The following is a 72,089-nucleotide window of genomic DNA, read 5'->3' on the forward strand; positions in this document are numbered from 1 at the left end:
ATTTTTTTCTTCTTGGAGGGTGCACTTAGGCTTGCAGACCCTTACTTGCCTTTTCTTTTCTTTGGCTTTTTCTTTTGTTTCTCTATCTACTTCTGCCCTTATTTCTTCCAAGGTCCCATATTAAGCTGGTAGGAACCTTATTTCTCTACCTAAACTACTTGTCTGCCAAGATTAAACAGTTTGGACAGACTTCTTTCTCTATTCTACAACTGAAAATTGAAAACATGGCATGATCCAGGTTAGACTGTTGGACCATCCATCAAAATTGAGTCTGCATCAAGCTATAAGCCCAGATTGTATTCTCTTGGAAATATGTGATCTTTGCATCATCAAAGCAGAGCATATTTGGACCTTTTCAATGCCAATCATGAAATATGAAACCTATTGGTATAGGTAGCTAACACGAGTCACCTATCTTGTAGCTTTTGGAGAGCTGTGAAATTTTCTGCATATCACCAGAGATTCTAGGAGGAGGAGTTCTCATCAGTAGAGAAGAGACCAGATGTATAAACAAATCAATGAATTCACAGTAAGTGTAAGGAGAGTTATGGACTTCATGGAAGACTGAGGTCCAAAAGATCACAGACCTCCTTTCTCCTTTAGAATCCAATTTTCTGATGGGAAACTGAAAACTATCTGTTTGATAGTATAAGAACAGATGATATATATAAGAGGTATACTTGAAGACTCCTTCTCTTTCTAGACTCATGAATTGGTCATGGATCTTGTTGGCAATGAAAGTAGCAAAGTCATATTTGACAGCAGGGGGATGTCCTGGAATAAACATGGACAACAAAGCTAAAATGGTCTCATCAACATATTCACTTGTCTTAAATCCCAGGACATAGGATATCATATCAATAATGAATCTTCCAACTTCATTGAACTAGACATGGTGAAAAGGAGGTGGCTCTCTGGGCTGGCAATCTGGTCTCATGAATAACTTAGCAATCCGGCCTATTTCTGCACTGGATAGTTTAGAGCCTTGCTCAAGCAAGAATCCCATAGAAAGAGGAGTCAGAGGCTGAATGGGTTTGAAGTGTAGCATTTCATTTATGGACTTAGGGGTTATATGGAAGAGGACAGTTCCAGATGGAGTCATAACTGCTCTTTTGACAGGTTCATAATTGGCACAGCACAGGCGGATTATATCTGGGAATACATTTACTGAGGGGAGGTAGTACCTGGGCAAATTGGATTCCCATATTCCATATAGATCAGTTTTACTTAGGTGACTGTTCCTAATTTCACAGAATGCTTGGAGGTGGTTTTTGTAACCAGTTAAGTCTTGTATTTGAAAATCCCTATCAGCCAAGGGCAACCACTCCAGGTCTTTGAGGGGAGCAATGTTCAGGGCCACCGGAGCTTCCGTTGCTCAATTTTCTGTGATTTTCAAACTAGAATTTGGGTTTTTGTAGCAAAAGTAGGCGAAATAATAGTTCAGGGGCTTTTCTACGGGAATTGCAGACCACAGTGGATTTGAACTTAGCCAGTTGGGTAAATTTACAGAGAAAAACGAAGTCTGCAGGGTTTTTTGGCAAAAATGGGTAAAGAGCAGTGGTTGTGGTGTGCCTATTTGAAGGCAGTACGGTGAATTCAACTCAAATTTGGGAGCTTTGGAAAATTTTGCAGAGGAGAGCTAAAAAAACAGGGTTTGGAAACAAAATTGAGGTAAATACCTGTTTTTAACAGTGCACTGTGCGGATTGCAGGTTGCGGGACGAGCTGGAAGACCGGACTGTGGACTTGATTTGGCTAGGTGGCAGACTGTATGATCGAGCGCTGCTTTGGACGTACACTGCATGCAATAGTCGCGCAGAGAAAATGAGTGAAAATGACGTTTTCACGTTTTTTTTAACAAAAAATTGACTTTGGCGGGCTTTTGGCGCATTTCGGTTGGATGACGTCAGCATGACGGAGTATTTTGTCGTGTAGCGGGTGACGTGGTGATGACGTGGCACTGACGAGGAGGTGACGTCATGGATGAGGTGGTGATGATGTCAACGAGGAGGCAGCGGGGGTGGTAAGCGGTTTTGGCCCCGCACCGCTTTTGGGCAAAGGTGGTATCGAGTTGGAGGGCAGTGAGCATCGCAGGAGGGCGCCACCTGTCCCTTGGTACGGCGAGAATACCACCATCCCCTAGGCGCTAAAGTTTGCTATGGAAGGGTGCCGCGATATCGATCTGGGTTGTTGGATGGTTGAGCCTAGATCTGACAGTGGGCGGTGAATGGGATATGGCGGAGGCTACAGTGCGAGGCCCATCAATTAAATCAACATTTTTTAATGTGGGCGGGTATGACCTTTGGTTATCGGGGTTGCAGGGGTTAAGTTAATTAATCAACCGGATGTTGATTAACTCTTTTAAATGGCGCGGCAATGGATTATTAAAAGGTTTCAAATAAACCTTTTAATTCCTTTTGTATAATAACATATGGCTTATAGTTTAGACGGGGGCGGGATATTAGATTTTTCAGGATTTTTCATATATTTATATAATACGGGGAGGGAAAAATATTATATAGGAATTATATAACAAAGTTAAGGGTTAATATGAAAGATATGTTCAAACAAAAGCACTAAGTTGAAAAGTGAAAAACTTAGGCTTAGGGAAATGAAAGGGCGCCAAGCTATGAAGTTGGAAAACTTAGCATAATGGAAGAAAAGCATTTTTACACAAGAAATGTGGCTTCAAAGCAAGAATGTTATACTTCTTAGGTTTTTCATGAAATGGAGTGTTTTTAAGAGTATTGAGCAGATCCCAATCTCTTTAGGGGGGAGATTACTGAGTGATTTTGGGAGAAGTATGGAGGGAAGTTAGACATGCATCACCTGATTTTGTAGCCACACCTTGCCATGGCACTTATGATATCCATGAGGTGAATCACCTTTGAAAGACAAAATTACTCACAAGCCTGCTTCTGCAACCTCAAAACTGCCTACCCAACCTATTACACCTAACATTTTTTCTTCTTTTTTCCTTGGGTGCATTTAAACTAGCAAACCCTTACTCTCTTCTTCTCTTTTGACTGCCATCCTATCTAAGTCTGCCCTTATTTCTTCCAAGGGCTCAGATTTAGTTGTTGAGCACCTTTGCTTCTCTATCTAACTACTTATCTTCCAAGCTTGAAATGTTTGGACAGATTTTATTCTCTATCTCTAAAACAAGAAATTTAAACATGAACTTGGCCAAGATTGAGCTATTTGGCCATCCATCAGCTGTGGCAAGAATCAACTGATTGCATACCATGAAGTTCTTATGCAAAAATAGAATAGTAGTGGCATTTTGGACTAGCACACTTTCTTGGTCTCCTTCATTTGGGGTTCATTTGCTTTCTTATTGACCATTTCAATGTTTTTGCCCTTTGATCTTTCTTTTAGGGCATACCCTCTTTTCATTTTTTAAATTTTGATTTTTTTCAAAATATGGAACCTTTGCAGCATGGAAAGGATGAACATATTTGGGATTTTACTTGTCAATCATGAAATATGACACCTATTGGTATAGGAGCATAAAAATATGGAGCGGAAGACCCTGATTCTTGTTTGATATGACTCAGCCTACGTGGAGGTATGTGTTATTCATGATTGTACACATGTTTATGCTATACAAATGGCTGTGACCATACAGTGGGACTTACATTTATGATGATCCTCCTATATTGGATAGCTACGTCCATACCTTGGATCTTAGATTTACAGATGATCCTTCTCATTTGGATGGTTTCGCCCATACCATGGATCCTTTCATATAGTCGTTATTATCTGGATGGCTGCATCCATCCCGTGGATTCATGTTTTGATATCAGATATGTATATGTATATGCATCCTTGATTTGCAAGTCTCCTGACAATGTTTGTTCTCGTCCTTGCAAAAGTTCATAAAGCATCTCATCCATCACTCCCTGTTCTACCTTCATGCTTTAGGGGCATCTGTTACACAGTATTTTGTCACACCTCCTGCACTTCCCCGTGACATACCCTAAAGTGCCCGAAACATGACCATCATGCAGTGTACTTATTCAGATATGCAGCTCATATCCTCCCTAGAACATTGATTGGAAAATGCCTTGAGCTTTCCCATGAAGAAATAGCTCTAAAACCCTAATTTTGAGACTCATCACTCTTATGAAGTTAAAAACCACGATGGTCACTTGTTGCATCACGCTTGACCCACGATGGCATCACTCTATTCCCTTGTATACCCACGATGATCCCCAAAAAGGCAATTTTCCCAAAGAGGATGAGAAGCTTCGTGATCTAGAAGCTTCCAGAGTAGCGAGTTGGAGGTTGTTTGGCATAGATGAGGTTGAATTCTCCCAATTTGGCCTCTTGTTCTTATCCCTATGAGATACCTCCTTGAGATGAGGGCCTAATCCTATCTTTGGAGAGATCCTAACTCCCTTTCCCTGCCTATATATTCATATTTTCCCATTCACAAATGGTTGTTCTATGTCTATTTGCACCCTTATGCTAAGATTGTGCCTAGAGGCCATTCATTTGACTTGGAGAAGGAGTGTTTGGAGAGTTGTGGCTTGGACTTGGATTACCACTCAAGGAGAGCCTATCAACATCAAAGATTTGGTTGTAAGCTTCCCTTTATTTTCTAATAATACACAACTGATCGTTCATCTTCCCAAAATTATATGTTCATGTATCATTTAGCTTGACATTCCTTGATCAGTTAAGTAGGTTGCTTTTGGATTTTCTATTTATTTTGGCATGCCTTGTTGTGTCTTGATCACTTGTACAGGTGCATAAACACTGAGAGAAGAATGAACAAGCCCATGATATAAGCAGTTCAGGGTCCTCAACAAAGGAAATCGAAATAGCATCAGAACAATGTAGGCCATCTCCTTCGTTCTCCTTTTTAATTGTAACCTAGGAAGATGTCTAGTTGATTGTTACTTCAGTTGCTAGACCCACTCATTAGGCTAGAGGGATCGTCTCTGTCTGCAAAGAGGATTAACCTTGACAATAGGATGGCCTCCTAAATTTGATTTTGGCTGTAGGATTAGGAAGTCTACAGGATATTCCCAAGAATCCAAAGAAACAATAATGCCTTCGAGTACTCCTTGTCGCACTACTTTGGATCTGTCAGCTAGTTCCAGAATTGTAGTGGTCAGTCGGATATTTGGCAAGCTTAAATATGTCATGGTTTCTATTGTCATGACATTGATAGCAACTCCTAAGTAAATTAGAGATTTAGAAACTGAATTTTTTTTTATTGAAATGGTTACCATAGGTATTCCGGAATTAACATATTTTTCAATTGTGGTTTTTTGTTGACATAAGACTAGCTAATTTCCCAATGACATGAATCATAGGTGGATCTTGTTTTCTTTTTGTAGTTTTCTTTGTGCACAATTCCTTAATTGCCTTTGTATAAACAAGAATATCTTTAATAGCACACAATAAAGGAATTTTAACATAAGAGTTTTTCAATTCATCTAAAATGTCAAATTTAGGAAGAGAGATTGAAGATTTTTGCTCTACTAACCTTTCTGGAAAAGGAGGTGTTTGAGTTGTTATTATTCTACTCTTCTGAATTTGTTGTTCTGCATTATGTTTTTCAGGATTTCTCTCCTCCTCAATTTGTTCTTCTATAATCATATGAGAGTCTTTTTGTAAAAAATTTCTAGACCTCAAGTGGATGTTTTGAATAGGAAGAATTGAATATGATGTTACTTCTTTAATATTATAGATTGGCCTCTCCACTTTGTTGCTTGGATTTGCTACTAGTTGAGCTAGTAGTTGAGTTGGTCTGGGTGGTGTTTGGTTAGAAGGCAGTTGAAGTTGTTGAGGTTGATTTAGTGCAAGCATTGTTTGTTATGTGAATGGATTTGATTGAGGGAATTGTAGGAATTGTTGATATGGAAATGGTTGTTGAGGATATCGTTGTTGATATGACTATTGAGGATAAGATTGATATTGTTGTTGATATGGTTGTTGAGGGTAAAATTGTTGGGGAGTTTGGGCTCCATCAGCATATCCTCACCAACGTTTTGAAGGTTGGTTTTGGTTTTGCTAAGGAGGCCAAGCCTGCCATGGCATAGGAGCATTCCATGAAGTTTGGGCATGATATTGAGTAAATTGTTGAGGAATTTGTTGAGGTAAATTTTGAGGCATACCTGCAAACCGTGGTTGCCAAGGTCTTCTTGGTGCCAAATAATAGAGAGAGTCAATTCCTTGACTTTCATCTATTGAATTTTCTTGTAATTCCTTTAGCTTTGGACAATTATCAGTTAGATGATTTTCAGTACAAAGTCCACAAATCTGAATACCATCTAAAGGACATTCCCTTAGTGGATGTTTCTTCCTACATTTAGGACAAAAAATTGATAGTACTAGATCTTTTTCATCTTGTTTCTTCTTAGCTTTAAGTACATCAACTTGTGTTCCTAATGTGCTCAAAATGTCAGTTTTAAAATTCTCAAACAAATTCCCTAATTCAACTCTTGTTATGCTTCCTGTTGCTGATTTAGTAACTTTTGAATTTACATCTCTTTTTCCACTCTTTTCTCTACCTCTAGAATACTTTTGACACAATTCTGCAATTTCATCAAATGGAAAATATGAGATGTCTCCTTTTCCCATCACATTGAGAATATCAAGATACTCATCTCGTATTCCTTTAAGAAAAATTGTTCGAATGGTATGAGGATTTAGAGAATGTTGTTTGGATTTTTGTAAGTTGTAAAGAAATCTTTCTGAGTATTCTTCCAAACTTTCATCTTCTTGTTGAGACATCCTAAAAATATCTTCCTTTGAATCTTTAGGCCTACAATAGGCTTGATACTTCTTAAGAAAAAATTTCCTCATGTCTTCCCAAGAAGTTATAATGTGTTCTCCTAGTCCCATAAACCATTTTAATGCAGTTGCTTTAAGAGTAGCAGAAAAAAGACGAAGCTTATGTCTATCATCAGTATAACCATAATTATGACATAAGATATCAAATTCAAACATGAATGAATCAGAATCTTCTAAATACATTCCAAAGAAATTTGGCAAAACCGAAGGTGAAATATTCTTCATTTTTACCTCTTCTCGAAGAATTGCTCTAGTATCTAAAATTGGGAATCCAAAAGTAGCTTCTTCATCATTTTCTATTTCTCCGTCTTGTCTTCTCTTATGATCATATTCTCTTTTGGCATCTTCCTCTCTTTTTTTTTTTGCTTCTCTCCTCATCTGTTCCTCCCTTTTTCTTTGCCATTCTTTTTGTTGATTTTCATATTGTATCCTTTGTTCTGGAGTGAGTATTGGGATATTAGATCATTGCCCTTCTTCTGCCATATCTTTTTCAACAATTTCAAAATTTTCAATATCAAGTTGAGATTGTGTATTTTCAACTTGTTTTTTTTGTTCAAAAATAGTTTGATGTAATTGTTCAAAGATGGGTTGATCTAATTGTTCAAGAATAAGTTGATCAATTGGTTTTCTTATCTCTCTTTGTTTTCCTATGGAATATGTTCCTGTTTGTTTTTGTTTTCTCTTCACTTCATAAGCTAACAAAGTTTGTCTTTCAACAAGTGTTAACCTTTGTCCTGAACGTTGTTTTTCCTCTAACTCTTCCAAAGTTGGTTTTCCAGCAATTGGTGTAGTTAATTCAAATGGAGGTAGTCCTGCTTCTACCAATGGTTTAGTAGTTGGGGGGTCTTGTTTTGTGTATCTACCCTTTTCGTCTCTTTGTCTAGGCATAAATGACCATAATGAAAAATCCTAATTTTTTTTTTTTTTGGTTAAATGATCTTTGTAATTAGTTATATCCAAATATGCTTCCCTAGCAACGACGCCAAAAATGTCAGCTCAATTTACTGGGTAAATTAAACATATATTTTACTCATCAATCCAAGTTGGTAATCTTAGAAGCAAACCACAATTTATGGAATTTTGGATAAAACTAAAGTAGTTGTGAAAATGGAAATGCATATTACAAATATAATTCATTCTACAAAAGTAAGTAAAAACATTTAGATCTATTCTATAAAAGCATAAATGATTGGTCAATGAGATTAGTTTGTTTTAGAAGATGAAGAAGAGGCTCTTTTCTAAGAGACCTGGTTGTCCTTCCACAATCTTTCTATAATAACATTGCCAAACATCTAAGAAAGCATGAGAGAATGTAAACTATGAAAGCATAAGAATTTAATCTAGAAAAGCATTTAAGGAAGTGAATCTTGTTTCAGTTTAGTCCTAGCTCATGGAGAAGAGGCTCTTTTCTAAGAGTCCTAGTTGTCCTTCCACATTCAAGCTAATTACTGAAAGGAAAGCAATCTTCACTTAAAACATGGCCATAAAATGAATTCATACTGAAAGCATCTACAAATATTTACAACAAATAAATATGATGAACATGAAGAACTAAACTAGCATATGCACAATTATAAACATTATACAACAAAGTGTACTTAGCTTGGTATGGGGGGCCTCCAACCTTGCTGGTACACTGTTAAAACACTCAGCTACAACAACTCATTCACTCCAGCAAGCACAAAGAAATCATAAAACAAAATCTCTGTCTTCAATTATCTCAAAATAATAGTCTTCAATTTTTCTCCATTGTTTCTAACTATGAATGCCTCTTCTTAAATAGGAAAAATGATAACCATATAAGCTAAAAATTCTGAAACAACTATCATTAATGTTATCCCACTTCATCAGGTCGAAACTATCCATTAGTTACAAAAAATCAGGAAGAATCCCCAAAAATCCTAAAACTGCCCCTTTTCAGGGGATATTCTGGATGACTGGTCAAGTTTGACCAACGTTGATCGGCTACTTCGCAGTTGTTTTGAGGTGTCCCAATAGATGTTCATTCATCCTTGGTTCTTGTAGTTTCTAGATATACGCTTGGTTTGAGCCCAGGTGTCCTACAACCATGACTTCAATGGAGCTATTACAAGATTTTCTAGTTCTATCTGAATTTTAATTAAATGCTCATTTTTTAGAAAAATACTAAAATAATTAAAAGACTTAGTTTAGTTACCTTGTTATGCATGGATGGATGAAAATGAGGTGAATATGGCAGCAAGATAGTGGGAAAAAGTGATAAATATTGAAATAAACATAATAAAAATAAGTCAAAATCAGAGGCCAACAGGGGGGTCACTTTTTGCTTTATTATTATGATGATTTATTTATTTGCAGGAGGATGGGAAATTTTTATTATATTTTTCCTAAAGTGATTATTATGGTTCCATTATTACATCAAGCTCGAGGTACGTTTTTTGAACATGACATATAGGGGTAGGTCTCTCACTACCATTTCTGTTGCATTATTGACCTCATTACCATCTTCATTGTGCCTTAGGTACGACCCTGTCAAGTTGCAATATTATCCTGTATTTCTTATGCATGTCATAACTTACTGGTAGAAATTATCTTTAGATGGATGCCCTAGCTTAGCACCTCTTTTCCATGCTGGTGTCCATGTAGCGTTGTTTTTCTTTTCAGAATTCCTTCTTTTGACCCACCATGACTTAGAATCTAAGCGTCATTTTTCTCTTCTTCATTAGCTTCTGGCCTTACCCCAGGAGGATTCCACATTTTATACCTTGTGATTTCTATGAATTTTTAACCTTACTTATGCATGCTACTAAGCCTTGGTTTTCTTTTCGCCACTGTTGTCTTCCTCACGATCAACAATGGGTTTACCTCATTGACTCTTGATCGGTCGTTTCTACGAGTGTTTGAAGTTAGCTCATTTATTCACACTTAGCAAATTGTGCTAGGTACCTTGGGGTCCATTTTCATCATTGGTGGGTTCCCTAGTGTTTGTTAACGATACACCTCATTGACCAATAATCAGGTGACTTCTACCATGCTTGACATTAACACATCTATTAGCATGTTGTATATTTGTACCATCAGGATTATGTGGAAGACCCCGAGTTAGGGACATTTCACTCTTATATGCCATCCTTCCTAGGATGTGTTGGGGTTATGTATCATACATGTACTTTAAGGACTACTCTAGGGCACCTATTTTCTATGTGTCCATAGTCCTACTGATGTATATTGTGGCATGGATCCATATTCTATTTGTTGGCGGCTACGATCTTTCTAATTTGTCACATGGATCCACTATGTATTGTTTGTGGCCATGTTATAGGATTTCATGTCATGGATCCACAGTATAAAGTTGGTGGTCATGTTCACTTTCTCTGTATGACTGAGCATGGGTATGTTCGACTCAGGGATGTTATCAGCAGGGTTGACACTTCAGTATTTGAGTTCCTCTGATTCAGCTTTGCAGTCCTGACTCCTTCCTCCCATTTTGAGCTCTGAGTTTTGTTGTAATGCATTTTGGCCATCAATTTCTCTTCTAGCCTCAGGCATTAGGGGGCATCTATTATCATCCTATTTTACCCACATTGAGTCAGTTGTAGAAGCCTTTGACTTGTTGACCTTGATGCATAGCCTATACCCTTGATTTTGACCCTTTTATAGCTTGGACACTGATTAGCCATGCATAGCCTGCGCAAATGCTTTGATTCTGATTGTATATCGATAATATCTATGCAGATTAGCCCATTCAAACCAATGTCCATCTTGTGCTTTCTTGAGCTTGTTTGAGGTCTTAAATAACCATTTTTTGGGTTCAAAACTTTGCAATCATAGCTCACAACCTCTTGATCTCATTCTACACTGCAAGAGCTTTCCAACAACGTGAAAATCACCTCAATCCAAGTTTGCATGCGGAAGTTATGCCTCTTGCAAGTTGAACTATCTTGTTGACCACCAGGGTATGGGGTGGATGCCACATTAGTGTCCATTACTAACACATGTCAAGATAGTCATGTGTGGACTTTCAAGGTTATTCTGGAGGGTCTAAAACCCTAACAATAATTGGGGTTAAGGCATGCAAAAATGCTAATCCCAACCCTAGACAACCATCAGACTATGTTAAATAATAGGCTACTTGGAAAGGTAGGGGTTTCATTCTTATGGGATTGAGTACTTTTCCATAGGAGAGAAAATTATTGGGAGTGGGATATTGAGAGAGATCATAAAAGGAAGTAGTCCTTATAGTAGCAATATTGACCATAATGTCCATGTCATCTCCATAGTGAATGCCCATTTCTTTGTACTAGGATAACTAAGAAGAAAAGAGCAAAGCATGGGCCTTAGCTTCTAGCTAGGTTTTTCTAGTATTGGGTTTTCACAAGGTACATCTTATGTTTGTTGTATGGATGGTGTGCCATTACTTGTCTCTTTCATTTTAATTTTTAACTTATTTCAATAATTTTTGTGTTAAAGTTAAAAATATTAAGTCTGCAATCTTCAATATAATGTTACCTAGTAATTTTTTTTTAAAACATTATGTTGCGATGAACCATTCTAATGAAATATCTATAACAATATATAGATCAATCATCCAACCTCCTCTCAATACTTTACAACTCACAAAGGTCGAAGGGTCAAATCCAACTACTCTTTATGTTCACACACTCCTCCTATCACAATATGAAAGGGAACAATGAGTGTCCTAAACTCACTCCATGGGTATTGTCTCCCAATCGAATGCTTTGTAGCTTTAGGAGGTCACCAAGTTCAACCCACCCACCTCTCTTTGGGTTCACACACACTCTTTGTGTCTCGAGGGCTATGAGTGCCATGAACTCGCTCAATATGTACGATCATGCAATTGGTGACCAGCCGATACTTTAAAATAATAGAATAAAACTTTGACCAGAGAAAGCAACACCACGCTGGCAACTTTGAATGTTATAGAGCTTAGCTCGAGGAGAAATAAAGAATTATTGAAGAAACCTTTGCAAAATCAAACCGTATTCCACAATCACTACCCTCACCCTCAAGCTAGCCTTAGCCTTTAGTAATTAGGAGGCTTAACCCCGTGAGAGTGGACAAGGATGAGAAACGTAACCGCAATTTATGGATGTGAAAAGCCAGCGAAGCAAAAGGGATGGATGAAGGAGGGGGGAGGAGAGGCGATAGAAATGGGTGGGTGGGTGCGTGAGAAAGCAAGCAGGGCAAGGCAGGAAGGGCAATGGCGTGTTGGGAAAGGCGTTTTATTGAAGAAGAGGAAATTGCTCATCATTTTATTCCAATCGGTGCGTTTTTTTCTGAAACAAATCTCTGCTCATACTCAGAGCCGCGACCGCCCGTCTAATATTTTCCTCTCATATCGACATCTGGGCAACTGTGCTGCTTCTCCGTTATAAAATTCATTGAACTCGCATTATTTATGTAGGTAACGCTCCTTCTCTGGAAATTAGTAGACTGCGTTGGATGCCCAGTATTGGTCCCGCGAGAGGTTCGAGGAGGAAAACGCGCTCAGGCATCTCCATGTGGCTGCTGCTGGTGTTTTTTTCGAGTATTGTGCCATAATATGCTCCCTCTTTCCCACTGGGCTAGCTACTATAGACCGCAGTGAGACTGGTACCCGCGACCACTGATAGGCACTGGAAAGAGGTTAATGCATCGATTTGTCTAGAGTAAAACTTCGGACATGCCAGAGTCGCAGGGTGGAGTATAAGCTCTATGCATTTTGGTTTTATGGGGTTTTGAACAGAACCTCTAAGCTACTTCTTTGTTTTTTAATAGAGCAGATGGAGTCCTTTAAAGCCATGCTGGAAGATGAATGGTATATGCCAGGGGGCCAGGATAATAACTCTCTCATGGATGAACTGGCCTATACTTCTTCGTTTGTTTCTGCCCCTGAAACATCAAGTGCGTTCAGTTTGGATCCTTCCCGTGTACAGTCATTCATGTCTTTTGTACCCAGAAAGAAAACGCTTCCAAATACAAGCATGTCTTCTCTTCTAGACGCTGGTGCGGGAGCTTCCAGTACGAGCAATTTCGATGGCAATGTGGGATTGATGGGGAGTCCGTCGTTGCCTTCTCCTGTCAATTTTGGGATTGGGGGAGCCATGGTTTCGGGGTTTAATGCACCCTCGCTTCTTTTTAACCCCAGCGGGATTCAGCTGCTCGGTTCCTCCATGCCCTCCTCAACTCCGGTTGGCAGTCTGAGTCCTTGCCTGCAATTTGCAGGAAATGACTATAATGGCATGCTCGTCAATGGCGGCGTAGTAGACAGTGGCCTGAGCGGTCTTCTCGTCAGAGGTGGTCACGATCCCGGGTCATCATTGTTAGGCAGTAGGTCTAAAGCTGAGCGTGGCCAGGCCACTTTATTTCAGAAGCGAGCCATGGCCAGGCATTCCTCGCCAGCCCCATTGTTGCCTGACGAAGAGAGCCCCAACACCAGGGCATTGCCCAAGTCTCCCAAAGGAGACGGGGTCCGGGTCCAGATTTCGAATCCCGAGGAGGAAGGTGAAGAGCAATTGGCAGGAGAAGACAACATGGACGACGAGAGCGGAGGCGGTGGGTCAGGGTTGCTTTATGAAACCGACGACGCCAAACCGGAACAAGCCATGTCAGGTCAAGATGGCCCCGCCCCTGGCCCTGGCCCTCCAGCAGATAAAGGGAAAAAGAAGGGCTTGCCTGCAAAGAATCTCATGGCAGAGCGTAGGCGCAGAAAGAAGCTGAACGATCGCCTCTACATGCTTCGCTCAGTTGTTCCCAAGATTTCAAAGGTCTTCAGCAGATTCTTTCTATAGCTTTTCAACAAATTCTTTCCCTAGTTTTCATTCTTTTCCATTTCATCTTCTTGATGGATACACCTAACATCTGCGCATCTTGAAATTGTTTTGCATGACTTGCTGCAGATGGACAGGGCATCGATTCTTGGCGATGCGATTGAGTACTTGAAGGAACTTCTGCAGCGTATAAATGATCTCCATACAGAACTGGAAGGGACTTCAGAGAGGCCACTGTCAGCTACTGCCCTGCCTCTACCTCTGAATCTGCCTGTTCCTTCTGCCTTCCATTATCCCTTGACTCCTTCCACGCCACCGCTTATCCCTTGCCGTATCAAGGAAGAATGTCCTCCCATTTCACTGCCTGCGCACTCAGAGGCATCAGATTCTCAGCCTGCAAGGGTACTTGTGATAAAAAGCTACTTATATTTATGAGTTCTCAACTTCTCAATGATGAATGTTTATATGTTGTAACGCTTGCTTGTTTTTCGGTGCAGGTAGAGGTAAAGACCCGAGATGGAAGGTCCCTCAACATTCACATGTTTTGTGCGAGAAGGCCCGGATTGTTGCTTTCCACAATGAGGGCTTTGGATGAGCTTGGCCTTGATGTTCAACAGGCTGTTATTAGCTGCTTTAATGGATTTGCTTTGGACGTTTTCCGAGCAGAGGTGAGCAAAAGGGTACAAGAAGCTCTCGTCACTCATTTACTCATGTATTGAATCTCTCTGCGCTTGATTTAAGTTATTTGGATTCCTGCAAATTCTTTAGTTTCGTTGAATTCGTTTTGGGAATCCATTGCTTCCAGAGTTTTTTTGTTATTCTGGCGCTTCTGGTTGAAGAATAATTGTTTTTTTTTTTAATAATTCTGACACTTCTGGGTGAAGATCAGACAAAATAAAAAAAAACCATGGAAGCAATGGATTCCTAGAACAATTCAACTTTTCTGGAATTGGTCGTTTCACTGGTTAGGGATTAACTGTTGTTGTCTCTTGCTGTGATGCAGCAGTCCAGAGGGGGAGGGGATATTGCACTGGAGGAGATCAAAGCCGTTCTTTTGCACACTGCAAACAGTCATCAGATAACAATGTAGCTCAGTGGTTTGGCCCCCTCACCCCATCCCATAATTTGCAGAGAGTTGTATACTAGCCACTAACCATACTTTATCTAGGTATCCTTATACAACTTTATATATTTCTGCAACTAACAAAACTTTTTATGACCCCCTGCGTTTTCTACCACTGGCATATTCCGAGTATTGATGCCCATCAGGGAGAGTCTGCATTGTTGGTCTTATTTGTTTCTCTGTTGCCCATCATCATGGAACATGAGATCCTCATGTACAGTGGCTTCTTATTATGTATTGCCCTCTCGAGATATTATAGAGAAAGATTAAATTTCAAAGCTTTTTCTTCCTGCATTAGTCTTTGAATTTCAAACTCTGTTGTGTCATGATAGTGAATTACAGAATACTTTGATTGTTGGTAGGTGGATTACAAGGCCCTGCCTCATGTACTTGCTTGCAATATGCATCATTGCAATGTACAACATTCTCTAACAGAAATAATCAATGGGGAAATTGTCTTAATGCCAGTGGAGCCAAACACACACCTAACTTGACAGGACATTATTTAGAATGATGGAATGAATATGAATCATGGTTATTAGCTTTCAACAACTAAAGCATAAAGTACATGTGGTACAATTTTGAATTCTCAGTGTGTATGAATGGTTTTCTGTTTGAAGGTTAAGACAGCACAGCTTTGTTCCTCTTTTTCTTTGAAATTATTCCATATATTTCGTCTCTTTATAACACCCGCCACATTATCTTCCAACTATTCCTTAAAAGTTTGAAATCATTATAACACCCACCACATTTCCTACCAACTATTCCCTAAAAGTTTGAAATCATTATAACACCCACCACATTTCCTTCCAACTATTCCCTAAAAGTTTGAAATCATTGAATCAAATCAATTCAAAACCAACTGGTTTTTAGGTGTAATCTTGTCATTCAGTTCGTTTCAACTATTGCATATAATATTTTTTTAAATCAAATCAAAACACTTTGTGTCCTGCTTGGTACATGACACATATCAACCTTTAAATTCTTTAAATAAGTAAAGTAAGTGTACTCTTCTACAAAACCGTCTTTTCAAGTTTAGGAATTATCTTTAATCCCTAACTAGAAACTGGGTTGATTAGCTCTTCCAAGTAGGGACAGCTAGAAAATAGGTGGATTTAGCGTTGTAAGGTGGTAGGTTCCTCTTATTTTTGTTTTTTAGATTTAGGATTTAGGTAGGGACCTGTTGGGATAGGGGGGGTTTTGGATGTAGCTAAATGTGGTTCCTCGGCACTCGCATTCTAAGCAAAATAACTCGGCGTGATGTGTCAGCATGTGTACCATAACGAGTAGTAGAACAACACTAGCCGTGTGGAATTGGAATCATGTCAGAGGAGGTTATGGATCTATGTGGCATGCTCATTTTATGCCATGTGGGCTCTCTGAAGCAGGCATATGTAATACGTACAAAGCGTGGGTTCCATGGACAAGATGAACGATACTTGCATTGTTTTTTAACCAGATGAGAATGGTAGTATAACATCACTCAATTCTATCATTTTTTTAATATTTTATAATGTTTGTGATCATATGGAATTTTTAATAATTTTTAATACAATATCACTTATTTTTATCATTCCTTTAATTCTCAAGGATAGTTTAGTTGGTTGAGTTCCCAATGTTAAGTTTCTTGCCAATTGGGAGGTCACAGGGTCGTTGCTAAGTACCTTGCCAATTGGGAGGTCACAACGCTGTTGCTAAGTACCTTGCCAATTAGGAGGTCCGTTGCTAAGTACCTTGCCAATTAAGAGGTCCGTTGCTAAGTACTTTGCCAATTGGGAAGTCACAGCGCTGTTACTAAGTACCTTGCCACTTAAGAGGTCCTCAAAACCCTTGAGGTTAGACACAACATATTAATCCGCCTGAATTATTGCGAATCCCCTTTGAAAAAATCATTTAACGCCTTTGAAGTTAACCCAACATATTAAAATGGCCAGTAGATAGGCCCAAATTATTACTCATAAATATTAGTGTGGCACCACACAACAACGTGAACCACACTTGAAAAAATCATTTATTTAATATTTTATAATGTTTGTTCATATGAAAATGGTAATAAAACTTTACTCGTTTCTATCATGTTTTTTAATATTTTATTTTTTATTGATTCATTATCTAATATCACTTATTTCTACATTATTATTTTTTCTTTTATATGTCATAGTTTTTATCAACTCACAGGTGGTTTGGTATTAAGTCTCTTTATATGTCTCTTTTGTTGTTACATGGTCGGCCATACCTGATAATGAATCTAAGGTTCTCGTATTGCGTTCGAAAGCAACAATTTTCTTTAAAGTATTTTAACCTGATGCAAATAATCATAATCAATTTACCACCCGCTCGTTTTGAACTTAAAATTTCTGTATATTGTTAAAGGAGTTTGTCATTGCCAATTCAGTTACATATCATGGTTCTAGTTCAAATTAATCAGTGTATAAGATTCATTATTTTACATAAATTTGAATATCATACCTAAATTATTATAAATGGATATTATATTATTAATTTTGAATATATTTCTAGTTATTTTAAATATATGTATAATTTATGATCGATTAAATATTTTATTATTAATTATTTAATTTTAATTTAATGATTTTTCAATTATATTTAAAATTTAATTTTATAAAGTAAGTGATACACATTATAAATTTAAAATAAGTAATATATGCTATATATTAAGTCAATGATGGACAATTCCTATTTTATTTTGATACAAATTCTATATTTGTAACTATTATACTCCATGCATTAAGTCAACTATTGGTAATGTGCCATTTTCATCTTGTTAGTTAAATGGTGAATAATAAGATAGGTAATGTGCCATTTTCATCTTGTTAGTTAAATGGTGAATAATAAGATAGGTAATGTGCCATTTGCATCTGGTTAGTTAAATGGTGAATGATAAGATATTTGTTAGATGGTGAATAATATTATATTTAAAAAAAAATATACACCCATTATTGGTTTAGTCTGCAAAGTGCAATTTCAACCAACTCATAAGAAGAGTCTTTTGTTTTAGTCTTTTATTTGTTTTTGTTTGTAATGATAATCAAGATGATAGGTTAATGCCCTTATTTAAAATATAGAGATAACATGTGATACTTAGATAGACACATATATGGAACAAACTGATGTATGTCCTAAATAGAATGTTTTGCACTATGTTATTAATTTATATAGTTAACTTTTAATGATATAAGGTAAGATGTCAATAATAATACATTTAAAAATGAACAAGTTGCATTTATTTAAATAAATGTTTAGAAAATGAATTACATTATATATTATATCCAATAACATGAAATAATTTGTAAAAGGAATATGATTAGAATGCTAATGTAATAAATATATATGTTAAGAAATAATAAAAAGAAAATAAAAGAATGTGATTAGAATATATATATATATATATATATATAGAGGATTAGCACATATTATTAAACGAAATTATGCCATTAATCAAAGGATTAGTGAGCATGCAGCTGATCTTAAACATGGAAGAGCCAAGTCCTCTGCTTTAGCAGAGCATGTGGAGAAAACCAATCATCATGTGGGCATTGAGGAGGCTAGTGTGATTGCTAGAGTTTCCCATTTCCATCACCAAGAATTTAGGGAAGCCCTTGAGATTGAAAAAAGGCCAAACAATCTCAATAGGGAGGATGGTTGGAAGATCAGTCGCTGTTGCGTTCCAACCTCTCCTCCTAGTAGCTGTTGCGTTCCAACCTCTCCTCCTAGTAGCTGTTGCGTCCCAGCCTCTCCTCCTAGTCGTGGTCTTTCTGCCTTCCCTTCCCTTTGTTTGGTTTTTCCCTGTGGTCTTTTAAGATTTTTTTCCCCTGATTTTCTTGTTTCTTGGGGCCTTCCTTCCTTGAGGTTCTTTTAGTCTGAAGGTTTGTAGTAGCCTTTTTTTTTAACGTAGAGAAAATAAGCTTGAAATTAATTTGATTTTTTGACCTTTAATTTTGAATATTTATTTATTTAGTTTTTATTTTTATTTTTTTTTACCCTTTAATTACTCTAGTTTTTATATATTGAACTAACCCTTGAATTAAAATTAATTTATTATTTTATTAGTAATATTATAAATGTAAATAATATTACAACTTGCTATTTAGATATTACCCCAATTTTTATAACTTTTATAACTAACTACTCCATTATTTAGATTTAATAACTTGGTTGACTTTCTATTTATTTGTTTATTTATTTTATGATTATGATTATGATTATTATTTATTTATTTATATTTATTTATTTTTATATTTATTTATTTATTTTTAAATTTACTTAGTGGATTATTTCATATTTGTTAAGTTCTATTTATAGCTATTATTAAAAATTATTTTAATTTATAATTAATTTATTATTTATTGGTATATAGAATAGCCCCTTTGACTTATATCTGATATATTATATATATATGATATTTATGTATTTTTATATATTTAATAATGTTTATATTTAATTATTAATTACTCTTTCTTTTTAGATGCAAAATCTTTGACAACTAATTATTAATGTAAATTAATTTAGGTTATAATTTATTTTAATAGATATAAGTGGTTAAAAAGGGTCTCTAGTCAAATTGAGTCGTTGTCAATATAGCTGTTCCCTGGTCTTGGAATACAACAGTTGGAGTTTCTGCTCTATCTATTTAATCATACGAAGCCTAATCTGCTCATTCAACTTGTCCTAATGATGAACCACACTTATTGGTTCGAAAATGAAATTTCTTGTGATTTACGCCAAAAATGAAATTTGTTGTGATTTACGCCGAAGAAACTATCTTATATTTGATATGGATCACAGAAGCCTCAATTCGATCATTTGATCTATCAAGCCCGAAGAGAGATCAAATCTCTCCAGGTGCAAACCTCTTGTGATTTACGCCAAAAATGAAATTTGTTGTGATTTGGATCACAGAAGCCTCAATTCAATCATTTGATCTATCAAGCCCGAAGAGAGATCAAATCTCTCCAAGTGCAAACCTCTTTTTTGAGCGTAAAACTTGAGGAAAGGGTTGCACCTCTAGAGATTTGAGGGAACCTCCTTTTTTAGTGCAAAACTTGAGGAAAGGGTTGCACCCCTAGAGATTTGATCCATCGGGATTAGAAATTAACATCTAATTATATATGAAGCCTATGGGCCAAATACCATGGTAAATAAAAGAGATATGATAAATAAATAAAAATATAAATAAGCCAGAAGTGTGGTAAATAAATAAAAACCTCTTTTTATATTTACTCCATAAACTTCTTTATATTTACGAACACTCAAAAAAATGTTTTATTTAGGTGAAGCATATGGGTCAAATACCACGGGTCGAATTATTATTAATACCATGAAAAAAAACATTTTTAACCCTAATATTAATATTAAAATATTATTATTATTATTAAATTTAATATTCATATTAATATTATTAAATTTAATATTCATATTAATATTATTAAATTTAATAACTTTTGATTAATACAATATTAAATTTGTTATATTATAATATATATTAATATATCATGATATATATTAACTCTAGATATATATGGGAGGGGAGAACAAAGATAGAGTGATAGAGGTGGAGAGATAGGGGGAGTGACAAGGGAGAGATGCAGATAAACTGAAAGAGAGGGGAGAGGAGGAATGAAGAGAGAGGGGGAGAGGAGTGAGAGAGGTAGAGAAGGGTAAGGGAGGGAGAGGGAGACACAAAGATGGAAGGGGGAGAGAGAGAAGGGTAGACGGTGATTTCTAATCATGTTTGATTGCTTGCACTAGATGCATTGATTTTAGTGTAGATGTTGATTTCTAATGATATTTGATTTCATGCATTAAATGCATTAATTTCAATGTAAATTATTTATAATCCTATTTGATTGATTGCACTAAATGCATTGATTTTAGTGTAGACGGTGATTTCTAATCCTATTTTATTGCTTGCACTAGATGCATTGATTTCAATGTAGACGTTGATTTCTAATAATATTTGATTGTTTGCACTAGATGCATTAATTTCAATGTAGATGATTTTTAATCCTATTTGATTGCTTGCACTAAATGCATTGATTTCAATGTTGATGGTGATTTCTAATCCTATTTGAGATCTTGCACTAAATGCATTGATTTCAGTGTAGATGTTGGTTTCTAATCCTATTTTCTTGCACTAGATGCATTGATTTGAGTGTAGATGTTGATTCCTAATCCTATTTGATTGCTTGCATTAGATGTATTGATTTTAGTGTAAATTTTATTTTCTAATATTATTTGATTGCTTGCATTAGATGCATTGATTTCAGTGTAGATGTTGATTTTTGATTTGATGTAATTGAATGTATAATGGTACATTAATTTTAAAGTGATTTGATTAACATTGTGCATTGATTTCAGTGTAAGCACAAAAAATTAAAAGATTATTATTAAATCTAACATTCATATTAATATATTTTAATATTAATATTATTAAATTTAATAACTTTGGATTAATACAATATTAAATTTGTTATATTATAATATACATTAATATATCATGATATATATTAACTCTAGATATATATGGGAGGGAAGAACAAAAACATAGAGTGATAGAGGTGGAGAGATATGGGGAGTGGCAAGGGAAAGATGTAGATAAACTGAAGGAGAGGGGAGAGAGGAATGAAGAGAGAGAGGGAGAGGATTGCGAGAGGTAGATAAGGGTAAGAGAGGGAGAGGGAGACGCAAAGATGGATGGGGGATAGAGAGAAGAAGAGAGGGAGGGAGATAGTGAGAGGATTGGAGGGTAGAGAGAGAGAGAGAGATGGGGGAAGAGAGAGGGAGGTAAGAGAGAAAGTGAGAGAGAGGAGTAGAGAGGGAGGGATAGAGAGATGGAGTTGGAGGGGGATAGGTATTGTAAATACCATTGGAAAATACTATATTTATAAGAGGTATGGTAAATAAATAAAACCTCTTTTTATATTTACTCCATAAACCTATTTATACTCATGAACACTCAAAAGAGAGGTTTTATTTTGGTAAATCCTATGACCCAAATTATTTTTAATACCATGGGAAAAAACATTATTAACCCTAATATTAATATTAAAAGATCAATATTAGTAATATTATTAAATCTAATATTCATAGTAATATATTATAATATTAATACTATTAAATTTCATAACTTTGGATTAATACATATAAAATTTGTTATATTAGAATATATATTAATATATCTTGATATATATTAACTCTAGATACATATGGGAGGGAAGAACAAAGACATAGATGATAGAGGTGGAGAGATATGGGGAGTGACAAGGGAGAGATGTAGATAAACTGAAGGAGAGGGGAGAGAGGAATGAAGAGAGAGAGAGAGAGGCAGAGAAGGGTAAAAGAGGGAGAGGGAGACACAAATATGGACAGGGGAGAGAGAGAGAAGGAGAGAGGGAGGGAGATAGTGAGAGGATTGGAGGGTAGAGAGAGAGAGAGAGAGAGATGGGGGAAGAGAGAGGGAGGTAGGAGAGAAAGGGAGAGAGAGGAAGGATGAGAGAGAGTACTTGAGAGATAGGGGTACAGAGGGAGCGATAGAGAGATGTAATTGGAGAGGGTTGAGTGGGAGGGAAGAAGAAAGACATAAAGTGCGATAAGTGGAGAGAGAGATGGAGTGACAAGGGAGAGATGGAGAGAGAGTGTGTATGTTTAGGGGTGAGATAAAGAGACAAAGAAGGAGATATGGAGAGAAGGGGGGAGAGAAGGAGAGAGGGAGGGATATAGTAACATAGTTGGAGAGAGAAAGAGAGAGAGAAAGATGGGGGAAGAGAGAGGGAGGTAGGAGAGAAAGGGAGAGAGAGGAAGGAAGAGAGAGGAGTAGAGAGGGAGGGATAGAGAGATGGAGTTGGAGGGGGAGAGTGGGAGGGAAGAAGAAAGACATAGAGAGTGAGAAGTAGAGAGAGAGATGGAGTGACAAGGGAGAGATGGAGAGAGAGTGTGTATGTTTAGGGATGAGATAAAGAGACAAAGAAGGAGATATGGAGAGAATGGGGGAGAGAAGGAGAAAGGGAGGGATATAGTCACATAGTTGGAGAGAGAGAGAGAGGGATAGATAGATAGATTGGATAAAGAGAGTGTGCGTTTTGGGGGTGATATAGAGAGAAAAAGGGAGATAGAGATATAGATGGAAGATGAAGAGAGGGAAGAAGAGAGAGATGGAGAGAGGGGCGAAAGGATAGAGAGATTGATAGATATGGAGTGAGATAGCGTGTGTGTTTGGGGGGGTGGTATGGAGAGACAAAGAATGATTAATGGAGGGAGATATAGATATAGATGGAGGGGGGAGAGAGGGAAGAATATTTATTGCACTAGATGCATTGATTTCATTGTAGATGGTGATTTCTAATACTATTTGATTACTTGCACTAGATGCATTGATTTTAGTGTAGATGTTGATTTATAATGATATTTGATTTCATGCACTAGATGCATTGATTTCAATGTAGATTATTTCTAATCCTATTTTATTTCTTGCACTAAATGCATTGATTTCAATGTGGATGATGATTTCTAATCCTATTTTATTGCTTGCACTAAATGCATTGATTTTAGTGTAGATGTCGATTTCTAATAATATTTGATTGCTTGCACTAAATGCATTGATTTCAATGTAGATGATTTATAATCTTACTTGATTTCTTGCACTAAATGCATTGATTTTAGTGTAGATGGTGATTTCTAATCCTATTTGATTGCTTGCACTAGATGCATTGATTTGAGTGTAACTACTGGTTTCTAATCCTATTTGCTTACTTGGACTAGATGGATTGATTTGAGTGTAGATGTTGATTTCTAATCCTCTTCGATTACTTGCATTAGATGCATTGATTTTAGTGTAGATGTTGATTTCTGATTTGATGTAATTGAATGTATGATGGTACATTAATTTTGAAGTTTTTGGATTAACATTGTGCATTGATTCCAGTGTAAGCACAAAACATTATTGGCAATGTACATTGATTTTTGTGTTATAGTAATTCAACCTATTAATATTGGAGAGCAAGAGAGACAAGGTATGATATTTACTACAACAACTCGAGCTAAATATTTAAATGGTTTACGATTTCAACTGTCATTTTCATATAATTGATATGAAAAGATGACAAAAGTAACAAGAGTGATAATAAGAATAGTAGAAGAAAATAGTTTGATATTAATCACAATGAAGACTATTTGTAATTGACTACTTTCTTATTATTCACATTTTCTATCATTCAACACTATTACATTGTCACTTTGCATTCAAAGTTTTTATTTCATCATTTTTCATCATTAAATTTATTAATGCTATTTATCATCTCAATAAACTGAGGTAACTAAGCACATTTAAAATTAAAATGACTAGATTAATCTCAAACATATTTAGCATATATAAAATGATTATATTAATATTAGATGTTTTTACATATTATTGATAAAATTAATCATATCTTCGATAGATTTTTCTTGGCCTTACACGACTGAAACCAACCTAGATCCATCTTAACTCCAGATCTATCAAGCACCGAGAGGGATCAAATCTTTCGAGGTGCAAACCTTTCCTCAAGTTTTGCACTCAAAAAAGAGGTTTGCACCTCAAGAGATTTGATCCCTCTCGACACTTGATAGATCCGGAGCTAAGATGGATCTAGGTTGGTTTATTTATATTTTTATTTATTTACCATAACTCTAGAGTAAGTATAAAAAATCGTTTTATTTATTTACCATACCTCTTTTTTGAAACCTCTTTATATTTTAAATTTATATTGTGTTTATACATAATAATAATTAGATTGGTTTTTAAATAGGGCTGACATTAGATTAAAAATGTTAATTGTTAAATGTTAAATGTTTACATGTTCACATGTTTACGTTTGAGATCTACCCCCATATGTAAATGTTAAACATTACATGTTTACGTGTTGACGTGAGATCTATCCCCACACTGGGCTGTAGAGCGCCTCTCAATGCAATAAGAAGATATATTATCAAAATATGTGTTAATTTTCTTAAATTACATAATAGTAAAACTAATATAGCTTTATCTCAATTCTTGACTTATCATGTATCGAGAAGTAACAAATCTCTAGGTATAAAGCTTTCTCCTCTCTCTCTCTCTTTTGTTTTTTAATTTAGAAAACGTTTCCACAGTGGATTTGATCCCTATCAATGCCTAATAAATCCAAAGTTAAAATGTATCTTTATTGGTATTATTAAAATAATAACATTGTTACACTTTAACATATATTGTACTTTGTTAACTTACTTCATTTTTATTACTATAGTTTATGCATTGATTCATGTAGATATTTTTCTTATGATATTGTTATTACACAAAAAATGATCGCCTAACCAAAATTATTAGGTCAATTGAAATACATCATGTTGGGAGAGATTTTATACATAAAAATCAACTTCTATCTAAGAAAAATAGTCTAATCAACCATTTTTCTTAAGTTATTTGTAATAATTTTACCCATTTACATGAAAATAACACATAAATTCAATAATTTAATGTTATTTTCATAATTTTACTCATTTATGTGAAGATAATATAATTATTTCCACTCATTTGACTTATTCAATGAAACTTATTTAATAATTCATTTATTTATGAATTATCTTTAACTCATAAATAATTTTTAAAATCATTTAGGTATACATTATTTCTAACTATTTTACCCATTAAATTATAAATAATCTAATAAATCATTTATTTATGAATTGTTTTCATTAATAAACTCAATAAATAATTATTTTTAAGTTTGTTACCTATAATAAAGGTCATTAACTACTTTCTTTTACCTTTCTTTCTCTCATAAAAATAATAAAATACCAAAGGCACTTAGATCTTGATTTGACCCAACAAGTATTTTCTATTATTTGACCTCATTAAATCTAGCAATTATTTTGTTATAAATAGGAGATGTTTTCTCCACATTTCACCATGATCATTCTCATCATCATTGTTATAGTTAATTTTTCCCTAGAGCTCTAGTATTGTGTGCGTGTGTGTGTGTTTTTTGTAGCCCACTTGCTAGCCATTTTGGAGAGAGATAATGCTTCCTTGCTATTATCACTCCGTAATTTCCATAGGCTGAGGAGAGAAACCCAGAGGTAACCACAAAACCACTTTGGAAGCTGGAATTTAGCCCTTCCAGCGTCAGAGATGTAGGTTTTAACCCTGTATAGAAATTACCTGCATACAAATTCTAAAACATAGAAAATAAATAATGCGAAAGCAGAACACATAAAACACATATACACAGAGATTTTCCCCTGGATCCCAAAACCAGGACTACCAACTTGATTTTCATTATGTTCATTTCAATGTTATAATACATATTTATACATGCCGAAACATCCAATTCCATGGAATGAAAACCATCGCGTCCAAAAACACATGTGCGAAAATCACGCACAAAACCATAGGTGGGTCCGCCCAACCTCACATAGGGTCCAAAACCAAAATTTTCCGGGGCACTGCCCCAGATCCCATAAAGTGGGGTTACGGGTGCTCCTCAAACCCTCTGTTAACTATGTGGAAAGAATATAACACAACCCAACATTCTCCCACTTGTTTTTTTCTTTCCACAAGGGGCCACAAGAGAACTTAGTCATTTTTCCAGCCTTGAAATGCCCATTGTCTCTCTACACCAAGAGAACTTCTTAAAGCTCATAGATTTTTTCAATGCATCTGCAATATTCTTCAAAGTATCCACCTTTACCAACAACACTTTTTTTCTTCTATCATATCCCTCACAAAGTGATACTGAACATCAATGTGCTTTGTCTTTGAATGATATGCGAGGTTCTTTGCCAAGAAAATTGCACTTTGGCTGTCACAATCTATCCTTATAGCTTCCTGTACTAACCCCATACTTGAACACAATCTCTACAACCAAACTGCTTCCTTGCTTTCATGAGTGGCTGCCATGTATTCTGCCTCTGTAGTTGACAGTGCCACTACAGATTGTTTCTTACTCATCCAACTGACTGCACCTCCAAATAGGTTAAACACATACCCGCTTGTAGATCTTCTCTGATCCAGATCTCCAGCCCAATCTGCATCAACAAAGCCATGAATATCCAACACTCTGTCTAATCCTAGTCTTCCTTGGTAGCACAAACCATAATCACAAGTGCCACACAAATACCTAAAAACCCGCTTCACTGCTGTCCAATGCTCCTTCCCTTGTTTTGACATAAACCTGCCCAATACTCCCACTGCATGTGCAATGTCTGGTCTAGTACAGAACATTGCATACATCAGGCTACCAACTGCACTTGCATATGGAACACGGGACATGTCCTCTTCCTCTTCTTGTGTCCTGGGACACTGTTCAGCAGATAACCTCACACCTACAGGAATAGGAACCTTCACCGGTTTACTATCCTGCATATTAAACCTCTGCAATATTGTCTCGACATACTTCCTCTGGTTTAACCAGAGCTTCCTCTTTGCCCGATCTCTTTTAATTTCCATTCCCAAAATACAGTTTGCAGCACCAAGATCTTTCATGTCGAATTTGGAGGACAATTGGGTCTTCAAATCCTGGATAACTTCTTTTTCATTTCCAACCAACAACATATCATCGACATACAAGACCAGATAAATAACACGGTCACCAATTAATTTAAAATACACACAATGATCTACATTGCTTCTGGTGAAGCCAAGTCCCCATATAAATGTATCAAATTTCTGATACCACATCCTTGGTGACTGTTTTAACCCATATAGAGACTTCTTTAACTTACATACCAGTTCTATCTTACCCCTCATCGCAAAGCCTTCAGGTTGCTTCATGTAGATCTCCTCTTCCAGATCCCCATGAAGAAATGTTGTCTTCACATCCATCTGTTCTACCTCAAAATCAAAAGCAACAGCAACAGATAAAAGTAATCTAATAGAAGTTACCTTGGCAACAGGAGAAAAAATATCACCAAAATCAATTCCTGGCACCTAGGAATAACCTTTTTCTACCAACCGAGCTTTGTATTTCTCCACTTTTCCTTCTGCATTTGTCTTCTTTTTGAACACCCATTTGCTGCCAATGGGTTTCCTTCCAACCGAAAACTCCACCAGATCCCAAGCCTCATTTTTGTGCACAGATGCCATTTCATCAACCATGGCCTCTTTCGAGAGTTTTCCATCCTCTGAATCCACTACTTCCTTCACAGTTCTGGGATCATCATCAGTAACAGAAAAAGAAAAATTTGAACAGAAAGCAGATGGACTATACCTTTCTAGCTGCCTTCTTTCTCAAACTGATCTTCTCATAGCTGGAGTTTGTGGCTCTTCATATTCTGATTCCTCCTCTGCTGTAGAGTCTGATTCTTCCTCCTTTAGCTCAAACTCTATCTTCTCAGGTTCCTTTGGTTGGACTTCATGTTTAATAATATCTTTAACCTCTCTGAACACCACATCTCGACTGTACATAACCTTCCTTGTTAATGGGTTCCAAAGATTATAACCCTTTAAATCATCCTTATACCCAATAAAGATGCAATTTTCAAATTTACTATCCAACTTTGTTCTTTTCTCCTTCGGAACATGTACATATGCATCACATCCAAATACCCTCAGATGTGAAAGAGAGGGTTTCTTACCAGTCCATACCTCTTGTGGAGTCTTATCCTCCAACGCTGATGAAGGTGACCTGTTGACCAGGTAACATGCAGTATCCACCGCCTTTGCCAAGAATTCTTGTCCTAACTCGGCACCACTAAGCATGCTTCTTGCTCTTTCCATCAACGTCTTGTTCATTCTTTCTGCAACTCCATTTTGCTGAGGTGTATATGGAGTAGTCTTCTGCCGTGCTATACCACACTTCTTGCAGAATTCTTCAAATTCCTTACTGCAAAACTCTCTACCATTATCTGTCCTCAGCACCTTTATCTTCTTCTCTATCTAGTTTTCCACTAGAGCCTTAAATTCTTTAAATCTATCAAAGACTTCAGATTTCTTCTTAAGGAAATATGTCCATGTATTCCTTGAGAAGTCATCTATAAATGATACATAGTACACAGACTTACCTAGTGATGGAACCTTCAAGGGTCCAAACACATCACTGTGCACAGGCTCTAATATATGTTTCACCCTCTTACCACCAGAAGGGAAACTCACCCAATTCTGCTTCCCGTATACACATTTTTCACAGAAATAAAAATCCAAAGAGCTATTACTCGTACCTTCTACCATACCTTTACCATGAAGCATTTGAAGGCCCTTCTCTCGAATATGTCCAAGCTTTTGATGCCACAACATGGTCTTTTCTCCAGAGACCACTAGATTTTCTGCTCCACTTTCAGGAACCACGGAACTGTTGCACCCATCAACAACAGTGCTACCTTTTAGCTTGTACAGAGTTCCAATCCGAACTCCCCGCATCAATACCAATTCTCCCCGAACCATCTTGTAGGTATCCTTCTCGAACACTGTTTTTACACCTGCATCATCCAACTTGCTTACAGAAATTAGATTTCTAGCCAAAGGAGGAATATGTAGAACACTCGGAAGTGTTCTGACTCTTCCACTTTGCAACTTCAACTTTACCTTTCCGCGACCAATGATTTTAGACTTCCTGTCATCCCCCAAGAAGACATCACCACCATCATATTTCTCATACTCGCAGAACCACTCTCTATGGGGAGTGAAGTGAAAGGATGCACCTGAGTCAATCAACCATGCCTCGCGATCTACATGTGTACTTGAAGAAGCCAAGTACACATCCCCACCTTCATCTGAGGTGGTTTTTGCCTCTGCAGAAGGAGCCTCATCAGATCCCTTTCCTTTGTCAGGAGCTTTAGATTTACACTCCCTTTTGAAGTGGCCTTCCTTTCCGCATTTCCAGCACACCACCTTTACAGGTTTTCCTGAAGATTTAGATCTCCCTCTAGATTTAGATCTCCCACTCGATGACTTATTTTTGTTTTTGTTCTGGGACCATCCTCGTATAGACAAGGCATCACCATTCTGGCTCTCCATATTTTTCCGTCTCTTCTCCTCCGTCAGCAAGGCTGAGACTATTTCATCAAACTGCAAGGCAGTTGCATTGCTACCTATTGCAATAACCAGACTATCCCACGAATATGGTAGAGAACACAACAAAATTATGCACTTATCTTCATCTGAAATTTTAATGTCAACAAATGCTAACTGACTTACCATAGTATTAAATGCATTCAGATGCTCTATCACCAAGTCTCCATCTTTCATCCTCAGGTTATACAACTTTTTTCGCAGGAACAGTTTATTCACCAGAGACTTATATTGGTACAAAGTCACTAACTTGTCCCACAAAGCCTTCACCATAGCTTCCCCTGATACATTCAACAATACTGAATCTGAGACACACAATTGTATTATGCTCTTTGCCTTCTGATCCAACTTCTTCCATTCTTCATCAGACACTCCGTTGGTTTAGTACCTGGATCTATCGTGATCCACTGATCTTTATCCACCAACAGATCCTCCATTTTGAGTTTCCACAACTCAAAACTCTAACCATTAAATTTCTCGGTCTCTATCTTTCCACTGCTCACCATCTTCTTTCACCACTAGAATCGATCTCGCAGATCTCCCACTGAACAAGGTCTACCACAGGCCCGAGCGAGACCCCTCAGCAACAAAGGCGTCCCCTTGAAGCCAAATCTTCTCTAATACCAAATGTAGGTTTTAACCTCGTACAAAAATTACCTGCATACGAATTCTAAAACGCAGAAAATAAATAATGCGAGAGCAGAACACATAGAACACATATATGTCACAGAGATTTTCCCCTGGATCCCAAAACCGGGACTACCAGCTTGATTTTTCATTATGTTCCTTTCAATGTTATAATACATATTTATACATGCCGAAGCATCCAATACCATGGACCGAAAACCATTGCGTCCAAAAAACGTGTGAAAATCATGTACAAAACCATAGGTGGGTTCACCCAACCTAACATAGGGTCCAAAACCAAAATTTTCTGGGGCGTTGCCCCGGACCCCATAAAGTGGGGTTATGGGTGCCCCTCAAACCCCCTGTTAACTACGTGGAAAGAATATAACACAACCCAACAAGAGAGGGATCTTTCTATTTTATTTAGATTTTTGTTCGAGGTATTAGGCTAGTTATGAGAGTTTGAGGTGAGATTTTTCAAAGGTTTGGTGGGAAAGTGCGAGGAAAATCCATTGGGCATGGAGTCATAAAACTGTAGGTAATCAATCATAAATAACAGAGCAAATGTAATAGGTCAAGACAGGCAAGATTTTGGATCTTATAGAGTGTCTGTGGAGTGAAGAGGGTGAACATGATTCAGATTCAATTAAATATAAAGCATACTGGGATGAATTATATATTTAACATCAAACATAAAACATTGATATTGTTTACAAGCCAGAGCATAGTACAATTAAACAAATTCGACCCTTAATCTTCTTGAAACAATAAAGATAGAAAACATATGGAGAACTGAAGGAATAAACAATTTCACAAGAGAAAGTACATCACCAATTGCTTGACACGGGAAACCTGGAACAAATCTCTCTATATTACTGCAAATTCAGATCCCTTTTAGTATAATGCACTGCTTACCTTAATGTACAACCTTTCTTCATACAAGTTCCAACTTAACCCCTCAAATTCCAACCCTTATTACATCTTCATAAATTTGTTTAAATAATTCTTGACATAACAATTGTGCAAAATAATAACTATGAATTAATTACAGAAACATAGATAAATTAAACATCTCTCAAATTCATGAATGTAAAGATGATCTAAAAGATTATGTATGTCCAAGAATAACTATAAGAAATATGCTTGTATTTAGGCAAAAAAAACTACTTAACTACTTCCTTGAAAGTAGAACAGGTCCCTCTGCGGATTAAGTGTTTCTGCTTATCAAAACAATTCCCTCCGCAACTGCTTCTTCTTTCTCATTCGATTTTGCTGACAATTTTGAGCCTTAACAATAGGAAATCAATTTTTTCAATACTGGTCCTCTTTCTTGAGATCTGGAGTGGTTGTAGTTGTTTTCACACCAACTCATGAGCTACCCTTTACAAACTATAACCCCTCTTTTCCTGCATTTCAAAAGCTTTCAACTCATCATTTTGTCAATACTTATGCATGTTACACTGTTCGAGTCTTTATGCCCTATGATATCACTGTGATACCACTTCATATTACGTGGGGAGTGAAAAACTCCAATGCGCCTAGCCCCCAGGGCTTGGGTAGAATCTGAATGACCGAGGATTGGAGACTCATGACCAAATCCCTTTTGGCTAGAAAGGGGGCCAATTCTTTGAAATGTTGCATCATCATAAATGTTTCCCATATAAGACATGGGACCACACCTATATGCCCATGGGCCCTTTACTTTATCAATCTTTCAAAATCAATGATTTTCATAACGTTGCACTTAGATGCATTTTTCGAAACTTGCGATCACCGATATGCGGGATCACCTTTGCTTCTAAGCCCCACGCCTTTCCTTCTTTATGATTGTGAATTAGCCCTTATGTCAGACCTCCTCTCCCGACATTTTCTAATTGATGGTTTTAGATTGGTGGACAACGTAACTCCATTGATTGTTGAACACTAGTCACCCTTTGCATTTGGCCCTCGGTCCTTTGGTTTTTCAAGTGATCGCGATCTAGTCCTCCTAGTCGAAGCTCCTCTCCTGACGATTTCCAATCGACATTTTTCAATGTGATGTACAATACACCTCCGCCGAATGCTATATGCTGATCACCTTTCTACTAAGCCCCTGGTCCTATGACTCTTCATGTGCCCACGTTCAACCCTCTTATCAGATCCCCTCAATCGGAGAATGTCTATCGATGATTCCATTACAATTCACAACATGCCTTAACCTTCAATCCATGACGTCATCATCTACCATGTCATTGCCACATGTAAGTCTGTGAGTGGTGACACGTGTCACCCATTTTCGGCCTCCTCTGACCCTTAAAAATGTTGAATTTTCTTGCCACATGTCCACCGTACAGTCATGTCATAATGACATCAGCCACCACATGGGCCATATCAAAACAAATTACTGACTACCACGCGTCCCTTATTAGATACAATCTCTTGCTGACACTCTTCCCTTTGGGAGAAGAGAGAAAATACCCGACTTGGCATGGTTTTGTGAGCAATTCCTATGTAAATTTTTTTGTCCTTCCCCGAAATTTTAACACTGAAGGTTTTTTCTTGCAATCCCGACGATTTCGAAATGTGATCACCCTGCCATGTTTGGTAAAACTTCGATCGCCGATTTATGGCCATATAACCTTTGGGATGCGGGATGCGGGGTATTTGGAACCTCTAATCACCGATTGCAATCCTGACGATAGCTAATCACTGATTTTGCTCCACTGTCCACTGCTTTCTCTCTCCAAAACCTCCAATATGTGGGATTTGGACTTTTACTTAGCCTTTTCCTTTGTTATGTGGGTTTTGAACAAGGATCTTCTTCCTGTCATAACTTTTGATTTCGAGGTTCTTTTGAGGAGATCTATAGCTTGTTGGAAGGATGCTTCTGAGTACTTTATTATGAAAATGCCTACTAGATCATTTACAGAAGCTTGACAAGAAAAAATCCTCCCAAACCTAAGACTAATTTGATCACAAGACTTCAAGGACTAAATAGCTTCTTTGACATGTAAATCTTTAGGCTATGACATCCAATGACTCATAGGACTAACTTGACAAGTAGATTCCAAAAATAAATAACTGGACATAGATTATAATTACCTATATTTATAGGACCCTAATATTGACTCCAATGGGGATGGAATCCTCCTTGTGAGATGTCAAGAACACCATAGATTAGTAGCCTTCTCTCTTGGGAAATAGGGTCAAAACTAAAAACAAACTAACTGCAAACTGACTTACATAATTGAAAAATTTAAAAGAAATAAGTAAATTTTGACAGAACATCACCAAAGTCTTAGGTCCTTTTCCTTAGGCTTCAAACCATGAGGATAACTATCCACACCTACTAAAAATATATACACTAGGTGATCTCTTCTCTCCAATATAGCCAGTCAAGTAAATGGCTACTCGAATGAGTTCGACTCACAGTTACGACTACTGGAATGAGTTCTACTCACAGTTACCTTGAGCAAACAAAAGAAGAAAAAATGGAAACTCAGGATTCAACTGATTCTGAAAACCAACATTGGTAAAAAGTACAAGATTCCACAAACCTTGGAACAGACTGACCATTGGATGAAAATAATATTCTTTTGATGGTTTCAAAAGGGAAGAAAAATAATCTTCAAAAACATAATTGGTTACATCCACATGAGAAATAAGAGGAATCTGTTCTCGAAAAAAGGGAATACTCAGTTCATTAATCTTGCCCCCTTAAATTGAGGCAACCGCCTAATCCATAACGCTGATGTCTTCATCTATAGCTTGGACACCCTTCTCTTCTTCAACAAACTCTTCATTATCGACATCTGGAGGCAGTTCTTCAATTGAGGCATCCATATCTTGAATAACAAGAAATTCTATACCCATAGACTCTAGAACAACCCGCTTTTTTCATAATTATCCTGAATAATTTCATTGATAAGAATCTTCGTGCATGTGGCTTCATGAATATGCTCTTCAAAAATTTATGAATTAAACTTAAAGGAACAAACTTGCTACATATTATTTCTAAATATAATGGATGAATCATGACTTTCTTGAGTTTCTATGCTAGCAAACACATAATTCTGACTTCTTGAATTTGTTTTCCTGAATCAGAAACCCAGGAGAAAAAGGGAATGCAAGGAAAATAGAAGTATCATTTTCATTTATGAAAGTCTGAGAAGATTGCTGCAAACTATCATCTGTAAGCTCTGTTTCTTCATTACAAATGGGCTACTTGTTCTCTTGTTCTTCTGAAGTGTATGAAGGTTGTGAAATGCCATCAACAATTTCAAGACAAAACAATTCATTGAAACACAAATTTGTTTCATTTTCAACCATGGGAGAAATAACTACTTGCTGAAAAATTTCTTGAGTGTCATAGCAACCATCTTCTACATATTCTTCATGGTTGAAATGTCCCTCATGAATAACCTTTATAATCTCATGACCCATAAATTGATCATCTTCATAAAAACTTTCCAAATCCTCAATAAATTTGTCAAAATGTGTGCAACAATCTTTGACCAGTAAGAAAGAAGGATGATGTTCTTTATATCTCTCATAAACTACTGTATGAAAATATCTAAGAGAATATAAACAATTATTTGGCAAGATTTCATACCATGATTATGCGTTTCCCTCCCAGGAAACCATGGATATCTTCATAAGACAATCTTCATGAAATTTAACTTTAAACCTACGAATATGCATATGAAATTTAATCAGATGCAAAGCAACGTCGTCCCCTTTTTTATCTCTGAATGTAGGTAAATAAGTCTGCCAACTTACTCCATACATGCAATTTGGAAACCCTGGAATATGAATGCGATGCATAGGAGCATACCTTCTAGATTGAGAAATTATTTTCATTTCTAAATCCTGCTGCCGGTGGAGTCTGTAGAAATTCCCACTGTAGATCAACAGATTATGCAATAGACTAAAACACAATACAAGATCTACTTCTACAACACTTTGCGGAAGCTTAATCGAATTGAGAAATATCAAGAGAACACATATAACTGAGAATGAGAAATCAATCACACATAACAGAGAAGAAATAACCTGGGGAAAGCCTCTGCCTAAAACCCCAATCTCTATATTATCATACAAGTGGAAATCTTGTTCAAGTTACAAAAAGAATCAGCTCTCAAGCTATCCCGCTCTCTCTGCAATCAAACAATACTGCTCATAGACTGAATAGACACTGTATATGTCCTCCTCAAGCCCTCCAAGCTTCTTATTTCCTTGCGCAGTTTTTCTTGGGGTCCAGTGAAGCCACATGTGTGAATTCCCACCTCACACAGCTCACTTGGCTCAGAAATAACTGCACAAACCTGAAGGAGATAAATCCTTCTGCATGGATGAGTTTCCTTTATAGGAAAAATTCATCCAATTGATAGTACATTGTCCCTCCTCTGATCTCAACTGGGTCTCTCACAAAACTGACATGCATGAGTTATTTATGAGTGAATATTCAATTATCTGGAGAGCAGCAGTTACATGCATGCAAGCATTAACTAACTGAACTCATAATTAATTCAACAAACTGTTAGAACTAATCTAACTGGACTTAACTCAGTTAACTGAGCTAACTAATTACAACTCATCCTTATCTCTTTAACTGATGGATAAATTCCTCAATCAATGGAGAAACTGTTGCATGTCCCCACATAGACTTCATGTTTGATTTTCTACAACTAATTAACTCAAGATGAATTAATTAATTATTTTACAAACAACTGCTAAGATCAAATTCGAATTTTACTTCTCAATTTTAGTTCAGGGACTAACTAAAATTGGAATCTATCCCGAAATTCTATTTATAGCAAAGATATTTTTAGCACTTTCATTTTTCATTCCTTGTTGCTATGTCCAACACTGGTACTCGAACTGCTATTTATAGCAATTCTATTTTTAGCATTTCTTGTTGCTATTTTCAACACTCCCTGTCAACAATAAAGGCATTCAACTTGAACCCGATCCTGAACCTTTGGAATGTTCTGCATGCAACTCTTCTCCCAAGTGTTGTTACTCCAACAACTCTAGAAACAAAAAAAAACTCACAACTGACCTCCCTGTTGGGCTAGAAACATCCTCTGATGCTGAAGCTCCCTCTACCACTGACAAGTGCTCCCTCTCTGACCCCTGAGCTGCTGCAACACTCCATGCATGTCACACTATTGCACAATTCTCTGTGCCATCATGCACCAGTGCAACACTCCTATGCCTCTCGCATTGCTGCAACTTGCTAGCTCTACACAGTCTTGGGACTCCTGCACTGTAGCTCTCTTTGCCGCTCCATCCGCATCTGTCTCTACCCACTCAGCTAGTCCTGCTACTCCTTGTCGGGGCTCCTGTAGCAAAGTCGAATCCAAAAGGTTGGGTACCTCAAGGATCCAGCCCCTATTTCAGCCTTCGTGGGATGATCACTCCACATCGCCCCACCTCCCACCTGGAGGTATGGCTGCATGTGATCCCTCTGCCCACTTGGCTCAAAATTTCCCCCTACTGGAGGTCTCTGGATGAATGGATGCCTCCACTCGATCTCCTCTCAGCTTCTCTAGTTGTGGCTACTCCACAACCTCTTGAAGCTGCTTCACCAATTGTGGCTCCTCCACAATTGTCTGAGACTTCTTCTGGCGCTGCATGTTGAGAGGTAATGTACTCTCCCTCTCAACCACCAAGTCTCCAATAGTTTCCTTGCTCCTCAAGGCTTTGCATGCATCTTGAACCTCAAGAGCATACAGGTTCTTGACTCATGAACCGATTTGCTTCACTTGTCTCATGGTGATGTGTCGAAGGAAAACCTTTCCCTTACTGAAGAATACATTATAGCCTTTGTCTTCTAGTATTTCAATCGACACCAAATTTTTCTTCAGTCCTGGTACATACTTGACATCGGTCAAGTTAGTGCGAGCTCCATGCTCCCTCTAAAAAAAAATCTTGCCTACACCTGAGACACTATACTTTTCATCATTACCCATCGCTATGAGTATCTGGAGATCTTTCTCCTCCAAGGTACTGAACAAACTCTTGTCGCCGGTCATGTGGAAAGAAGCTCCACTATCAAGAAACCAACCACATCCCACCATGGATGAAACGATGCATGCAAAGAGAGTGAAATCCAACTCAAACTATGAGGCCAATGCCTCACCTTCAGATCCTTCCTTAGATCCCATATTGGATTTCTTTAGTGGACAATTTGTAGCAAAATGGCCCACCTCATGACAACGAAAGCATCGCACTTTCGATTTGTCAAACTTCTTCCCACCATGGGAATAACTTGATTTTGGATGAGAATCCTTCTCCTTCCCTTTCTTTGCCTTACTAGCTAAGGCGCAGTTTTCTTCATCCTCCATGGATGAAGAACCATCTCTGGTGCTTCTTCTTATCTCCTCCTGCATCAGATCCGACCAAAGTCGTTCCCAATCTGGCAATTTCTCTCTTCCATTTACCGAGTCTTGGTAGCTATGCTAGCTCTTAGGAAGACCGAGGAGTGCAAGAGTCACCATGTCATCATCAACGGTCATGATCCCTACACTACCAAGTTCATCGCTGCAGGTGGTGAGCTTGGTCAGGTATGTTGAGATCATGTCGCCCTTTTCACACTTGATTTTCCGAAGCTTGTCTTTCAGCGCTAGCTTCCTCTGATCGCTACTATTCTAATATATATCTTTCAATGTTTTCCACATTGAAAATGGTGTCTCCTTCCCCTGGAGGCTCGAGACAATGTGGTCTCGAACTCCCCTCAGGAGGATTCTCCTTGCTCTAGCCACACATTTCTTCCATTCCACCAGTTGAGTAGCATCAGTCAGCTTGGGGACTTCTTGATCAATGAAGTCCTTTAGACCGTTATCCTCTAATACTGCCTCCATGCAATCCTTCTAGGCTATATAATTCGAGCTACCATCAAGGACATACTCGATTCTTAGACCATTGAACGCCATTGGTGAAATTGAGATGTGATAAGAACTCGATTTCTATATTCAGGAACCACAAACTTCGAACTTCTCCTTCTTGTATACTTTTCTTCACCTTGATCACCTTTGCTCTGATACCATGTAGAAAATTCCACTGTAGATCAATAGATTATGCAATATACGAAAACACATTACAAGATCTACTTCTACAACACTTTGCAGAAGCTTAGTCGAATTTAGAAATATCAAGAGAACACATATAACTGAGAATGAGAAATCAATCACACATAACATAGAAGAAATAACCTGGGGAAAGCCTCAGCCTAAAACCCCAATCTCTGTATTATCATACAAGTGGAAATCTTGTTCAAGTTACAAAAGGAATCAACTCTCAAGTTATCCTGCTCTCTCTGCAATCAAACAATACTGCTCATAGACTGAATAGACACTGTATATGTCCTTCTCAATCCCTCCAAGCCTCCTATTTCCTTGCACAATTTTTCTTGGGGTCCAGTGAAGCCACATGTGTGAATTCCCACCTCACACAACTCACTTGGCTCAGAAATAACAGCACAAACCTAAAGGAGATAAATCCTTCTGCATGGATGAGTTTCCTTTATAGGAAAAATTCATCCAACTGATGGTACACTATCCCTCCTCTGACCTCAGCTGGGTCTCTAACAGAACTGACATGCATGAGTTATTTATGAGAGAATATTTAGTTATCTGGAGAGCAGCAGTTACATGCATGCAAGCATTAACTAACTGAACTCACAATTAATTCAACAAACTTTTAGAACTAATCTAACTAGACTTAACTCAGTTAAATGAGCTAACTAATTACAACTCAAATTACAACTCGTCCTTATCTCTTTAACTGATGGATAAATTACTCAATCAATGGAGAAACTGTTGCATGTCCCCACATAGACTTCATGTTTGATTTTCTACAACTAATTAACTCAAGATGAATTAATTAATTATTTTACAAACAGCTGCTAAGATCAAATTCAAATTTTACTTCTCAATTTTAGTTCAGGGACTAACTAAAATTGGAATCTATCCCAAAATTCTATTTATAGCAAAGCTATTTTTAGCACTTCCATTTTTCAATCCTTGTTGCTATGTCCAACACTGGTACCTGAACTGCTATTTATAACAATGTTATTTTTATCATTTCTATTTTTAGCATTTCTTGTTGCTATTTTCAACAGAGTCTTTAAATCAGTTTGAAACTATTTGGAGTTGCCAAGTAAATGTTTTCAACCTTCTTGTATCTAATCACTATCCACCATCAGTAAGCAGATTTGGAACTTGATACTATTTCCTGAGGATGATGAAACCTTTCTCCCTAATATGGTCGCCAGAATGTTATCACTCCGTAATTTCCCTAGGCTGAGGAGAGAAACCCAGAGGTAACCAAAAAACCACTTTGGAAGCTGGGATCTAGCCTTTCCATCTCCAAAGAGGGACCTCTCTATCTATTTTAGATTTCTGTTCGAGGTATTAGGCTAGTTATGAGAGTTTGAGGTGGGATTTTTCAAATGTTTGGTTGAAAAGTGCGGGGAAAGTCCATTGGGCACGGAGTTATAAAATTGTAGGTAATCAATCACAAATAATAGAGAAACTGTAACAAGGCATGATAGGCAAGATTTTGGATCTTATAGAGTGCCCATGGAGTGAAGAGGATGAATATGATTCAGATTCAATTAAATATAGAGCATACTGAGATGAATTCTATATTTAACATCAAACAGAAAACATTGATATTGTTTACAAGCTAGAGTAGAGTACAATTAAGAAAATTTGGCCTTAATATTCTTGAAACAATAAAGATAGAGAACATATGGAAAGCTGAAGGAATAAACAATTTCACAAGAGAGAGTACAACACCAATTGCTTGACACGGGAATCGTGGAACAAATCTCTCTGTATTACTGCAAATTGATCCCTTTCAGTATAATGCAAAACTTACATCAACGCACAACCTTTCTTCATACAAGTTCCAACTTAAACCCTCAAATTCCAACCCTTATTACATCTTCATAAATTGTTTAAATAATGCTTGACATAACATTTTTTCAAAATAATAGCTATGACTTAATTATAGAAACAAAGATAAATTAAATATCTCTCAAATTCATGAATGTAAAGATGATCTAAAAGATTTTCTATGTCCTAGAATAACTATAAGAAATCTTATTGCATTCAAGCAACAAAAACCTGGTGAATTGCTTCCTTGAAAGTAGAATAAGTCCCTTTGGGAATTAAGCATTTATGCTTATCAAAATAGGTCCCTTTGCAACTACTTCTTCTTTCTCATTCGTTTTTGCTGACAATTTTGAGCCTTAAAAATAGGAAATCATTTTTTTCAATATTGATCCTTTTTCTTGAGATCTGGAGTGGCTGAAGTTATTTTTGCACCAGTTCATGAGCTGCTCTTTCCAAACTATAACCCCTCCTTTCCTACATTTCAAAATCTGCCAACTCATCATTCTGTCAACACTTCTGCATGTTACACTATTAGAGCCGTTATGCCCTGTGATATCACTATGATGCCACTTCATATTACACGGGGAGTGAAAAACTCCAATGTGCCTAGTCCCCAGGGCTTGGGTAAAATCTGAATGACCGGGGACTAGAGACTCAAGACCAAAACCCTTTTGGCTAGAAAGGGGACCGATTATTTGAAATGTTGCATTATTATAAATGTTTCTTGCATAAGACATGGGACCACACCTATATGCCCCTGGGCCCTTTAATTTATCAATCTTTCGCAATTGGCGATTTTCATAACATTGCACTTAGCTGCATTTTTCGAAACTTGCGATCGCTGATATGCAGGATCACCTTTGGTTCTAAGCCCCACACCTTTCCTTCTTTATGACCGTGAATTAGACCTTATGTCGGAGCTCATCTCCCGACATTTTCTAATCAATGGTTTTAGGTTGGTGCACAACACAGCGCCATTAATCGCCAAATGTCGATCACCCTTTGCATTTGGCCCTCGGTCCTTTGGTTTTTCACGTGACCGCAATCTAGTCCTCCTAGTCGGAGCTCCTTTCCCAGTGATTTCCAATTGGTGGTTTTCAATGTGATGTACAATATGCCTTTTCCAATAGTCGAATGCCGATCACCTTTCTACTAAGCCCTTGGTCCTGTGACTCTTCATGTGCCCACGCTCAACCCTCTTATTGGAGCCCCTCAATCAGAGAATGCCAATTGATGATTCCATTATAATTCACAACGCGCCTTAACCTCCGATCCATGATGTAATCCTCTGCTACATGTCAGCCTATGAGTCATGACATGTGTCATCAATTTTCAGCCTCCTTTGACCCTTGAAAATGCTAAATCTACTTGCCATGTGTCCACCGTACGGTCACATCATGGTGGAGTCAGCCACCATGTGGGCCATATCAGAACCAATCACTGAGTGCCACGCGTCGCTTATGAAATCCAATCTCTTGCTAACACACTTACCTTTGGGAGGAGAGAGAAAAGGCCCAACCTGGCCTGGTTTTGTGGGAAATTCCTTTGTAAATTTGTTTTTTCCTTCCCCAAAATTTTGACACTAAAGGATTTTTACCACAATCCCAGCGATTTTGAAATGTGATTGCCCTACCATGCCTTGTAAAATGTTGATCGTTGATATACCGATTTCCCCGATTACCGATATGGCCATATAACCTTCGGGATGCGGAATTTGAGGTACTTGGAACCTTTGATCACTGATTGCAATCCCGATGATCGCTAATCACTAATTTTTCTTTGTTGTTCATTGATTCCTCTCTCCAAAACCTCTAATATGCAAGATTTGGACTTTTACTTAGCCTTTTCCTTTGTTTTGTGGGTTTTGAACAAGGATCTTCTTCCTGTCATAAATTTTGATTCTGAGGTCCTTTTGAGGAGATCTATAGCTTGTTGGAAATCTGATTCTGAGTACTTTATTATGAAAACACCAGATATATCATTTATAGAAGATTGAAAAGAAAAACTCCTCTCCAATATAAAACTGATTTGATCACAGGACGTCAAGGACTAAATAGCTTCTTTGATAAGTAAATCTTTAGGCTATGACACCTAGTGACTCATGGGCTAAACTTGATAAGAAAATTCCCAAAATAAATAACTGGACACAAATTATAATTACCTATGTTTTGGCTTGAAGGGCCCTAACCCAAGTTCAACATTAATTAGCCAAGCAAATCCCTACACTACTGGCCCTTTCGAGATCAATCTGCGGAGCGCGAACTGAAGTCTCACCTGAAGCAGTATGGGGGGATGCAGGAACCAAGTTTCCACACCCAAAGATGGTAGTGATGTCATTTAATACCCTAAATATTCCTTCGTGTAGGTCGATAATCCCTTTAGGGCTTATCGATATACTTCTCTTATTTGTCCTTCAGACCTCCGCGAAGGTATACGATCACCCTTCACATACCCTAGATAGGAGGATCAAATACTTACGCGCATATGTAATTATCTTTACTTCTGTTTTTATCGAGATTAGATTAAGTATTGAATAACTTCCACATGTATTAAGATGATCTTCGCGTAAACAAATATTCTTACTTGCGCTCATATAAGAAAGCAAAGCATACTAATTCGTGCTTCAATACAACATTAAAAAATAAACACAATATTCATCATAACATAATCATATGCATTTATAACAGAAGCAAAGTAGATCATACACAAATAATTCTAGAATAATTCTCTTTATTTATGCTTCAGATCTTCATTACAGACTGTAACCGCCTTGCGCACACAGCTATAGGGGGTCCGTACACTCAGCTGCGAATGTCTACCCTAGACCTCTGCACACACAGCTACAGAGACTCTTTCCTACACTAAGACTCTTCACTCTTAACTCTCATAGACTCAAAACATATCAAGACTCAACTGAACTAAAATCCCTTAGACTCTTTTAAGACTTCCCTTTTTATACAATCCCATGGTCCGCAGACCATGGGTGGATCTCTTAAAGCCGACACAAGTTACATAAACTAACGGTGGAAAGCCTTGATAACTCTTTACATATTTGTGTTCCGCGGCCACAAAATGCATAGAATTTACACTTCTTATACAAAACTTGGGCTTTCTGCCCCAAAAATTGGGCTTTTAACCCCAAAATTGACCCTAGGGGACCCGTTCCCAACAAGCCCCCAACACAAATATGGTGACTCGCCCCGAGTCACTCTGCTGGTGCAAGATCTTGTCACAAAGACCTCCCAGCTCCACTTGTACCACTACAACTTCGGCGACACACTGCGTCGCTGCCTACTTAACCTATTCCACCAGCTGCTTCGTGGCTAGTCCTGCACTATCTGTGGTGATTTGCTGCTATGTTTCCTGTAGGTTTACCAAATTTCCTTCAATGGTGGTCATGAGCACATAGGCTTCATCTAGCCAAGGCCCCAATCGGGCCTTTAGTGCTGCCTCCCTGCGTTGTGCTGTGTCCACCTGTTCGTTCAGTGCCTTTGCATCCTACAACTTTTCCAGCCTCTGTGTGATGGTGACAGTGCACACCGTTGCTCTGAACTTGTTGTACGTCTACTGCAATTCCCTTGCCTTGGTCTCTAATCTCTACATGTTGGGATCTTCCTACAGACTGGTAGCTACTTCGAGTGACTACTCAAAGAGCGCAGTGCAATCCTTCACTATGGCATCTACTGTTGCAACTGCATCTTTAATAGCAGTCTCACGCTGCTCTTTGACCTCTGGTGGAGTTGAAGGCTAGGCCCTCAACTAAAGCTCTATGATCTTAAGGTTAAGCTCAAACTGAACCTTAGATGGCTCTGTCCTATCATCACGAACACTTACAGGGAGCTTCTAAATTCTGGCGTCGACCAGCGCATCTTCTGGGATATGTAGCTCTAGAACAGTTCTGCATGCTTCCGCTACCCTGGCTATGGTGCTCTCATTCTTCCCCTAAATATTATTAAGGAGATCAATTGCGGAAGTCTTCTCTAAAAACATTTGGGCATTGCTGACCTTCTGTTCTCTAATCACATTCAACCCATGCTGCTCTCGGGCCTGAAGTTCCGCGATCACACCATATTGCAAGGTGTGAAGGGCTTCACTTGGAAGCACGGCCAAGTTTAACTCAACCCCTTTTAGAGCGCTAATGGTGGCCTTGTCAGCTTCCGCTTCTGTAGTCAATTCTTCATCTGGTAGCGCGATGGCTCAAGGATCCATAGAGTGAACCATCTCTGCTTCTTCTAAGGTACTCGGTGCCAAGCTAGTCGACGTCGCGCTGCCCCGCTTTACACTGGTTTGAGTAGCCTATACCTGTAGCTCGCGCATAACTGTTTGAATGGCAACCAAAGCTTGTTTCCGCTGTTTCTGAAACTGTTATAGCAGTTCCGCGGTCGCGTCCCTTACTGTGTCCCCAATGTCATTCAGATCACCTTTCATCAAAGTGATCAGGTTGAGTGATGATTTACTGGCCTTGGACTTCTTCCGCGACCCTTCCTTTTCCTGTTCCCTAGTGTGCTTAACCCGAAATGGAGTAGTCTCTAGGTCTGCACCACCCTATTCTGATTGTTTCTCTTCATCCTTCGTCTGCGGCGAAGGAGACTTCTGACTCCTGTCAGAGTCGTGCTCTTCCTCATCTTCCTTCTCTTCTGCCTGCTCCTTAGCAGCACGCTCTGCTCTGGATTTTTCCTCAGCCTCCTTTTTCCTCCTGTCGGCAAACTATTGCATCTTCAACTAGGCCTCTTCCTTCTTTTGCTTTCCTTTTGACTTGCTAGATCCCGCAAATAAATATGAGGTTGTGCACCACTTTGCTGGCCAGCGATCAAGGACTGCTACGATTACATCATCTATCGAGAGGTATGGGAGATCATACCACTTTTGCTTAGGGTCCTTCCATGCTCACATGGAGACACAGTGGAAGTCCACCTTGAACTCTACATATTCTGCCAACTGCTCAAAGACAGTTGGTGATAGCCGCGGCTTGCAGTTTATCATGGCATGGATGCTTGATTCCATTAGCACCCAAAAGATCTTACTATCCTTAACCCTTTCGGGGTCCTTTGTGGCCGAGAGCGAAGCAAACATCGCTGCTTCTGGTAGATCTGATGCAATCGGAGGAAATTGACTATCCTCTGGTAATTCCCACATGACTAGTACGATTGATAGAAGAAGCCATGCATAATGAAAGGTCTTACTCTGGTCTTTTTCTTCTTTGTAGTTCGCGAGGAACTCACTGCAGAGGTAGTGCGCCCAGTTGACTTGTACGCCCTCCGTGCACTAGACCGCTAATGATACAACTCATGCTATCACTTCATCTGTGCAACACTTCCTCATTATTTTCCCAGCCAGGATTTGGGTGTCTACCTTAACCGTGGGGTTGGTTATGCTGGAAATTGAGTAGTTGTGCGACTTCTTCACGAGATTAAACATGTCCTTCATTCTCTCGGCGAGGTTGTGCTTGCCTGTCTTTCCACTGGCTAGATTCAGCCCTAAGTGTGGTAGCAATGTGATCCTATGGATCAGCATATCAGTGATCAGTATTGGTTCTCCTAACCATAGGCACCCATCATGCACCAAGAATAACAATTTTTTGATCACTATCAAAGTTATGGGCGCGCAGTTGTAATGTGGCACCCATAGTAGGTTCAACAATCTTGCCTTTTCCACCCTTTTATCCACTGTCTCAGCTCCAGCGTAGTCACACCAGAGTGTTTATAAAAGACACAGGTCATAAACATATTAGTCGCCAAGTGGGGGAACCACTTAGTATCCACCAAGTCCCAATCCTCTAACTTCATATGTGGCACGCATTCCAAGCACGAACCTTCGAATGTGATCTTGTCTAGCAGCAACGGTGTGTTAAGTAAGAATTTTCCATCATCAGGTCCTGTGGAACCTTCACCTTGCCTCGGCACAGAGAAATGTATTCTGGTAACTTGGAAATAGGGTCTACCCCCTCAATATCGATATTCTTTGTGCCCATACCGACATCTTCCACGCCCTCATCGGATTCTAGGTCTACTACCTTGCCCTTTTCCTGCGTGATAGGCTTCTCATTCTTCTGGTGCTTTCTCGGCAACTTGCACACCGGTTGTGTCGCTTTCTCCTTGTACTTATTTGTCTTAGGACCCTCTCTGGTTAGCATAGGCCTTAGCCTGGGAAACCTCAGCAATTTTGGCACTTCTACGGGCACCTCTACACTTGCAATCTCAGGGGTAACTCCCTCAAATGCCATCAATCTTCCAGCACTGGCGGTTTCTACAGGCACTGACATGAGGCTAGTAAGAAGCTCCTGGGTTGCTTTAGGCAATTTGTCAAACACTGAACTCGCTACCAAAGCCTCAAAACTCTCAAGGTTAATACACACCTGATAGCTCAACACCTCAATTCTCAGAATACAAAGTGTTTTTCGTTAGCGACCATTTGTAATTTATAGAAAAATTTGAATTCAAATTCGATCGTTCCCCCCAAAATCCACTCATAAATGCTAGATTGGTGGCAGATTTTAAAATATCTCGCTCTTAAATTCCGACTTAAATGCCGCCCCCCCCGCTCCACTTAGTCGTTTTCTCACTGTCAACTCATGAACAATGACCATAACGGTCACTTTTTGGCTGCCCTACGCGGTCTCTCCTCCTATAGCGCAACTCCCTTCGTGCTTCTGCTGATACTGTGACGTTCCTCCTTTTCGCACAGTCCCCTAGTCGCGCATCTCTACAACCCAGGAAGTGTATTTTATAGTCCCGCGCCTCCTTTCAACTACCTAGAGCACTAAGACTGTGCTTCCACCATATGGTCATCTGGCCGGATCCTCGATGTATGGCTTTAATTGACTACCATTTACCTTCCCTGGAAATGGATCTCCATTCAACTTCACCAGCTGAACTGCTCCACCATCGGTAATATCCTTGATGACATAGGGCCCCAACCAATGCATCTGAAATTTTCCTGGAAATTTATCAAACTTACTGTCATATAATAACACTAAATCATTTACCTTGAAGGTGTGTAGTTTGATGTGTCGATCGTGCCATGCCTTTTCGGCTCCTTTTGAACTTGTTGATGGAACCCAACCAAAAATATATCGTCTTCTAGCTCTGTCAGTTGTGCGAGCCTTTCTTCCAGGGCTTCACGATCCACCATTCCTGTAAATGTCGCTATGCGTAGACTAGGTACAATGTACTCCATTGGAATCACAGCTTCTACACCGTAAACCAGCCTGAAAGGCGTTTGTCCAATCAACGTTTTTCAAGTCGTCCTGTAAGCCCATAGCACCGCGGGTATGTGCACATCCCAATCATTTCTTTGTGCATTACAAACCTTCGTTAGAGCATTCTCCAATATCTTATTAAATGATTCAACCATCCCATTAGCCTGTGGGTGATACGATGTACTCTTTTGGCGATAAACTTGGAATTCCTCCATCAACGCATTGATCGTCTCATTAAGAAAATTCATACCGTAATCGCTCATCAAAATCTTCAGGCAACCAAACCTCATCAATACATACTCAAATATTAACTTTACTATTGTTACCCCGGTACAGTCCTTCATAAGCTGTACCTTCGCCCATCTGGTCAAATACTCCATCACAGTGATGATGTACCGCGCACCTATCTTCTTTCCTAGAGGTTGAATTGGTCCTAAAAAATCAATTGCCCACTTCTCAAAAGGTTGTAATGACATATGCGGATTCAGAGGCAGCTCATCCCTCTGTGATGGCCTTCCCATCCTCTGACATGCATCAAATGCCCTACAATATGCCTTGGAATCCTTATGTAGCGTCGGCCACCACAACCCAACGCATAAAATATTTTCTTTTGTTGCTTTTCCTGCATAATGTCCTGCCGCAGCTGCTCCATGAGCTTCAACAAGGATGCTACTTCATTCAAACTCAAGCACATAACATCGCAGTATTTCATCCGACCCCATTTTATATAAGTGCCCTGCAATGATAAAAAAGTCTGTCGCGCACACCACCATCTCCTTCTTTTGTTGACTGGTATACCCTTCTAGAGCCGTCCCCATCATTAGGAAGTGTATGATATCTGCAAAGTGATTATCCGCGACACACACTACAAAGAGCTACGTGTCAGGAAGTGCTTCCTCCAAATTAGTAGGCTCCTCTCCTATTTTAATGTGAGGCAGATGATCTGGTACGACATTCAATTTTCCTAGCTTCACAATAACTTCGAAATCATATTCCTGAAACAAAAACAACCATATGCATATCTCCCCCCCAAGTACTTCAATGCAAAATGGTCTGTATACATCTTAAAGTCTCCACCTAGCAAGTAATTTCTGAACTTATAGAGCACGTATACCATGGCCAAACCTTCACGCTCTGTCATTGAATAATTCTTCTCAAGTTTAGACAACTTCCTACTCACAAACGCTATAGGGTGATCCAACTCTCCTTCACCAACCTATGTCAGTATTGCCCCGAGTGCAATACATAATGCGTCCACATGCACATGAAATTCCTTCTTCCAATCCGGGAAGACTAGGATCGATGTTGTTGGCTTGTTGGGGCCTAACTGTTATAGACATATTTGGGCACATCAACCCCAAACTCATATGTCGATGATATTAGGGCTCATCAACCCATAAAATGGTTGTCTTATACCCTAAATAAGCTTAGTCATCTGAATGCTTCATTCCACAAAAGTTCCATCTGAGAAATCATCCAGAAAAGTGCCAAAACTGAACCATATCAAAAAGCCTTGTGTTAGGGTGAGATGCATACCGACTGCTACACTAGCTAAGTGTGATGCATCTCACTTAGGCCTTCTATAGGGTGCAATGGTCGAGGTAGGACAAAATTCTAGGACAATTTGTTAGTTGGTTGCTCATGGAATCTTCTAGGAGCTTCTCCTGTGTCACTTGCCTCTCTGAATTTGCCCAAGGATGACCAAGGGAATTAGGAAACCATCTCCAATTCCCCTCTCTTGTGGAACCAATTTCAACAAATGGAATGACACTCATCAATTCCCATGGATGACTCACACCATTGCAAACATCTATAAAAGGATCTCCCATCTAAGAGATCAGAAGGCTAAATTGTTGTGAATTGTAAGGAAGTGCTGCTATTTTCAGTATTGAGGAGAGAGTATTGTATTATTGGTGTGTTCTTACTAATTCATGAGGTGAAGAAGGACTGAAGCTGGGAGGATGGCGCTAGGTCAGACAACTGGGTTGTAATATTCCTTGTTATTAATAAAGTTCTTTGATATTTTCCCCAATTGATTGTGTTAATTGTAAACGCTTTCAGTTGTTCATTGTATTTCTGATTCTATAATGTTTATGTTGTAATAGATCACGATGCTTTGATAGGTCTTTGTTCTGTAGTGTGTAGGTACTCTCCAAGTGTGTTAAGTACGGGGAGGAGTTATGGGATCAGTTAAAGGAGAAGGAGATCAAGCAAGGATTCAAGCGCAAGATACAAGTTGGTCCTCTATTATCTCACTCTTATCTATTACTCATAGGAAATCTTTCGAATTGCTTTGACTGTTGTTTCTAGGTTAGCTGCCAAGCCTAAAGGGCTAGCATTCTTTAGGAATACTATTTTTCCCATAAACAAATTGGTGACTCCACTGGGGAGCGATTAGATGATTGTTTTTGTTATTTCTTTCTCTATGTTGGATTATATAAACTATAGACAGAGTCTGAAGCTAGCCAGGAAGCTTTCGAACTGCTCTTGTTATGAAATTGCGTAGTAGATAAATGCTGCTTCAATCAATCTCGGTTTAGTTTATGAATTTAAAATTTGACTTGCAGACACATATATATGCCCTTTTGGTAGCTTAATAACCTCTCAGGACATTCCATCATACTTTGCTTATCATTGTTCATCAAAACCAAGCTTAATCTATTGAAAACTGCTGCAAATTTGAGCCAAAACACTTTCAGAAATCGCTCCCTAGACCATCGCACTGTCTTCCACTGTGACTCAGTATGCATCTCACTTCCTGAATGGGTAGGGTGAGATGCATCTCACCCTCTTCAAAGGCCAGGTGTGATGATTGACTGAACTCAATTTCCCATCTAGGAGTTGAGGGTTTTTGACTAGTTTTCAGTTTTGTTTGGTTGTTTGTTGAATATGAACAATGTCTCATCACTGAAGCCCACTTACATCACTCAGATCAGCCTCAATTTAGATTAGGATTAGTAAATGTTTTTGTGTATTTGTTTCTCATTTACAATCCATTGTCAAAAAGTGGTGTTAATCGATTTGTAATTTCGATAGAAAAAGTGTCGTAAAATCTTCCATTTTCGTCGAAAAAGTGAAGTGTCGCACAATCCTCCTTCATTTGATAATCGATTAAACTATTTTTTGTTGCATTTGATTTGATTTGTTTACATTCAAAGTGTCGAAAGATATTTCTTCAAACTTGAAAGTGTCGTTTTGAGTCTTCCTTTCTCTCTTTGAAGAAAAATTGTTGAAATTGTCGTTTTGTGTGAAACATTCTGAATCATTACTGCATTTAGTTTTCCTTCTTGAATCTTTCACATTAAGGAGAGTTGAAAACAAATACATGCATTTGAATTTTAGTATTAAGGTTTTTGAATGCTTGATAGGAATAGCTAGGGAAATTGCATTAGATGTGCTCTTTGCTCTTTGTCAAAGATCTGACTGCTTTATCCTTTAGTAGCTAAGGTTTTCATCGTTCAAACTAAATCAAAAGTTTGTTTATCATGATAGTTGCATTTTAGGAATTGCGAACACACATCATGCGGTGAACCATCAAAGGAAAACTTTTAAGAAAGATCAACTCAAAATGAAACTCAACTAACTTAACAACGCTTTGGCTAGAGATGTGTTCTGGCGTCGTTAAACCTAGTGGCTATCGTTTTCATTGCAGTTTGGGTGATTAATCCTCTTTGATATGAGAAGTGCTAGCACGGACTTGTGCTCCTCGTACCATCACGTATATATTGGGAAACCACAATAGGTTTAAATCCTTTATCCATAGGAAACTAAATCTGCTGCCTTATCGATCGCAATGCACTGAACACAACATTCGGGAAGATTGACTATCATACATAAGTCCTTGGTAATTTCTCTTTAATTTGTCACCAAGGTGTATATTGCAATTTTGTGATTGGTATGGTAAACCTTTTTGTCTATATTCTCCAGAGTAGTCACTTTCATTCCTTTTCGACTCTCTAAAAGAAAAGCTCCATCTGAGCTCTTGTCCTTTCAGGCTCATTAAAAATCGAAGGCGACTAGAGTCATCTTTAGCTTTTTCTCGACTCTTTAAAACTGAAAAAGCGAAGTTGTGTCCAAGTGTCATTAAAATTAACTGATCATGAATAAAATTCCTATTCCTTAGTTGATCTTAGGTTGAAACATATGGTGACAAATCCAGAGTCCACCGATCAAGGAAATCCTTTTGATGGGAATCCTAGTCTTTTTCCTTTTTTCGGAAATATTGGTTCTCCATATATGGCTACATTGTCCCTTCCGGGATTTACCATTGGCTTGCAAGTATGGTTGTTTTCAACCTCCTTGGTTCAAAATGTCGATATTTCTTCGCAATCAAGTACACCTCCAACTGGATAAAATCAACCTCCAGTTGATCCTGAAGTTGACCCTTTGCCTTCTTCCTCATTTGTTTCTTCCTCCCCTTCTTCCTCTTCGCCTGGTGAAAGTGTTGGTACTAGTAACCAGGTGGCTAAGAAGAAGAAGAAAGGGAAGAAGAAGAAGAAGAAGCACATTCAACAAAAGGGCAACCAAGCAACCATTGCTTTGAATGCAACATATAATGATAAATCGCCCGTCAAGCCTCACAAAGTTCTATATCCATGCAAACTTTGTGCGGGAGACCATCTTCTTCAAAGTTGTCCTGATATTCCTCAGATCTTAGAAGAATGGTCTTCCCGTTCACATCATCCTGTGTCATCAACTTCTGGAGATCATGTTGGTGACACACCATCAACTAGTGATAGTAAAGTTCATGGAAAGAAAGGAAAAGTCAAGTTTCCATGTAAGTTATGTGAAGAGATTCACCCTATTCACCTTTTTCCCCATCTAGATGAAGCCAAGAAAGTATTGGATAACTTTCCTGCTTCACCGCAGCGACTTCCATCTAGTTACAGGAAACTATCCCTAAATCCTTCACTAGTTGATGAATTCACTGACCAAAATCAACCATCAGTCGAAACCACTCTCTCTGAAAGTGAATCCTATGAGTCTATACCCGATAAAAATCAACAGGTCGAGGTAAAAATTGACCCGATTTCACCTTCAACTAATCGCACCTTTCCAGAAGAGAGTGAAAATCATACCACTTAAGTTCTTTTTGTTTCCTCAGCTTCAAATGAACTTGGGGGCAGTCCACTTGTTCCATCAAGACAGGAGGAAAATCCTCCAGTTCTTGTAACTCAAGGGGTTAATTCAACCATCATCCCTAAATGGTCCATCCCTGCCACAGGTTAATTATGTGGCAACTTGTTCCATACCTACATCGACTGACGATCAATTCAGTGATGTTGTACATCATGTACTAGGGGCATTGGAACCAGATCTTCATGACCTCTTATGAGTTGTGACAAGGGTCTCCGAGGATGGTTCATTGTCTTGTGTCAACCTCGTTAAAAAAATGAAACAAGGATTTTCGAGGATGGTTTGTCGTCTTGTGTCAACCTCGTTAAAAAATGAAACAAGGAATCCAAGGACGGTTCGTTGTCTTGTGTCAACCTCATTAAAAAAATGAAACAAGGATTTCCGAGGATGGTTCCTCATCTTGTGTCAACCTCATTAAAAAATGAAACAAGGATTTCTGAGGATGGTTCCTCATCTTGTGTCAACCTCGTTAAAAAATGAAACAAGGAATTTGAGGAGGGTTCGTTGTCTTGTGTCAACCTCATTTAAAAATGAAACAAGGATTATGAGGAGAGTTCCTTGTCTTGTGTCAACCTCGTTAAAAAATGAAACAAGGAATCTGAGGATAGTTCCTAGTCTTGTGTCAACCTTGTTAAAAAATGAACCCAAGGAATATGAGGACAATTATTTACTGTGTCAACCTCGTTAAAAAATGAAACAAGGAATCTGAGGATAGTTCCTAGTCTTGTGTCAACCTTGTTAAAAAATGAACCCAAGGAATATGAGGACAATTATTTACTGTGTCAACCTCGTTAAAAAATGAAACAGGCCAATGATCATAGTTCCTTGTCTTGTGTCAAGCTCGTTAAAAAATGAAACAAGGAATCTGAGCAGAGTTCCTTGTCTTATCTCAAGCTCGTTAAAAAATGAAACAAAGAACCCTGGAGCAAAGTTCCAAGTTGAGTCTTTCATTACATCTCGTAAAATCCCAGTCGAGTCTTTCATTTGATCTCGTAAAAGAAGCTTCATTCCATCCACTTGATAGCCATGAGTAGTCTACCTAGGTGAATGTAATGAAGCTTGGGGGGCATGCACCTAATGGTAAAGCTAAGTGTCCCTGTAGGTTATGTGAAGGGAATCACCCTATTCACCTTTGTCTATCTGGACGAAGACAAAAGGTGTTGGATAACCGTCCTACTTCACCGCAGTGACTTCCATCTGGTTACAGGAGACTCTCCCTTTCATCATGCTGGGGGCATGCAAACCATTTTCAAGCATAGTTTTGCATTTTGAGCTTGTGTAAAAATGAAACTAAATCCAAGCATAGTTTTTTCATTTCAAGCTTGTGTAAACATGAAACTGAATCTAAGCACAGTTCCCTATGGTTCAAGCTTGTCTAAAAATGAACCCATTTTCAATTTTTTAACCCTCGTGATTTCCATTTTATTAGCCTCTATTATCAGATGAGCTTTGGTTGTTTCATTCCATCACCACCATCTCTTTGGCTGATCATACGCTTTCACTTGGTTGTTTTACCCTTTTATGAGGAACAGTGGCAATGAGTGGTCTTATTAGCCAACCTCTTCACATAAATCAACATGTTTTGAGAAGTTCCAACATCACCAGAACCAGTTGCTACCCTATACACCACTCGTTACTCAAAATAGAGTCCTCTTTAAACCCTTTTCAGACTCTCTAAACATGAAAAGATTGTTGAGTGCTTGTCTTTTCCAGCTCATTAAAGTATTGGAAACATCATCCCTCTTGTATTATTTTATCCTTTTTCGGACCTGAGGGATTATCTTACGAAAAAGAACTTATAGAGTTTTCTTTTTGTTTCTTTTCAAAATCTCTAAACATGAAAAGGACCGAGTTATCCTTGTCGTTAAACTTGTTAAAATAATAGTGACAAACTTGTCCATCTAGACGAGACCGAGTTTCATTGTCGCTAGACTCGTTAAAACATCAAATAGTGACGGGTTTGCCGCAGGGAAAATTATAGAACAAGCATATGTTATCCTCCTCAAGATTGACAAAAATAAAGAGGTACTGGTCAACAATGACTGGGGAAAAAGTGGAAAAATCTTGAAGAGTTTATGGTAGCAAGTTGCTCTTGAACATGACACTTTCACTTCATCTCCATGATTGAGTTGGGTTGGGTTATTCCATTCGCCGGTCATCATACCATTGGTCTTTCATACCATCCATATTTTGGGGTTAACGCTACCAATTCATCTCAGTGTCACTGACATGTTCAAGAGAAGTCATCCAGTTAATGTCTCATACACTGCAATACCTCCAACCTTCATTTTTTCATGACCACCATTCCTGAACCTTGTGTCGTCAGTTCATTTTCACCTCCAAAAATCATTTGCTTCATTTCATGTCGTAGATGTGGGATACATCAAGGCCCTCCTACGATGAGTCACTTCTTGTCGACATCAGCTCATTATCCAAGAAGTTGACTTAGAAACACCCTTCCAGTGCTTTGAAGCTTGTTTACATCAATGACAAGTTTCTCTCTTCCGGTGACAGGTTGACATCAATGGCCCTCGAACAAAAGATTTTGCGTGGTGTTCGACATTGGATCATGTATTCACACCACGTGCAATGTAATGTAGTACCTTGAGGATCATTATCATTATTGGTGATCCCTCTCGCGTCTGTTAACAGCTCACATCATTGGCTGGTAATTAGGTGATGTCTTTCCATGTTCGACCTCAGGACATCTCTTCACATGGTTTTACTTGTACATCGAGCGAAGATTGAACGATTTTGAAGACCTCGGATCTAGTTTCATCCATCCAGGTTGCGATATATTCAGGGATATGAAGACATCAAATGTACAAAGACTTTACATAGATGGTCATCCTAATCATGTATTACAAATCTATATCTGTAGAATCACAAGTCTGTGTCTGTAGACAACTATCTGATCAATGTACATGAAATGAAATTTATAGAGCTGAGCATGGGAATGCCTCCCTCAACTAGTTCATGAAAAATCATATTATGATAATGTATTGTATTGTAACTTATGCAGGTCACCTTCCAGTTCGAAACTTCAGATCCACGTGATAAAGCATTTCACCCGACATGAACATTTATGACCTCATGCTTTATGGGGCAACTGTTATAGACATATTTGGGCACATCAACCCCAAAATCATATGTCGATGATATTAGGGCTCATCAACCCATAAAATGGTTGCCTTATACCCTAAAGAAGCTTAGTCATCTGAATGCTTCATTCCACAAAAGTTCCATCTGAGAAATCATCCAGAAAAGTGCCAAAACTGAACCATATCAAAAAGCCTTGTGTTAGGGTGAGATGCATACTGACTGCTACACTAGCTAAGTGTGATGCATCTCACTTAGGCCTTCTATAGGGTGCGATGGTCGAGGTAGGACAAAATTCTGGGACAATTTGTTAGTTGGTTGCTCATGGAATCTTCTAGGAGCTTCTCCTGTGTCACTTGCCTCTCTGAATTCGCCCAAGGATGACCAAGGGAATTAGGAAACCATCTCCAATTCCCCTCTCTTGTGGAACCAATTTCAACAAATGGAATGACACTCATCAATTCCCATGGATGACTCACACCCTTGCAAACATCTATAAAAGGATCTCCCATCCAAGAGATCAGAAGGCTGAATTGTTGTGAATTGTAAGGAAGTGCTACTATTTTCAGTATTGAGGAGAGAGTATTATATTGTTGGTGTGTTCTTGCTAATTCATGAGGTGAAGAAGGATTGATGATGGGAGGATGGCACCGGGTCAGATAACTGGGTTGTAATCTTCCGTGTTATTAGATTTTTCCCAATTGATTGTGTTAATTGTAAACGCTTTCAGTTGTTCATTGTATTTCTGATTCTATAATGTTTATGTTGTAATAGATCATGATGCTTTAACAGGTCTTTGTTTCTGTAGTGTGCAAGTACTCTCCAAGCGTGTTAAGTAAGGGGAGGAGTTATGGGATCAGTCAAAGGAGAAGGAGATCAAGCGAGGATTCAAGTGCAAGATACAGGTTGGTCCTCTATTATCTCACTCTTATCTATTACTCATAGGAAATCTTTCGAATTGCTTTGATTGTTGTTTATAGGTTAGCTGCCAAGCCTAGAGGGCTAGCATTCTTTAGGAATACTAGTTTTCCTAGAAACACTAACCCAAGTTCAAAAGTGATTTAGCCAAACAAATCCCGAAACTACCAGCCCTTTCAGCAACAGTCCACGATGCGCGGACTAAGGTCTCACTTGAGGTAGTATGGGAGGGTGTTGGAACCAGGTTTCTGCACCCTAGGGATGTCTTAAGGAATTCTAGGAAGTTCGTGAACTGAACCTGCGTGCTTGTGCTGCTCCGCACAGCCGTCTGTCCTTCGCAACTGGTGCCACTGCTTTTCTGCAGCTCTGTAAATAGCGCTAAGAGGTGTTGTCTAGATCCTTTATCCTTGTTGTGCTATTATTATAGATCTTAACTTAATTGTGTGGGCCCAATATTCTCATTAATCATTCAACATTCATAACAAGTGCGCAAAATCATAAAACTGTAAATAGATGCATAAATATAACAAAAGCATAGACACACATATTTCAGAATCAACTCATCTTTTATTAATTCTCTATCCAAGTATAATCCCAACTCCGCCATGCACACTCAGCTACAGGGGTCCGCACACTCAGCTGTGGACTCTACTAGGCCTCTGTGCACTCAGCTGCAGAGCCTCTACCTATCACTACGACCCAATACCTTCAGATCTACTTCTAACTTATAACCATGCCTTCACATCTATCTGTTACTTCTCTAACTAAGACTCTCCTTTTACACTTAGAGCCTTGCTCTATTTATACAATTCCATGGTCCGCGAACCATGGGTAGGCCAACACACTTTACATTAAATTACATTATCTTAGGGCAGACAACCCTAGGTTCTTACGCTCCGCGCCTACATTTCACGGGATTTTTAAATTACATTTGACCAAAGTTCAGGATTCAAGCCCCAAAAACAATTGCTATGGGGAGATCCACTACCCAACAGATGCGATGGCCATCTTCTCCTTTAACAAATCTAAGATTTTTTGTCATTCTTCATTCCAACAAAATGTAGCATCCTTCTTTAGGAAACTCTCGATTGACATAGTAATCTGGGCATAACTCTTAATGAACTTTCTATAGTATCCCGTATGCCCCAATGTTGCACAAAGCTGTTTCACACTTCTTGGTGCCTCTAAGTTAATTATTGTTGAAAATGCAACAAGATGATGGAGCTTAGTGAAAAGAATTCACCTTCACTAAGTGGGCTCGCAGGCTATTTTTGGCGAAAAGTCTATTTCTAGACATATGGATCATGGTCTATGAGTTGCAAGATGCTATTTATGGATGATTGGTCATGTTGGTAAAAATAGATGGACCTCTATTTTTAGACATATGCGTGGAGTCTATTTTTAGACTTCCAGTCTAAAAATAGAACAATCGAATATTATTAGCTCTTAATAGTATTTGGACTATAAACATTATCTTATCCTCTTGCAACACTTCAATTCGAGCTATGGATGTGGCACATGCAACTGCCAGAAGGAAATACACTTTTCCTATGGGTTAGTTGAGCTATTGCATGATAGACTTCAGTTAGAACTCAATTGGTTGTGTTTGGTGGAGTTGATTGAGGAGTTGATGGAGTTGTGTTCAGTTTGACTTAGTTGAACTAGTTGTATTTAGTCTAACTGACAAATACACTAGTGATGAGTGGTGTGAATTAATTATTAATTAATTCAATAATTATTAACTCATAAATCAACTAAAGAATACATCAGTTAACTTAGTGCATGGACAGTTCAGTGGAGACAAGTGTTAGAGGTGGATGGAAGGGTGAGACTACTATCAGTTGTGACTATAGTTGTGCATGAGATTTGCACAATCATTGATTGAGATTTCCCATGAGGATTGCGCAGTACAGGACAAGGGAAAACGAGCTTGGATCAGATCTATTCTCACATTGGATTGCGCAGTAGAGGCAGGCAAACAGTGGAGGAGATTTGAACCTGTGACTTGTTCAGATTTGAGCTAGTTTGTGTGTAGCAGGTGGAGATAGTACTGAGTACTTGTGAGGAGTATTATACTATGTATTGTTACATGTTCTCTATCATTATAATATACAAATAGTTGGGGGTTTTCAGCTGTATGCTTTCCCCATTACATACTGTGTTGATATGTGTGATTGATGTTTCAATGTGCGCATGCGATTGTTTCTTAATTCTGCAAAATTGATGATCAATGGTAGAGGAGGTTATGTATTATGCATGCTTTCTGCAAATAGTGTATAATCAGGGTAATCTCTGTGAATAAGTGTTATATTATTCAAAATTTATACATGGTATCAGAGCAGAGTTGATCATCAGATCTATTATTCAGAAAGTGATTACATTTTATTTCTTCAGGCAGAGTCTGTAATCGGGCCAGGTAGCCTCTGGATTCATCCTTCTTTTGGAAGGTGAGATATCTGGTAAATTCCCATACAGTCAATCTCTGTACGAGAAATACTTTGTTCTCACGAATTTTAGATCAGAAGCGGTTGAGTTTTGAGCTGGTGGAATTCGAATTTGTAGCAGTGTTTTCTTGGTGTCGAAGTTGACATTTCTTTCAACAGATTGCGATTGGAGTATGCCCTTGAAGGCAACTCGAATTAAATTGCATGGAAAGACAAGATGGAGGCGGTGTTAGATGACAATGGGTTGAAGGAGTTCATAGATGCTGAGGTCCCAAAGCCTACTGATGCTGCTCACATTGAGGCTTGGCAAAAGAAGACAACAAAGTGTCGAAGGATTCTGTTGGAGGGCGTGAAGGATCACATTGTATCCAGTCCGCATGGAAAGGCTTCTCCATACTTGATGTGGAAAGTGTTGACAGATTTATTCCAAAGCAAGAGCGACCAGAGGAAGTTGGCGCTCAAGGATAAACTCAAAAACATTAAGTGTGAGAATGGAGACAGTATGCCCAAGTATCTCACGAAGTTCACTCAATGCTGGGATGAGCTGGGAAGTGTGGGGGTGACTGTCGAAGATGAGGACTTGGTGAGCTTGGCTCTTCTTAGTCTTCCGAAGAGTTGGCATTCCTATCAGGACTCTGTCAATGGTCGGGAGAAATTGCCAAGAGGGGAGAGACTGTGGTCTGATCTTGTGCAAGAGGAGATCAGACGGAATACCAGGGACGGATCTTCAACAAAGGCATCTGATGAAGAAAATTGCGCTTTGGCTGCCAAAGTAAAGAAGGTGTTATAGCTCCAAATCTCACTCTTATGGTTTGTGATGCTGTACTCATGGCCTAGGGCAACCCTTCCTTCCAGACCTGGTCCTAAAATTTAAAAAACAGTGTTTTATCCCTTATACGCGACATTGTCCTGAGTTAAACACGTGTATACGCGGGTCTATGTATATCCAACCCGCGTGGATGTATTAAAACACTTAAAAAAATATAAAATTCCTTATTTTCAGGCGGAGATCGCAGGTTTTACCTGCTGATCACCTGTTAGTGCCCGTGGCCCAACTGTTCCCAACCAACTCCTAACTAAAAAACTACTTTGGAGATGGTATAAAAAGACATCAAAGGGAAGGCCTAAAGGAGGAGAGAAGAGAGAGAAAGGTTATTATGCTGAGATTTTTCCCTTGACCAGGTCTGAAGTCCCTTGTGTCTTCTGCACTTCCCCCATTTTGTACAGGAAACCTTTGTTTCCTTGTGTGTTGATGTTCATCCACCATTTATGACATCATGGAGAGAGTCATGGAAGGAGTTTGTTAGAGGCTTGAGGCTGGAACGGATCCGGAAGGAAGCTTTGCTTGGAGCTTGCTGAAGGTGACTCAGGTGAAAATATTCCTTTTTATGTACTTTATTTGTCTATAATAAAAGAAACACATGTCTCGGTTCCCGAAATGAATCTTCTTTATGTTAATGATATTCGTGTTTAGAATTCATATGTAAATGGTTGTTTGGATTTCATAACTAACTACCTTTCTTTATAACATGAAGATGGTTTCTTTATAAGTTTTTGTCCATGTACTACTGTGCTCTTTGAATTGTTTGTTTTGCAGGACAAAAGAGAAGAAGGGAAATCCAAGAAGGGTTTGGACCCTAAGGGCCTTCTCAAACGTAGGACCAAAGGTACGTACCCTTATCATAGAATTTTCTTACAATAGCATAATGGTTGTGTGAATGTATGTTTCTTTGAATAGATAACTTTCAGTCTGCTAGGGTTTCAACCCAAAAAGCCCTAGGGGAACATTTCCCTCTATCAGAAGGGGAAGAACAAGAAAGCTTCTCATTCCGGTGCGAAAGGCAAGAAGCAGGACATGTCCAAAGTGAAGTGCTTTCACTGTCACCAGCATGGACATTATGCCACAAATTGTCCGCAGAAGAAGAAAAATAAGCAAGTTGCTGGATCTGCAGCGGGAGAGGCCTTAGCCTCGCAGTTTGAGCTGGATTTTTCACTGATCGCATGCTTGGTATCAAGTGCGATGGGATTGGTATGGTTCTCAGATAGTGGTGTGTCTTTTCACTTGACAGGAGATTGAGATTTGTTTTCTGATCTGGATGAGAAAGATCTTGGAGTGCACGCCGAGATGGGCAATGATGGTAGATACAGTGCGACCGGTATCGGTACCATTTCCTTTGAGAGGGAGTCTGGTAAACCCTTCGTATTGAAGGAAGTGATGCATGTTCCAAGATTGAAGAAGAATCTTATCTCTGTGGCAATGTTAGAAGACAAGGGATATGATGTTGTTTTTAGTGAGGGAAAGGCTTTCTTGCACAGTAAGACAACTAGAGAAACTCGAAAGATAGGGGTTCGAGTCAAGAACCTTTATCAATTGCATGTAGATGGCTGCGCAGAAATGGCATGCAAGGCAGAAGGATTGGTGAGCCAGGATGATGGCGAGCTGTGGCACCGGAGATTGGGCCACCTTCACCATGGAGCCTTGAAGAAACTGCAGCAGATTTCTACTGGGCTTCCTAAAGGCACTCTTGCGCAGTCAAATCAGTGCAAGGGGTGTGCTTTGGGAAAATTTGTGAAAGCCACCTTTCACGAGAAGGATAGTCGTGCCATGAAGATCCTTGAGAGAATTCACATAGACGTGTGTGGATATTTCTCAGTAGCTTCGACAGCAAAGCACAAGTACTATGTGATCTTTGTTGATTATTTCTCTCGAAAGTGCTGGATCTTCTTCATGCAGAAGAAGAGCGAGACATACTAAAAGTTATGTGAGTTCAAAGCACTGGTCGAGAAGGAATCGGGGAAGAAGGTGAAGGCTCTTAGGAGCGACAATGGTGGAGAATTTATCTCTGGCGAGTTGAAGGACTTCTGTAGCGCAGAAGGGATTCGAAGAGAGCTCATAGCTCCCCATAACCCACAGTAGGACGGGGTTGCTGAGCGAAAGAACAGAACGATCGTGGGTGCTGCATGGGCGATGTTGCATCATCAGGGCCTACCCCTTCACTTGTAGGTGGAGGCATGAAATACTGCAGTATATGTGCACAACCATTGTCCTCACAAGATACTTGGCATGAGTACACCCGAGGAGGCTTATTCTGGTAAGAGGCCTGATATTTCTCATTTGAGGATTTTTGGTTCTCCTGTTTACATGCATGTGGCGAAGGATGCCAGGAAGAATCTGGAGCCGACTGCAGAGGTTGGGATATTTGTGGGGTACACTGATACGCCCCATAACTATCGTGTGTATTTTCCAGACAGTCGCAAGACTGTTGTGCGACGGGATATCAAATTTCAGGAGGAGAAAGCCATGAAGTGTTCGCTTGAGAGGGAGCCACAATTGCATGTAGATGAGGAGCTATTAGTTCCTAAGGATGAGCTTCAGGATGTGGATCAGCCACAAGATGAAGTTCATGGAGTGGAAGAGACCACTCATGCAGCGCCAACCATCAGAGGGCCAAAGCACACTACACAAGCTGAGCGACTGGCTCAAGATGCAGAGAAGGTTGTAGGACCACCTATAGCACAACGCAAACAGAGACAGTCACCTAATCGGTACACTGGATACATGGCTCTTGTGAGAAAATGTGTCATGACTGAGCCATCCTCTTTCGAGGAAGCTGTGGAGGATCCCGCATGGGTAGATGCCATGGTGGAAGAGTATGATTCGATTGTCAGAAATAGTGCATGGGAGATTGTCCCAAGATCGGAGGGGAAATTAGTGGTGGGTTCGAGATGGATCTACAAAGTAAAGTAGGCAACTGACGGGAGTGTGGAGAAGTACAAGGTAAGATTTGTTGCCCGAGGCTTCTCATAGACAGAGGGGATCGATTATGAGGAGACCTTTGCACCTGTCGCAAGGTATTCTTCCATACGGGCGATTCTTGCTCTCTCAGCGCAGATGGGGTAGCACATCCATCAGATGGACATGAAGACTGTGTTCCTCAACGGAGTCATTGAGGAGGAGGTGTACATAGAGCAACCTGAAGGTTTCGAGATCTTCAGCAGGGAGTCGCATCTGTGCAGGCTCAAGAGAGCACTGTATGGGTTGAAACAAGCACCTCGTGCTTGGTACACACGGATAGACAGTTATTTCACCAGACTTGGATTCTTCAAGAGTGAGGCGGATCCTAGCCTATACCAGATTGTGGTGGAGGGAAAGTTGCTGATCATTGTACTTTATGTAGATGATTTGATTTTGATGGGAGATGAGCTGTTGATACTTTCATGCAAGGAGGATCTTGCTAGAGAGTTTGAGATGAAGGACTTAGGCCTCCTTCATTATTTCTTGGGATTGGAAATTTGGCAGCGCAGTGATGGACTATTTGTTTCTCAGGGTAAGTATGCCTGGGAGATACTGGAGAAATTCAACATGCATGGTTGCAAGCCTGTTGATACTCCTCTTCCTGGAGGTTGGAGGAAGGAGGATGCTACTTCAGCGGAGGTAGTGGATGCCACTGTTTATCGACAGTTGGTGGGGTCGCTTATGTATCTGGTCAATACACGACCCGATATATGCTATGCTGTTAACCAGCTTTCACAAGCTATGGTTAAGCCAACCAAGCTCTTCTAGAAGGCAGGCAAGCATGTATTGCGTTATCTCAGAGGCACATCGGGATATGGATTGTGGTACAGACACGAGGATGAGGTGAAGCTATGTGGCTTCATGGATGCAGATTGGACAGGGAGCCCAACAGAAAGAAAGAGCACATCTGGAGGGATCTTCAGTATCGAGTTGACAGCAGTTTCTTGGTACAGCAGGAAGCAAAGATCTGTGGCACTCAGTTCAGCAGAGGCCGAGTATATGGCAACAAGTTTGGCTGCATGCGAGGCTATATGGATGAGGAAGATCCTGGTTGAGTTTTTCGGGTCACACTTAGAGCCTACAGTGATTTATTGTGATAACCAGAGTTGCATTAAACTCTCGGCTAATCCAGTATTTCATGCTAGATCCAAGCACATCGACATCAAGTACCATCATATCAGAGATTGTGTGCAGCGGAGAATCATGTTACTTTCATACATTCCCACGGAGGATCAAGATGCTGATATCTTGACGAAGGCGCTCACCAGGAGAAAATTCGAATACCACAGAGGCAGGATAGGGGTTGCAGATAATCCATATCTTGTTGAGAGGGAGTGTTGAAAATGCAAAAAGATGATGGAGCTTAGTGAAAAGAAGTCGCCTTCACTAAGTGGGCTCGCAGGCTATTTTTGGCGCAAAGTCTATTTTTAGACTATGTCTATTTCTAGACATATGGATCATGGTCTATGAGTTGCAGGACGCTATTTATGGATGATTGGTCATGTTGGTAAAAATAGATGGACCTCTATTTTTAGACCTATGGGCGGAGTCTATTTTTAGACTGCCAATCTAAAAATAGAACAATCGAATATTATTAGCTCTTAATAATATTTGGACTATAAACATTATCTTATCCTCTTGCAGCACTTCAGTTCGAGCTACGGATGTGGCACATGCAACTGCCAGAAGGAAATACGCTTTTCCTATGGGTTAGTTGAGCTATTGCATGATAGACTTCAGTTAGAACTCAATTGGTTGAGTTTGGTGGAGTTGATTGAGGAGTTGATGGAGTTGTGTTCAGTTTGACTTAGTTGAACTAGTTGTATTTAGTCTAACTGACAAATACACTAGTGATGAGTGGTGTGAATTAATTATTAATTAATTCAATAATTATTAACTCATAAATCAACTAAAGAATACATCAGTTAACTCAGTGCATGGACAGTTTAGTGGAGACAAGTGTTAGAGGTGGATGAAAGGGTGAGACTACTATCAATTGTGACTATAGTTGTGCATGAGATTTGCACAATCATTGATTGAGATTGCCCATGAGGATTGCGCAGTACAGGGCAAGGGAAAACGAGCTTGGATCAGATCTATTCTCACATTGGATTGCGCAGTAGAGGCAGGCAAACAGTGGAGGAGATTTGAGCCTGTGACTTGTTCAGATCTGAGCTAGTTTGTGTGTAGCAGGTGGAGATAGTACTGAGTACTTGTGAGGAGTATTGTACTATGTATTGTTACATGTTCTCTATCATTATAATACACAGATAGTTGGGGGTTTTCAGCTGTATGCTTTCCCCATTACATATTGTGTTGATATGTGTGATTGATGTTTCAATGTGCGCATGCGATTGTTTCTTAATTTTTCAAAATTGATGATCAATGGTAGAGGAGGTTATGTATTATGCATGCTTTCCACAAATAAAGTATAATCAGGATAATCTCTGTGAATAAGTGTTATATTATTCAAAATTTATACATGGTATCAGAGCAGAGTTGATCATCAGATCTATTATTCAGAAAGTGATTACATTTTATTTCTTCATGCAAAGTCTGTTCGAGCCAGGTAGCCTCTGGATTCATCCTTCTTTTGGAAGGTGAGATATCCAGTAAATGCCCATACAGTCAATCTCTGTACGAGAAATACTTTGTTCTCACGAATTTTAGATCAGAAACGGTTGAGTTTTGAGCTGGTGGAATTCGAATTTGCAACAATGTTTTCTTGGTGTCGAAGTTGACATGTCTTTCAACGGATTGCGATTGGAGTATGCCCTTGAAGGCAGCTCGAATTATATTGCATGGAAAGACAGGATGGAGGCGGTGTTAGATGACAATGGGTTGAAGGAGTTCATAGATGCTAAGGTCCCAAAGCCTACTGATGTTGCTCACATTGAGGCTTGGCAAAAGAAGACAGCAAAGTGTCGAAGGATTCTGTTGGAGGGCGTGAAGGATCACATTGTATCCAGCCTGCATGGAAAGGCTTCTCCATACTTGATGTGGAAAGCGTTGAAAAATTTATTCCAAAGCAAGAGCGACCAGAGGAAGTTGGTGCTCAAGGATAAACTCAGAAACATTAAGTGTGAGAATGGAGATAGTATGGCCAAGTATCTCACAAAGTTCACTCAATGCCGGGATGAGATGGGAAGTGTGGGGGTGACTGTCGATGATGAGGACTTGGTGAGCTTGGCTCTTCTTGGTCTTCCGAAGAGTTGGCATTCCTATTAGGACTCTGTCAATGGTCGGGAGAAATTGCCAAGATGGGAGAGACTATGGTCTGATCTTGTGCAAGAGGAGATCAGGCGGAATACCAGGGATGGATCTTCATCAAAGGCATCTGATGAAGAAAATTGTGCTTTGGCTGCCAAAGCAAAGAAGGGGAAGAACAAGAAAGCTTCTCATTCTGGTGCAAAAGGCAAGAAGCAGGACATGTCCAAAGTGAAGTGCTTTCACTGTCACCAGCATGGACATTATGCCACAAATTGTCTGCAGAAGAAGAAAAATAAGCAAGCTGCTGGATCTGCAGTGGGATAGGCCTTAGCCTCGCAGTTTGAGCTGGATTTTTCGCTGATCGCATGCTTGGTATCAAGTGTGATGGGATCGGTATGGTTCTCGGACAGTGGTGCATCTTTTCACATGACAGGGGATGAAGATTTGTTTTCTGATCTGGATGAAAAGATCTTGGGGTGCACATCGAGATGGGCGATGATGGTAGATACAGTGCACCCAATATCGGTACCCTTTCCTTTGAGAGGGAGTCTAGTAAACCCTTCTTATTGAAGGAAGTGATGCATGTTCCAGGATTGAAGAATAATCTTATCTCTGTGGCGATGTTAGAAGACAAGGGATATGATGTTGTTTTCAGTGAGGGAAAGGCTTTCTTGCGCAGTAAGACAACTGGAGAAACCTGGAAGATAGGGGTTCAAGTCAAGAACCTTTATCAATTGCATGTAGATGGTTGCACAGCAATGGCATGCAAGGTAGAAGGATTGGTGAGCTGGGATGATGGCAAGTTATGGCACCGGAGATTGGGCCACCTTCACCATGGAGCCTTGAAGATACTGCAGCAGATTTCTACTGGGCTTCCTAAAGGCACTCTTGTGCGGTCAGATCAGTGCAAGGGGTGTGCTTTGGGAAAATTTGTGAAAGCCACCTTTCACGAGAAGGAAAGTCGCGCCACAACGATCCTTGAGAGAATTCACACAGACGTGTGTGGACCTTTCTCAGTAGCTTCGACAACAAAGCACAAGTACTATGTGATCTTTTTTGATGATTTCTCTCGAAAGTGCTGGATCTTCTTCATGCAGAAGAAGAGCGAGACATACTCAAATTTCTATGAGTTCAAAGCACTGGTCGAGAAGGAATCGGGGAAGAGGGTGAAGGCTCTTAGGAGCGACAATGGTGGTGAATTCATCTTTGGCGAGTTCAAGGACTTCTGCAGCGCAGAAGGGATTCGAAGAGAGCTCATAGCTCCCCATAACCCACAGCAGAACAGGGTTGTTGAGCGGAAGAACAGAATGATCGTGAGTGCTGCATGGGCGATATTGCATGATCAGGGCCTACCCCTTCACTTGTGGGTGGAGGCATGCAATACTGCAGTATATTTTCACAACCATTGTCCTCACAAGATACTTGGCATGAGTACACCCGATGAGGCTTATTCTGGTAAGAGGCCTGATATTTCTCATTTGAGGATTTTTGGTTCTCCTGTTTACATGCATGTGACGAAGGATGCCAGGAAGAAGCTAGAGCCGACCGTAGAGGTTGGGATATTTGTGGGGTACACTGATACGCCCCATAACTATCGTGTGTATTTTCCAGACAGTCGCAAGACTATTGTGCGACGGGATATCAAATTTCCGGAGGAGAAAGCCATGAAGTGTTCGCTTGAGAGGGAGCCACACTTGCATGTAGATGAGGAGCTATTAGTTCCTAAGGATGAGCTTCACGATGTGGATCAGCCACAAGATGAAGTTCATGGAGTGGAAGAGACCACTCATGCAGCGCCAACCATCAGAGGGCAAAAGCTCACTACAGAAGCTGAGCGACTGGCTCAAGATGTAGAGAAGGTCGTAGGACCACCTACAGCACAATGCAGACAGAGACAGTCACCTAATCGGTACACTAGATACATGGCTCTTGTGAGCAAATGTGTCGTGACTGAGCCATCCTCTTTCGAGGAATATGTGGAGGATCCCGCATGGGTAGATGCCATGGTGGAAGAGTATGATTCGATTGTCAGAAATAGTGCATGGGAGATTGTCCCAAGACCGGAGGGGAAATCAGTGGTGGGTTCGAGATGGATCTACAAAGTAAAGCAGGCAGCTGACGGGAGTGTGGAGAAGTACAAGGAAAGATTTGTTGCCCGAGGCTTCTCACAGATAGAGGGGATCGATTATGAGGAGACCTTTGCACTTGTCGCAAGGTATTCTTCCATACAGACGATTCTTGCTCTCTCAGCGCAGATGGGGTAGCACATCCATCAGATGGACGTGAAGTCTGCGTTCCTCAATGAAGTCATTGAGGAGGAGGTGTACATAAAGTAGCCTGAAGGTTTCGAGATCTTCAGCAGCGAGTCGCATGTGTGTAGGCTCAAGAGAGCACTGTATGGGTTGAAACAAGCACCTCTTGCTTGGTACACACGGATAGACAGTTATTTCACCAGACTTGGATTCTCCAAGAGTGAGGCGGATCCTAGCCTATACCAGATTGTGGTGGAGGGAAATTTGCTGATCATTGTACTTTATGTAGATGATTTGATTTTGATGGGAGATGAGCTGTTGATACTTTCATGTAACAAGGATCTTGCTAGAGAGTTTGAGATGAAGAACTTGGGCCTCCTTCATTATTTCCTGGGATTGGAAATTTGGCAGCGCAGTGATGGACTATTTGTTTCTCAGGGTAAGTATGCCTGGGAGATACTGGAGAAATTCAACATGCATGGTTGCAAGCCTGTTGATACTCCTCTTCCTGGAGGTCGGAGCAAGGAGGATGCTACTTCTGCGGAGGTAGTGGATGCCACTGTTTATCGACAGTTGGTGGGGTCGCTTATGTATCTGGTCAATACATGACTCTATATATGCTATGCTGTTAACCAGCTTTCACAAGCTATGGTTAAGCCAACCAATCTCTTCTGGAAGGCAGGCAAGCATGTATTGCGTTATCTCAGAGGCACATTGAGATATGGATTGTGGTACAGACAGGGGGATGAGGTGAAGTTATGTGGCTTCACGGATGCAGATTGGGCAGGGAGCCCAACGGACAGAAAGAGCACATCTGGAGGGATCTTCAGTATCAGGTCAACAACAGTTTCTTGGTACAGCAGGAAGCAAAGATCCGTGGCACTCAGTTCAGGAGAGGCTGAGTATATGGCAGTAAGTTTGGCTGCATGCGAGGCTATATGGATGAGGAAGATCCTGGTCGAGTTGTTCGGGTCACACTTGGAGCCTACGGTGATTTATTGTGATAACCAGAGTTGCATTAAACTCTCGGCCAATCCAGTATTTCATGATAGATCCAAGCACATCGACATCAGGTACCATCATATCAGAGATTGTGTGCAACGGAGAATCATGTTACTTTCATACATTCCCACGGAGGATCAAGATGCTGATATCTTGATGAAGGTGCTCACTAGGAGAAAATTCGAATACCACAGAGGCAGGATAGGAGTTGCAGATAATCCATATCTTGTTGAGAGGGAGTGTTGAAAATGCAACAAGATGATGGAGCTTAGTGAAAAGAAGTCGCCTTCACTAAGTGGGCTCGTAGGCTATTTTTGGCGCAAAGTCTATTTTTAGACTATTTCTATTTTTAGACATATGGATCATGGTCTTTGAGTTGCAGGATGCTATTTATGGATGATTGGTCATGTTGGTAAAAATAGATGGACCTCTATTTTTAGACATATGGGCGGAGTCTATTTTTAGACTGCCAGTCTAAAAATAGAACAGTCGAATATTATTAGCTCTTAATAATATTTTGACTATAAACATTATCTTATCCTCTTGCAGCACTTCAGTTCGAGCTACGGATGTGCACATGAAACTGATAGAAGGAAATATGTTTTTCCTATGGGTTAGTTGAGCTATTGCATGATAGACTTCAGTTAGAACTCAAGTGGTTGAGTTTGGTGGAGTTGATTGAGGAGTTGATGGAGTTATGTTCAGTTTGACTTAGTTGAACTAGTTGTATTTAGTCTAACTAACAAATACACTAGTGATGAGTGGTGTGAATTAATTATTAATTAATTCACTAATTATTAACTCATAAATCAACTAAAGAATACATCAGTTAACTCAGTGCATGGACAGTTCAGTGGAGACAAGTGTTAGAGGTGGACGAAAGGGTGAGACTACTATCAGTTGTGACTATAGCTGTGCATGAGATTTGCACAATCATTGATTGAGATTTCCCATGAGGATTGTGCAGTACAGGCCAAGGGAAAACGAGCTTGGATCAGATCTATTCTCACATTGGATTGAGCAGTAGAGGCAGGCAAAAAATGGAGGAGATTTGAACCTGTGACTTGTTCAGATCTGAGCTAGTTTGTGTGTAGCAGGTGGAGATAATACTGAGTACTTGTGAGGAGTACTGTACTATGTATTGCTACATGTTATATATCATTATAATATACAGATAGTTTGGGGTTTTCAGCTGTATGCTTTCCCCATTACATACTATGTTGATATGTGTGATTGATGTTTCAATGTGCGCATGCGATTATTTCTTAATTCTGCAAAATTGATGATCAATGGTAGAGGAGGTTATGTATTATGCATGCATTCTGCAAATAGTGTATAATCAGGATAATCTCTGTGAATAAGTGTTATATTATTCAAAATTTCTACAATTATAACTACTATCTTAGCTGGGTTGACCATTAATCCTTGTCTGCACACCACATGGTCCAACAAGATTCCAAAAGGAACATATAACAAACATTTCTTCAAATTGAGTGTTTTCTAATACCTCTGACATGTATCCAACATCAATTATAGGCTGGCTACATGGCGTTTCACCAACCCCTACACCATCCAATTGTCAAATCATACCTTCAGAAACTTGTGAGTGAAGTCCTTAAACATCGCAATGACTACGCAAGAAAAGATCACTGGCGCGCTTCAGCCCAAAAGGCATTATCGTATACTAAAAGCACCCCCACTCCATGTTGAAGGTCATCTTATTTCTATCCTTCGACGTGATCTTGATCTGATGGTACCCTGAGAACCCATCCATGAATGAATATGCTTTCTGTCCTCCTTCATTATCTGACACTTCATCGGTGAACGGAGTCGGAAAGGGATCATGCATGAAAGCATCGTTCAACTTCCTGAGATCTACGCATATCCTTATTTCATCCTTCTGCTTCTTTTCCTAAACTACTATTGGGCTCACCCAATTAGGCTCTTCTACTGGTTCAATAATACCCACCGCAAGCATTTTATCCAACTCCAAGCAAACCCTTTTTTTATACTTTGGATTGAGGCGGTAAGGCCTCTACTTGATCAGCTTTGCATCCGGTTTCAATGTAATTTGCATAGCTCCTAGGTCCCCTATTATCCCCTTTAAGTCTAAGAACTTCGTATGGAACAAGTCCTGGTATTCGTGAAGTAATTCAATGTCTTTATCCACTGTTGCATCATCCCAATAGTTCCCAATCTTTGCAAATTTTGGCTCCGCCTCTGTCCCAATGTTCACTTGTCTTGTTTTTAGCGGCGCGATGATATCTGGATTTTCAATTTGTGGTCCTTCAACTTCATGGTGACCTTCAATCTCTGGGATATTAATGTTCCTCGAGTCCTCATCCTCTTCTTCGAGAGTCACATTGTAGCACTCCAGTGTGTGGCGTAGTTGGGTGGTCTAATCCGGTTGAACTGAGTCCAAGGGATCCTGTGGTACTCTGATATTTCTGCCTTGGCTTCCTCAATGCCTCATCAATAATTTCAAACCCATCCTCAAAGCTAAACGTCATCAAGAACCCCTGTTGAAAAATGTCCCATTCTTCAGTGCCATGGTGGAGCTCCGTTTCCAAATAACAGTTCATTGGTATTACATCCAAAGTATGACAAAACAGATGCACCCATTCAGGTTGAGGCTGTGCTCCATAAACCTAAGTCCATTTGGCCATGTGATTGCGTGGTTCATTCCTTCCATCATGTTTCTCTGTTATCCGTATGTGTGGGTGACCAAACCGTAATCTCATCATCCTTTTGTACACGTGCCAATCATCAAAATTGTCTTTGTGTGTACCCTACCATCTCATAGGCATA

General features: G+C 39.3%; 1 protein-coding gene and 1 long non-coding RNA gene across 2 annotated transcripts; both read left to right on the plus strand.

The window, feature by feature from the left end:
- Nucleotides 1–11,950: 11,950 nt before the first annotated feature.
- LOC149163176 (uncharacterized) lies at nt 11,951–12,460 on the plus strand. The gene is made up of 2 exons (XR_016261974.1): nt 11,951–12,070; nt 12,211–12,460. It is a non-coding gene; the product is annotated as an uncharacterized LOC149163176 (long non-coding RNA).
- Nucleotides 11,984–14,975, plus strand: LOC149163177 (transcription factor ICE1-like). The gene is made up of 4 exons (XM_089437555.1): nt 11,984–13,552; nt 13,685–13,957; nt 14,053–14,223; nt 14,559–14,975. The coding sequence occupies exons 1-4, from the start codon at nt 12,569–12,571 to the stop codon at nt 14,643–14,645; spliced, it is 1,515 nt and encodes a 504-aa protein (XP_089293681.1). The 5' UTR covers nt 11,984–12,568; the 3' UTR covers nt 14,646–14,975.
- The last annotated feature ends 57,114 nt before the right edge of the window (nt 14,976–72,089 follow it).

Source organism: Pinus tabuliformis, chromosome 5_2, assembly GCF_031772625.1.
Source record: "Pinus tabuliformis cultivar Carrire ecotype Pingquan chromosome 5_2, CPIR1, whole genome shotgun sequence".
Lineage (NCBI taxonomy): Eukaryota > Viridiplantae > Streptophyta > Pinopsida > Pinales > Pinaceae > Pinus > Pinus tabuliformis.

What these genes read in the sequence shown, in the direction of transcription:
- LOC149163177 (XM_089437555.1), top strand. Translation starts at nt 12,569, where the DNA reads ATGGAGTCCTTTAAAGCCATGCTGGAAGATGAATGGTATATGCCAGGG. An exon ending in TTGTTCCCAAGATTTCAAAG is followed by an intron (nt 13,553 to 13,684) that starts GTCTTCAGCAGA and finishes GACTTGCTGCAG; the next exon opens with ATGGACAGGGCATCGATTCT. An exon ending in CAGATTCTCAGCCTGCAAGG is followed by an intron (nt 13,958 to 14,052) that starts GTACTTGTGATA and finishes TTTTCGGTGCAG; the next exon opens with GTAGAGGTAAAGACCCGAGA.